The sequence below is a fragment of the Dipodomys merriami genome, unplaced genomic scaffold (assembly GCF_024711535.1).
Source record: "Dipodomys merriami isolate MVZ:Mamm:240054 unplaced genomic scaffold, mDipMer1.0.p SCAF_2, whole genome shotgun sequence".
In the NCBI taxonomy this organism is placed as follows: Eukaryota; Metazoa; Chordata; class Mammalia; order Rodentia; family Heteromyidae; genus Dipodomys; species Dipodomys merriami.
In genome coordinates, this window is record NW_027203381.1 from 118746099 (window position 1) to 118817466 (window position 71368).

The 71368-nt window shown below is 48.5% G+C and overlaps 1 protein-coding gene across 1 annotated transcript; it reads left to right on the forward strand.

Annotated features, from left to right (window-relative positions):
- Positions 1–325: 325 nt before the first annotated feature.
- Positions 326–54300, forward strand: Pcp4 (Purkinje cell protein 4). Its single transcript, XM_070028822.1, has 3 exons — positions 326–417; positions 25332–25383; positions 53897–54300. The coding sequence occupies exons 1-3, from the start codon at positions 409–411 to the stop codon at positions 54022–54024; spliced, it is 189 nt and encodes a 62-aa protein (XP_069884923.1). The 5' UTR covers positions 326–408; the 3' UTR covers positions 54025–54300.
- Positions 54301–71368: the final 17068 nt, after the last annotated feature.

Below are 71368 nucleotides of genomic sequence, written 5' to 3' on the forward strand. Positions count from 1 at the left end.
CACTTGAGCCATGCTCTGGCCCGCTGCCTTTTCTCTGGTTATTTTGAAGACAGAGTCTTACGTACTTACTGCCCAGGTTGGCCTTGAACCTTGATCCTCCAGATCTCAGCCTCCTGGGTAGCTAGAATGACAGGCGTGAGGCACAAGTGCTGGGCTTTGGTGGCCTTTCTTCTCTCAGCAGAACCACAGCTGTGGCTTGCCACGTGCTTCTCCGCTCGTCCACTAGGTGGCTCTTTGTGCTCTCAGATAGGGACAGGCGTTCAGACAGGTGAATGAACCCCATTGGCTGGCGCCAGGCATGACGGCACTCCGCAGCTCTTTTAAGAGAAAAGCCAGGACCAGCCAGCAGCCACCCCTGAGCAGTGCTGTCTGTGCGGAGCCGGACCGGGCTGCGGAGTGCAGGCCAACATGAGCGAGGTGAGTGAAAGGTCTGTTGGCAGCGGGAAGTGGCTGTGAGCAGCCGGGTCAGGGCTGCCCGGCTCATGTCCACACAGATGCTGACGCTCATCAATCCTGTCATCATGAAAACATTTCTCCATTGGCATGCTGGCCAGACACTGGTGAAGTTCGCAACTTTTAAGATGAGAGCTTCAGAAAGAGAAGGGGCTGGAGGTGGTGCCGCGTGCTTCTGATTGAATTGGGATTCGGGATGGAAGTGTTTGCAGGAGCAATCAATTGCCTCATTCTCTCATGAGGATGTGTGTGTGTGTGTGTGTGTGTGCGCGCGCACGCGCGTGTGCAGGGAGAGGGTCTTCACCTGTTTCCTTGGGTGTTGGCAGGCTGGCCACCTGGGAACCCAGCCTCAGTAGGGGGAGGGGACGCGGGGCGAAGTGGGGGGGTCTCTTCTGCCGTCCCTTGGTGTGAGCCTACTGCACTTGCATCTGGCCAGGGCACTGGGAAAGCCTTGCAGGGAGTAGCTACCATGAAGAACTCCGAGTGTCAGGATCTGTGAGGCACAGGGACGGGAGGGAAGTGCATTGCACACCAGCAGCCTCTCAAGCCAAGTGTGTGTCTACAGAACAGGTTTGCTGGACAGCCTGGCTCTCTCTGAGCTCTTCCCCTCTCTCTCCTGTGAAGAGGGATTGGATCGGGGTTATACAATGCCAATCCCATTCAACTCCACACGGAGCCAAGTTCATTTTTATTTCCTCTTGGTTGGTGCTTAATTACTGTTGGGGATTTTTTGTTTTCTTCCTGATCTTTTTTTTTTTTTATTATTCATTTGACAGATGGGTGATTTTTTTTTTTTTTGGCAGTCTCGGGTAAAATTAACCACTTCAGAAATAAAATGCCTGCTCATTGTGTTCACTTCTCTGATGGCTAAACTTGGGTCATAAACACCACAGGCAGAGGGTAGAGCGCCCCTGGAATGCTCAGGAATGGGGCTTGGGTGAGAGCCAAGAGCCTGATGTGGAGGAGGGTGCCTGGCGACCCCTGGAGGGGTAGTTAAGTCAGCACGAACATTTGGCTAAAAGCTGAAGTGTCCAGTACCCTGCCCAGTGCTGTGAACTTCCCTCCACTGGGGGCAGAAGGAGCCATTACTGTTCCTAATTGACAGGGGGAAACCGAAGCTCAGAGGGGTGGGCTGGCCAACTGGTTCAAGGTCACCAGCTAGCGACCACAGGGTGAGGGCCTGGGCCAGTGCTGGCCACAGGTGCTTGTGGAGTACCCACCTGCAGGAGGGCGGGAGGAGGTGACCTGCTGCCGGGGGAGGGGGGGAGCTGGGGTCTCACACAGGCAAGGGCAGTGGGGATACACGAGGCCTCGCTTCCTGCCAGCTTGGCTCTCTGCTGGACTCCACGGAGGTTTCAAAGCGCTGTTTGTGGTGCTTGCCTGGCCTGCAGCAGGCGGGGACGCCTGTGTGGAGAGCTATCTCTATACACAAGTTGGTGGTTGCTCATCCAGAGGGACCTAGAGACCCTACGGGGTCTCTTTTAGCTCCAGTGATCGACCTGGGGCTTTGCCTATCTCCAGGAACCCCCATCTCCTGTCGAGGGTCCTACCCAATGTGGTCCCCACCAGCCTTACTGGGTGCTTGGCTCGGTGAGCTCACTGGACTTTGTGGGTCTCCGGGGAACACCTGCGTCTCAGAGCTCACCCCAGGATTAGACTAACGACCCTGTTTCTGTGAATCTGTAATGAGGACAGCTCTGCAGCCCTCCCCTCCCCCCCCAGCACTTCCTGAGCAGAGGACCTGTAGAGTGGGCAAGAACCTCCCCCTGCTCCCCAGCTTTCTGCTCTTGGCTGGTCTCTGAGTTTCTGGGGAGCAGGAATTTGTCCTTAGCCTAAAACTTAAATCTGCTTAACATATTTAATAAAGTAGAGCCCCTGCTAGGGAGAGCCCTGGGCCCCCCTTCTGAAGATTTCTTTAGCTGGGTGAATTAAATGAGATTTCTAGTTCTAATAGCTCTCAGGCAGGCATGGAGTCCAAGTAATCACTTATTTGGCTATCGAGGGTCAGGGCAGAGGGTTTTGTGACTTTCCTCAGGCCTCAGGGTTAATTTGGATCTGGGGGGCAGACAGCTCCTGCCTGGCGTGCCATGTTCTCATCCCTGGTCCCTCGAGCAGGGATTGGGCAGAGAGAGTGGATCCTGAAACCGCGGGATGCTTCCTGGGGTGGGATCTGTACTTCTGGCGCATCCAGCCTTGAAGAGCGTGGGGGTTTGGACAGCAAACCAAGTCCAGCGCGTGAAACCGGGCAGCTTGACAAAGCAACGTCATTTTCATTCCTACCCCTTTTCTGGGGTGCGGGTGGGGGACAACGACACATGATTGATTGAAAGGATCAGCTCGAGACTCCCAGGGAGTCCAAATTTAGGGCAATGTGAGAGCGTGGAGGAGGTTGGTGGGGGTGGTAATTTGCATTTTGGTGTTAGAGTATGTCAGAGGCGCTGAAGCACTCTATGAGATGAAAGATAATGCAGCAGAGACCAACACGCAGGCTCAAGCCGACTTCCTCACTGATCGGAAATGCCACCACCAAGGTCCAAGCCCACCAAGGGCCATCTTCATCTCATGCCATCAGACTCACTGTGCTCAAGGAGAAAACCTCTCATCCCCCCACCACCCCGTCCCCCAATACAGCCCCCGGAGCAGCGATCATTCCCTGGTCCTTGTTTGGGTGTCTGTGCATTTCAGTTTCTTTGGAAAAGAAGTAGTTCGCTTAGGATGGTCAGGCGCAAGACTTGAAGGCGTCAGGCTCACAGGGCTCGTTGCTAGTGGATACACGGCACACGGCAGGTATATAGCACACCACGCATAGCTCAGGACCAGCCACTGCCCTGTCCCGATTTTGCCCACAGTGATGGGGTGGTGCCTGTGGAGGGTGTGATTGGAGGGACACCGAGGGGACAGCCAAGGTCATCTGTAGACACACACTTGTCCCCAGTGCCAGATCCATCGGTGCGTGTGGAAACACAGTGCTAATGGATGGAAGAATGGAGCAGTGAGTGGCCCGTTGTAGATGGAGACACCCAAGGAGGGGGGAGGGGTCCTCCCTGCCTTTAAATCTGGGGTGGAGACATAGAAAATATATAGTCCTTCTTCTTTTCTTCAAATCAAGAGTTAAAAACATAATCCTAGCCAGGCACCGGTGGCTCATGCCTGTTATCCTAGCAACTCAGGAGGTGAGATCTGAGGATCATGGTTCAAAGCCAGCTTGGGAAGGAAAGTCCATGAGACTCTTATCTACAATTAATCACCAGAAAAGACCAGAACTGGTGCTGTGGCTTACATGGTAGAGTGCTCACTTTGAGCTAAAGAGCTCAGGGACAGTGCTCAGGCTCAGAGTTCAAGCCCCACGACTCCTCCCTCCCCCCACCCCCACAATCCTACAACATTGTTTTGGGTGCATATAGTAGCTCTCATTGTGAGCCAGCAGAGGGACAAATTACCAAATGGAACAGATTGGGTGAGAGTCATGACGGTAGCTTTTGTGACTCACATGAACTGAACGACAGCCATGGAGTGTGTATTTTAGACCAGTTACTAAATGCAAAGTCTGAGAATCATTGTATAAAATGCAGACTTTGCAACTGACCCAAAGGCCCAGTGATAGAAGCCAAACAATCCTGTTTTTTATGTTTCTGAATCTCTTTTTAAGATCTGAATAAAGCAGGGCCACATGCTTCCCTGTTAAAAAATATTAGCACAATTAAAAATTACCTTTAAGTAGTTGTGCAAAGGATCAGTGTCACCCCTTCCTTCATTCTCCCCATCCCTCCCAACCTCCTGTTTCTGAATTTTGAGTTGGTAAAACATAGTTTTAAAATCACTTCCCCCTCCCTCCCTCCTTCCTTCTTCTGAACTCAGGACCTTACACTTACTCATACTCTACCACTTGAACCCTACCTTCAGACTGCCTCCAAAAGATACGTATTTTTACAACTGGAATCTGTCAGATTTGAACTCTGGTCTTAGGTTTGAATTCAAAGTTAGGTAGGCACTCTACCACTGTGAGACTCATCATCCCCAGCCTTTTTTTGTCATTACTTGGTTATTTTTTCATACAGGGGTCTGGACCCCTTCACCTGGGACCTCCAAAACTGAGACCATAGCCGGGCATGCTCAGGTCCAGTTTATTGGTTAGGATGAGGTTTTTGCTAACTTACTCAGGCTGGCCTTGGACTATAATCCTGCAACCCTCCCAATTTCTTTCTGAATACTTAGGATTACAGGCGTGCGCTGCCACCCCTGGCTGACCATTCAACTTCTTGTGTAATGTTAACCTCATCTAGGCTTGTATTTGCCTCAGAGCTGTGAAAAGATCCAGTGAGAGCTACTTGGTTTTGTTGGCCCACACAGTGATAGATGTCTCTCTCCTAAGTGGGGATATTAGATCTAGACAGACACCAATTGCAACTTGGATTGGAAGTTTTGACTTTTCTTAACAGAGAGGGGGCCACAATGCAGCACGAACATGTGTTTGTTAGCCTGGCGATCATGTGGACCGCCCTCGGCCTGCGTTTCAGTGAGGACTGCTGAGGATGAAACCATCTCATTTTCCTCACCTGACTTCGAAGCATGACAGGGGGCAATGGGTATTATCATTTCTTCTTTTCAGAAAGAAAATTTGGGCAGGTGACCCACAGTTGATTTTACAAAGGCTCAGTGGAGTAGCATGAGCAGGAAGGAAACCTGGTTTTTTTTGGGTAAATCCTTGAGTTTTTGATGGACGCAATCCGGGCATCTTTTTTTTGGTCATTTCTCGCCTCTCACACATTTACAGTTTGCTTGTGGTCCCACTGTTCCCAGTAAGCTGGGCAGATCGAACATCTCAAACATACCGTAACTATCATTAGCTCCAAGCCTGCAGTGTTCTGTGCCTTTCTGGAAAGGTCTTTCTACTGGAAAAGAAGAGTTCTGGTGGACTGCAGGTACCCAGATGGATATTGTGACATTTGGCTGATATTATAAGCACGGCATCAAAGACTGAACTATTAGAGTACTACACTTTATTGATTGGAAGCATCCTTCTTAGACACGAGCTTTCTGATCAGGAGAGTTTGATGTCCATAAAGCCCAGCTCTATGGTTTTTGTGTCCAGTCGCTTGGTGAAAGAATGGATTTCTGAGTGTGGATTTATCAGCTGGGGTAGCCAAGCACCGGGCCCTGTTCTGGTGTTGCAGTGTTGTCAGTTCTGGCTGGGGAGAGGAGAAATGCTTCTCTTTAGGCCTTTGCTTCTGGTCAAAAGCTGGATTTGCCGTTCATCCTCTTTTGCTTAAGTGGGAAATGAGTTCATGGGTATCCCTGCAAAATAAATGCTGTCCTGGAAGTAAAAGAAAATGAGAAGAAACGGGAGGAATCTCCACAGAGAGAACTCTGGACATTTGGGAATGTTGGAGGGGGGGAGGATATGAGAGCTGGGGGCAGGGCACCACATTTCAATATAGCTTTTCTTCCTAGGCTGTCTCTGAAGTTCGTGAAAACCACCATGGCTAGTGGGGCTGGGCTTGGGAAAGCCTTGAAAATTAGTTTGCTGTATTGGAATAGAAAAGCAGTTTGGCAGTGATTAGAGGACAGAGTAAGGGAGTCTAAACAGATCTTCTGTAAGAGAAATTTGGGCATCCACAATCAAGCAGCTGAGATGTCAATTCTGTGGTATTGTTGGAGGTAACACTGAATCAGACCTGCAGAAAGCAAGTTGATACGTAAATATTTTGATTAACAGTTAACATAAATGGCCAATGATTACAATAAGGCACGAGTAATTTACATGTTTTGATTCAATGTTTTGGCACGTTTAAATATTTGAAGTTAATTTATATTTGAGCAGGATTCTAGCACAAGACACATGCAAAAAGGATTTACCCAAATGTGGGTGTTTTAAGCCTGTGCCCTGAAACTACACCATGTATAATGCCACTGTCCTGGGAAAGACACCATTACTCTTCTTCCCTGACTTTGAAGTGAAGAGACACATAGGCAAGGGACAGAAACACATTTCCCATTCAACGGACAATAAATGCCTGAGAGCATTAATATGAGAATGCTGCCTAGGTACTTAGGTCCACCAATCCAACAAGTTTGCTGGGCTGGAAGTGTGGTTCTGCTGTAATGTATCTGCCTAGCACACAGGAGGTCCTGAGTTCAAACCCCAGTACTGTCAAAATAAAAATAGATAAATGTCTGCCACACTGTATCAGTGCCCCAAGCCTATGAACTCCACATCACTCATGGGTGCTTTAACATATTACACACCCCGGGCATCAATCTGCTCATGCATTGTTTGTATCTTACAAAGTTAGCTTTGGATGTGTGCTCTAGCATCTCATGAAATGACCTGCCAGCCTGTTTCTTTTTGTTTTTTTTTTTCTTTTTTTTTTGTTGGGCTTGAACTCTGGGCTTGAGTGCTGTCCTTGTGCTCTTCAGCTCAAGGTGAGCACTCTACTGCTTAAGCCACACCACCACTTCCAGTTTTCTAGTGGCTCATTGGAGATAAGAGTCTCATGGACTTTCCTCCTCTGGGCTGGCTTTGAACCACAATGCTCAGATCTCAGCCTCCTGAGTAGCTAGAATTACAGGCATGAGCGTGCGGCCCCGTTTCTGAGGAACAAATGTGTGGCCATATTTATGACATTGCCAGGGGGAAAAAATCAATCACCCACTAAATGCCATTATTTTATATTTTACTCTTAGTCTACCATCTTCTGAAGAGGAGAGAGACAAATTAAAGTCATAAAATAGGGGAGGAAGCACCCACAAATCTCAACACCCCCACAGGACTTCTGAGGGGAAGAAGCGGGAACTTGGAGCCATTCAGGCCATTTTTAGGCTGCACAGAGGGAGACTGGAGAATGGTGTGTGTGTGTGTGTGTGTGTGTGTGTGTGTGTGTGTGTGTGTGTGTCAGTGTGCCCTGCAGGGCCTCTGCCCATTTGCAAACAGCTTTGACAAAACCGAAATGTTTATGGTCAGTCGCCCTTCTGCCCTCCGTCCATCCAGTGGTCTGTGTGCTGGTGAGTGTGGTGGACAGTCTGGGAGCTGGGGTCTTGTCTGGATTTGAGATGATGCCTTCTCTGGCCCTAAAATCCAAACCCACCCTGGAGAGGTGCGACCAGAGAACGTTCGTCTCCACATCCCCAGTGCTGCAGCCCAGCCAATGCCCTAGCAAAGGGGCTCATTATTGTAATTTCGCACAGCCCCTGAACACAGCCATCCAGATGCTGACAACAGACCCTAACATTTATCTTAGTTAAATAAGTGTAACACGATAACCAGGAAATGCGCTCTCCGTTTCTCCTAAGATTATTTCTTTCACCCAACACATGTACCTGTCCACATGAAGCTAAATTCCAACATTAAGAAATGAATTAAGGAATCTACCTGCTTTTAAATGTACATTTCACATCTCATTTCCTTATGAAATGATACTGTTTCATGAAAGGCAATTAGAAAAATATCACTATAGTTTTTTTTTTTTAATCTCTTGAGCCTGGAAATAAGGCTAATTGTACTTAGGGTTTTCTTTTTTTCAAATGATATATTTCTCCACGTTTTTAAATGTACAAAGAAATCCCTGATGCCAGGAAGTGGTCGCAGTCTGACCCGAAAATGGCTGTGTGGGAGCGTCCAGTCTCTTTACCTCTGCAGACGGAGAGCTCACAAGAGACACCTGCGTGGACAGGGACCTGGCCACGTTCAAGGTGGCAATAATTCTGACTCTTCTTTCTTCCTATTTTTAAAATAAAATTCCTATTTCTATGTGCCTGAAAGAGTCCTGCGTGGAAGAGCCACCGAGGAACCGCTTCATTCTAGAGACATTTCAGGACAAGGCGGGGCTGTGCAAACTGTGGCCCTTGCTTCGTGGACCACAGCTGTGCTTCCTCTCCTTCCTGATGTGTCCATTCTAGCTGTCCTTGGTTCTGGCTATCCAGTGCCTTGAACCAGCTTCTCCGTCTACCTGCAAGATTGCCACAGGACCATGCCAACCACCCTCAAAGACCACAGTGTCTCTTCTTTGTAATGAGGGAGCTCTAAAGGTGTTGGCAGTTTGCCCCAGCAGGGAAAATTTTTGAGCATGTATACATAGTGTATTTAGCTGATTTATTTAAATTATGTGTCTGATGGGCTGTTATAATAAAGGGCGTTCTAAAAACTTAAAACAAGGAGGCAATGGCTGGAGGACCCATATTTTTATTCTCCTGCTTCAGCCTCCCAAACAGCTGAAACTACAGGCGTGCACTATGGATCCTGATGTTAAAATGGGGCTGAAGATCCTTTATTTATTCTTGTTCAGAAATCACAGAGCCCTGGAGGAAAAGTCAGTCTCCATTTTGCATGCACATTTCTTCTCTGATTAAATCTCTTATTTTCTGTCATATTGTGATGTAACTCACATTCTTTTATACCTCTCCTAATTCCTATGAAGGCTGGGACAAAAGTAAAAATACCTTGGATATTTTTCTTAGATGTAAGTAAAAAGAGCCCCTAGGAAGCAGGGAAGCCATTTTCTCACTGGCCTTCACTTCAAGTCTCAAGACCCTGGGTGCCTCTCTGCTCCTCTTTTCCAGCCCGGTGGGGAGAGGATGATCAAGTCAGTACCACTGCCAGGGACTCAGCTTCCTCGGCCGCAGTCAGCAGAAATCCCTTGACCTTGAGTTCAGACAATCACTTTTATACCTTGCTTACCCAATGTGGTCTGTTTGAATAAGAAAGAATATTCTGAACTCCAAACTAGAAGACTTAAAAATCATCCGATTACTTCTGGTAGGATGCTGTAATTAGTTGTTAACTGACTACAAAGTACCTGAACTCTGAAGGTGAACTCGTCTATTCTTGCCAACACTCACTGGGGCTTTAGAGACTTTGTTTTTTTTTCTTTCTTTCTTTCTCTCTCTCTCTTTCTTTCTTTCTTTCTCTCTCTCTCTCTCTTTCTTTCTTTCTTTCTTTTGTCTTGAACTCTGGGCTTGGGTGCTGACTATAAGCTTCTTTTACTGAAGGCTAGCACTTTACCACTTGAGCCACAGCACCAGTGCTGGCGTTTATTTTTCTGAGTGGTTTATTAGAGATAAGAGTCTTAATGACTTTCCTGACTGAGGTGGCTTTGAACCATGGTTCTCAGATCTCAGCCTCCTGAGTGGCTAGGATGACAGGCATGAGCCACCTGCGCCCAGCAGTATCTTTCTTTAAAATATGAAGTGAATTTGTTTCTTTAGGACATTGGAAATAGATCACATGGGGACAATCCATCACATTTTTGAAATTAGATCTTATTTTAAAATTTATATGTGCTAGCCATGAGAAGTGTGTGGGGTCTCATTGCACTTTGGGTCTTGGCTATTACTATTCTGGTAGCTTCTAAGCTATTTATGATTACCCTCTGCTATTATTATTTTCTTTTCTGAGGAGTTTGCCCATGGATGGACTCAGCCTTGTATTTATAGCTCTGTTCTCACATTTACATAAGTTCTGTCAAAATATCTAGATAATACAGTGCCACATCTCAAATATTATTTCTGGCAATGTTCTCTAACTTAGAAATACAGGCTATTTTACCTCTTCTTGAAGAAAACGTCTTAAAATAGATGTAGCAATTTGTCAGGCACCGGCACCGAAACCCCGCTTCAAGTTCACAGTTACTTTTTCATCTGGATTTAATCTTTCTTACGCTCAGAGCAGATTCAGTTCGTTTTAGAAGTATCATTTGTTTTTGGATTTCCATGACATCATTTTCCCCTGAGTTCTTGCTGAGAGCCGGGGCTGAGAATTCCTCCCTACCCCCACTTGAGTTGTGGGTGAGGATTTTGAATTTTCACAGGACCAAGCCTAGGGTAAGCAGTGACTTGGGGGACCCCTCCGCTCAGGCCAGGGGCCCCCTGTAATTACCACAGGGACACGGAACACAGGTGGAGTACAAGCAGATCTCGTGGGAGATGAGGCATTGGAGAACAGGCCCCTGCCCATCTTTCCTGGAATTCTCTGGCAGTGCCCTGGCGCAGCTCAGGGTTAGGTTAGTCTGAACTGGGGCAAGACTGCTGCAGCAAACTTGGGAGGCCAGTGAAAGCAAGAATTATACTGTGTATATACACAGAATTATACCATGCATATACACAATGGAATTCTGTGCCTCCATCAGAAAGAATGACATTGCCCCATTTGCTAGGAAATGAAAGACTTGGAAAAAATTATATTAAGTGAAGTAAGCCAGGCCCAAAGAAACATAGGTCCCATGGTTTCCCTTATCTGTAATAGCTAGTATATGTCTGGGACAAGCAGAAAAGGTCAAAAGCTATGTACGTATGAACAGATAAGATGATGTTAAGTGAAATGACTCCCAAGGTAGGGACACAAATGGTTTTTTTCTTTCTTGCTATTGTTTCTAATGTATTTGTAAAGTACCATGTGATTATTTTTTGTTTCTTTGTATGTTCCTCCTCCATGGTATAACCCCTGTTTTCACTGTATTTGAGGTCAGTGCCCTGCATCTTGTATATACACTTCTCTAATTTGGGGAGGGGAAGGGAAATAACAAAATGCTGAAACAAGGATACAGGTTGACCCATTGTAACAATGAGATGTACAAGACACTATGCTGAAAATGAACTTTACAACTTAGGGAGAGAGGGGAGAGTTGAGGAGGTGGGTTGGGAAGGGATGGTAGGGGAAAAAACGAAGAGGTAACAATGCTCGATAGGAAATGTACTCATTACCTTACTCAAGTAACTGTAACCCTTCTGTACACTATTTTTACAACAAAAAACATAAAGAATTAAATCATGACTTTTGTTAAACATTGTTAGAAATTAAAAAACAATCCATTTCCTCTATTGTTATTCTAGAGGGATTACAATGACAGGAATCAGGTAACAAGAACATTACCGTTTGCAGGGGACCACAGAGCATTAGACCCAACCTGGGGCCCTTTGCATCGTAGCCCCAAGGCCACTGCCCACGGCACCATCCTCCACGTAGAGAGCCATGGAGGAGGCCCGGAGGCCCTGTGGCTTTTACATGGAAAAGAAACCACCTTTATTTTTTGAGTTATTATTACAACTAGACTAGTAAGCTACTGAAATAAAGGACCAAGCTTTAAAATTTTACCATCATGCCCATACAGTCATGCATGCCTATTTACCATTTGTGTAAGAAGTAAAAATTATCAAGTTATCAAAACATCTGTCATAGCCAGGCACCAGTGGCTCACGCCCGTAATCCTAGCTACTCAGGAGGCTGAGATCTGAGGATCATGGTTCAAAGCCAGCCCGGGCAGGAAAGTCCGTGAGAGTCTTATCTCCAATGAACTAGAAAACTGGAAGTGGCGCTGTGTCTTAGCAGTAGAGCACTAGCCTTGAGCTGAAGAGCTGAAGGACAGTGCTCAGGCCCAGAGTTCAAGACCATGACTGACCAAAAAAAAAGAAAGAAAAAAGAAAAGAAACCAAGCTAGTGAGAGGGTTCCATTGCCTGCGGAGCCTGGAACTCTCACATGTGCTCTGAATGGCCCGAGTTCTGCCATGCAAGCAGGCTATGCGGGCGGGGTGTTCACCACACTCGATGAAGCTTCCAGGCTGGGTGAAGAGTGCAGCCAGCAGCTCGGAGGAGAAATCAGACTTGTTTGAGGTGCGCTTGGCCCACTTAGAACTGTTTAGATGAAGTCATAAAATCCTTTAGAACAGATGTGTATGGGTGTGCTATCTAAAGATCATAGAAATGCTAAACTCTAACTCCAATGTGCAAATTCCCCCCATTCTTAGTGTTCTCACTGAGTGTTGATTGTTCAATTATTATTGTTATTATTTATTATTTATCCTTAGCCAGTTTTGCCCCAAGTCTCTTTCTGTGCTCCAACTTTCAAACACCCCACCCCCTTACCTTCCTTGGATGTCTCTGGGGGACAGAGACATTCGGGGCAGGTACATGGGCTTTTTCACTGAAAGGAACACTCTTACACACCCGGACTAGAAAACATGGGGTCGATATGTGCCGATGTGCAACGATGTGGCGGTGTGAGCTTTAGCTGTTCATAATGGCCCAGAGTCTGCACGACATCCTGTAACTAGATAAGAACTGGGTTGTTTTGCTGCAAATTAAGCTGACCCGGAGTTCACAGGGATTTGAAAGTGGGCGATAGAATCAATAACCATTATTAAGGAGACATAGTGATCATTCTGAGTCGGTAGGTTTTGGTGGTGGTGAGGAGTCTTGTGTGTGTGTGTGTGTGTGTGTGTGTGTGTGTATGTGTGTGTGTGTGTGTGTGCGTGTGTGAGTGTGTGTGTGTGTGCATGCGTTATGTTAGAGTTTGTAGGTCCCTGGCCAGGCATGGTGGGGCATGCCTGTGGTCTCAGGTACAAAGGAAGTGAAGATAGGAGGGTCAGTGTTTGCAAGGGCCCAAGGCAGAAAGTACCAGATCTTACCTGAAACAAAATTACTGAAGTAAAAAGGGCTGGGGATGTGGCTCGTGCTGAATCACAGATACAAGGCTCTGGGTAACCTCAGAGCTGCAAAAATAGAAAAAGGAAATTTCAGTCCATCAAATGGCCTGACAGCTTTCGGCTCATCTTTTATTTATTTATCTTGGCTCATTTTTATTTATTTATTTAGGTTCCTCTTTTATTTATGCATTTCGAGTACCGGGGCTAGAACCTGGTGCTCACACTTCCTAGGCAAGCTGTATCTGATGTAGGTCACCTGTTCTGGCCTGTCATGCGATCTGCCTTGATTCATTTCTTGAGCTGCAATAGCTGGTTTAGGATAAAACATGCCCTTTACTTCCAAAAGTAGACAACTGCAAGCTTCCAGCATTCACTGAAGCTATTTTGGTTAACTCTGTGTGTGTATGTGTGTGTGTGTGTGTGTGTAAATCTAGCTGTTTATTTCCAAAAAAGAAAGTCTCCAGCTTGGAACACCCCTGGTAGAGAATCACATTTATCACTTGATGCCAAGCAAGTATCTGCATCTCATGGTAAGAAGTGGCTTCGGGAAGCCCAGGCTATGGTGCTCCAGGAGCAGGATTCCTAGGGGGCTTCTGACGCTCCTGAGTGTGGAGCCAAGGCGCGAGGCCCAGGGGCGGCTTTGTCATCGTGGGTGGGGGTGGGGACTGGAGCAGGAGTGCACATCTGGGGCTGAGTCTGCGCACTGCGCACTAGATCATCACCAGGTCCTAGAGAACCCTGTGAAAGGGGCTCCTCCCTTCTCTTTCCTGAAATGGCCCGGACACTTTTGCATGCTGAATTCTGTGGGATATCATCGATCTCCACACTGTGGCTTTAAGAGTGGAAGGGACAGGAAGCCAGATGGTCTGGGAGGTCTGCACGGCTGGTGATAGAAGACGTCGTCACAGTCAGGTCTTCCATCTTCCCAGCCAACGTTCATTTTCTCCTCTAACAGTTGAGATGAAGCAGTGTCCTGACCTCCAAATCGATCTGCCAGGTTTACATTTGGTGCTGCCTGCTTAGCAGCGCATGCCTAAACCTCTGTGAATCTCAAGCATTGCCTCTGTGCCAATGGGATTACGGTAATATATATTGCATAGGGTGTACATAGAGGTGTTAGTGTTTATGATGGCGATCAAGAAAAGGCAGCTGCTTGTCTTTGAGGACAGAGCCTTGAGCCAGGGTGAGAAGAAATGAGGTGGCAAGCACAGGGGCATCATTTGCCCGCTCAGCTCTGCACGTGGGCTTCTCTTGGACAGTGGTGGATTTGGCTTGAGCCCTTTCTCCCACACCCTATTCGCTCATTGAGTGGGTCAGCTACGTCCATCGGCGTGTCACTCTTGGCCCAACCCTGGTAGGGGGGCACAGTCAGAGGCAGGATCGCTCAGCACCCAGGGGCACGTCTTCCCAGGGACTGGCAGGCGAGGTTGTCCCAGCCTTCGGGACATTTGCATTCAGTGGTCCTGGGTCACCCTTTGTCCTTCATCTGCTTCCTGCAGTACAGAATTTTCCTGAGCCCATTTGGGATAGAGTGGAGAAGTGGAATGTGGATGCTGCTGTTGACTGGAAAGAAAAGATGCCTCTTCCTGTGTGGGTAGATTTCACAATCTTGGATGACCACATGCAGGTTTTCCGGCCTTATCTTGGTGGCTCGGGCCTTTGAAATAGATTTTTTTTTCACACCAATTCAGGAGAACAGGCAGGCTTGGCACTTGTCCTATTTATTTGTAAGGTAGGCTCGCTTTTGCTCTGAAGATCGGCTCTGCGGTGGTCCTCAGGGTTCCCTTCAATGCGTTCACTGGAGCCGTGTCTCACTTCCATTGCTGAATTCATCTTTCATTGACAACTCTCCATCCTTATTCTGACCGTGGGCATCTGTCAGCCATCACTTCCGGGAACAGGAGGAAAAGCAGATCTCCTTTGTCTTGCTCTGCTCTGCTGGACTGAGGTCCTTTAGAGTAGACTGTGAGAATATTTAGTCTGGTGACGGTGCCCCTGTCTGAGCTCACCCGGCAGCCATGCTGTCAATCACCTGTGCGTTACACCATTCCCCTTTATCCTGAGGATGACCCCAGCTCGGGAGCTGGTTGAGGAGGAGAACGGACAGGGGGTGTGGTGTGTGACAGCACCCTTGCTCACGTCTCCTGTGGACCTTGTGGAATTCACTAGATTTCCAACGATGGCTGAGAGCTGGTTGATGGGACTATCACTGGCATCAGAGGAGGCGGCTGTCTGTTGATTCATGTGTCTTTCATCCAACCCCAGGTGTGTGGAGACCAGGATCTGCAGAGAGGGCCGTGCAGACCTGTGACGGGAAGCCGAGTTCTCCCAGTTCCCATCACAATCCCGCTGGTCATCAATTTACTCTCTCCTTCTGTCTCTTCCGTTTCTAGAGAAATGCAAGCTGTGATTTGTACCAGAAACATAAAGTCCATCTATGCCAGAAGAGGGATCTGAGAGGCTTCAGACTTAATGATGAAGCTAGGTAGGGGATGTACTGAGGGAAGAATGCTGACAAGAGCTGGCATTCTCTCTTTGGATTCTCAGACCAAAGCTATAAAAACGTTAACTACTAAATGAATGGTTAATGGAGTTTATTTTAATCCACCATGGAGAAGAAATTGACCAGTTAGAGGTCAACATGGACGTGGTGGGGACACGTGAGTGTACTATCACGTGGCAGTTAAGGGAGAGCTTTGGTTATTCTAACAAAAAGATAAAGGAACAGACCCATGGTACTTCTAGCCCATTCTAAAGACAAATCTCTCTGCTGTCTGATGATTCCTTCAGCAAGCGGGTCTACCCAGAGACAGCCTCTAACTGTCACAATCCAGTGAAATAGGGGTTTTAGAGGAGCAGAAACTGAAGCTGGGTGAGGTTCATTGGCCTGAACAGAACTGCAGAGCTGCTGTGAGGGACGGGGCAGGGCAGCCTGGGTGGGCTGATGCCCTCATTTATCTCTCTCTCTCTCTGTATCTATTTATCTATCTATCGATCTATTTATTTATTTATTTAAAATCAGGCTTTTAACTATGTAATTTATATAGAATATAATTTACCTTTGCTAGTTGCCTGGTCAATGAAATTTGATGCATGTGGTCTTAAAAATACACGTATTGATGCAGGCCTATTGCGATTCCAGACTGACCCAGCACTCCAGATGCAGGAGAAAGTGTGTGTTGCTGTATCACAGTGCCACAGACCAGTGGCTTTACGAGCAGAAATGCATTCTCCCACTGTGCCCGGAGCCTGAAACCCTGGCCAAGCAGGCTCAGATCTGGTTCCTTTTGAGGCGGTGAGGGTGGGACTTGCTCCAGGCCGCTCTCCTTGGTTTGTGGATGGTGTCCTCTCCTGTGACGATGTCCTCCCATCGTCTTCCTCGGGGTGGGTGTCTGGGTCTGATTGTCCCCTCTTATAAGGACAGTCATCATGGATGAAGGCCACAGATAATCTCTGTTGAGCTTGGTTGTATATAGCCACTTCTCAAGTTCTGGGGGTTAGGCTTTGTTGGGGCACCTGTCAGCCCCAAGCGCTACAAAACTTGGGGTGACCTCCATGTAACGTTACAGGTCACTTGGAACCTTCTGTGCTACTTATTTTCCAAGAGAGTCAGCGGCATGTCACACAGGCCGCAAGTCTTCATTGGGCTGCGTGGGATAAATAGAACGGACTGGCTTTATGGGTATGCAGGAGATGCAGGATTGAAAACTCAGGGGCGCTTACTCCAGTGAGCTCAGGGCATGGTGTGACGCTCCACAATGTCAGATCCACGAAATCAGTGCATGCCCCTCGGAGACCATTGACTGGCAACTGCTCTTCAAGTTGGGACACTTAAGAGACTGTATGTATGGAGTGCGGCCATTTTAATAAAACAGAGACTGTATTTACGTATTTTCCCACATGAACGAGAGAGATTGAAAGAAAATATTCTGAGGTGTCCCTGATGACCTCACACTGGTTTGTTGCATTAGAGGATTTTTGTGTGTGTGTGTGTGTGTTGCTTTCCTTCTTTTTCTTTTTTTGTTAATTTTAATTTTATTATTGTCATTATAGAAGTGATAAACAGAGGAGCTATAGTTTCATGAGTCAGGTAATAAGTATATTTCTTTTGGACAATGTTACCTTTTCCTTTGCTCTCTCCCAGTTTTCCCCTTCTGTTCCTGCTGCTTTCTTTCTTGTGTATATATTTTCCCCAAACTCACAATGATTGTATCTTATTTTTGCAAAAAACCAAACAAACAGAAAACTGTGTTCTCTTTGGAAAAGGTAATTGGCTGAAAGAAGGTAGGTTAAGGTAAAAGTACTGATTTAAAAAATAGGACTCTGGGTAAAGTATAAAATGAATTTCTATCAAATACATCATTAGAAGCTGAAAATGAGGATCCCTTGAAAAATGGTGTGCTGAAATTACAGCCATGCCAATTAGTGCTGTTCCCAGAAAGGTCAGGGTCCAGATGCTGGGAGTTGCAGGTGGTATTTGACGCCAGCTTCAGCCTTAGGGTCTGTCGGAGGGGAGAGAAGAGTGCAGGGGAAGACACAGAAAGGTTAATGTGCCTGCCAGCGAAAATACCATCCTTTTTTGGTAACCAACTATTTTTCTAAACCCTTGCAGCTGAAGTTTTCTTTTGACATTAATTTCTGCACCTTTAGGGATTAAATTAGTGGAGCTTTTAGTGCTCAATTTTTGGAATGTTATTAGAAGAATTATAGATGATGTAAAAATATCAGGTGAGAGGAACTGCATCGATTCTGTTCTTAACACACAATGTTGGCATAAAAGTCTCTACTGCCCGTCAGATGAATTCAAGGGCTTTGATTTGAAGGGTGCCTTTAATGACGTGTCTTTGATGTTTCCCAAAAAAGTCACTTGCTTAATGATGGAGGTGGCTCCAAGCACTCATCAACTACCTGCTGGCTGGCCCAGCTGCTGCCCGCTTCTCATCCCGCCGCTCGCTGATGCCCCCCTCTCCCCGTTCATTAGCGCCTGATCATCTAAGAGACTCACGATCCTTCGTCAATAAAACATTGCATATAATACTGCAGACACTTGCCTCGTCACTTCTTTATAAACACAGCGATCAAAAGAAAGCACGGAAGCATCTCCTAGCGAGGCTGCTCAGATAATGAGCGCTGCTTCTCTTTCATTCGATGTCTCTTCTGGGTGGGATACCCAGTCGGCCAAGAACAGGCAGCAGCCCAACCTCCGTGCTTTGCCAGTGCCGAGGATGGCACTGACATGCAGATTTGTGCGGTTTCCTTTATTTACAGCTCATCTGAGGAATGCTTTATGGAGAGGCTGCCACTTCAGAGGAGATAGAAACCCTGATACTCCAAGGGCTGTGCCTGTCAGGATGCCGCAGCGAGCAGGAAGATGGCACCACTGTGGAAAATAACTTAGGAGGAAATTCGACTCAGGGGCTGGGTGGCGTGAAGCAGCACTTGCTATCAAGAGTTTCCAAGATATTATGAGTATGGTAAAGCGGGTTCTTTCCGTTGAGAAATAAATCTACTGCAACTAGTTAGGTAGATGAGGGCCCGCAGAGGACAGGCACAGGATGCCGGGGCCGGGGAAAGCTTTTTCTTCATTCAGGAAAGCTAAGCACTGAGCTGCCTGAGTGACGGCTCTGTGGAAAATACCTCTCTGATGGGCAGGGGGCAGGGCAGCCTCCTGGCGAGATTCTTCCGATGAGCCCAGCCTGGTCAGTGTGATCACGTTTCCCCTCAGGGAGGGAAGGCAGGCAGACTCCAATAATTCCGTGTCGATGGTAGGCCGGTCATCAAGTCCCTCTACCCGAGCAAAGCCGACATCCCAGTCTTTCTGGGCTCTGGCTCTTCCTATCTTCTTAGGTCAGTTTTCTTGTTCTCTGTACCTTCCAGGTTGTGGAACAGCCAGATGGTGGGGATGGGGGTGGATGGTGGGTGGGGGATGTGTCCTTTTCTGAGGGACCCAGGATGCCTAGCCCTAGGCATGGCTCATTGAAGACAGGTCAACTCATGTCTGCTGGGGTCTGAGCCTCCTCCTTATACTGAGTGTACACTGCACCCTGGTGAATGCATTTAAATGAATCAGTCATTCTTGGTCTGGGAAACGCCGCAGTTCCTTACCTATAGGAAACTTGGACAGCACTGTGGGAGGTTGAGGCCAGGCCTACCAAGCCCTCTTCCCTTCCATCCTCGAAGGGTCTGATGACAGAGCCGGCAGCTGAGGGAGCCTGTGGATGTGTGTCCCTTGTCCCCCGAATAACCAGTCCTGCATGAAGGTTATCTTCTTCCCTGTCTTGTGATGCAAGTCATGTGCAGACCCCATGTCTGAGGGCCAGATGGGCAGATCTACCGAGGACAAAGAAATGAGAGATGGGGTGTGGTGAGACCCTGAAAAATCTGGGGGGTGACCTAGGCTCTTACCACTTCTGGAGGCCATTTGTTCCCTAGTCCCTGATCCAATCTTCTTGTTAAGTATGGAGGCTTTCCTCTTTTTTAAAAAAAATTATTATCTTTGTGTAGTTGTATAAAGGGGCTTCCAGTGAGCCTGTCAGTACAATACAAATTAAAGGCATTCAAGTCCAGTTCTTGTGTTGAATACACATTCATCTAATTAAATCCCATCGATGGAGATTCAAGAATCTTCTTAGACTATAATCTGGACCTTAAATTTAACTCAAATTAATTTCATATTTCATATTCTTCAACCTTCTAGAATAAAAAAATGCCTTTAATGAGAACTTGCATTTCATCCTAAAGATGAGGTTATATTATATGTGCTTGGCTTGACTTCCAAAAGAGATACAGTGTGTCTTGTGTTCTAGATTAGAATTCATAATGACAGAGGTTTCTTGGTTTTTGTTTTTTTGTCGGTAGTGGGGCTTGAACTCTGGGCTTGGGCGCTGTCCCTCAGCTCTTCAGCTTAAGGCTTGTGCTCTACCACTTGAGCCACAGAGCCACTTCCATTTTTCTGAGTGGTTTATTAGAGATAAGAATCTCACAGACTTTTCCTGTGCAGGCTGGCTTTAAACCATGATCCTCAGATCTCAGCCTCCTGAATAGCTAGGATGACACGTGTGAGTCACCAGTGCCTGGCTTGCAGTGCTTTGGATTTTTTTTTAAGGATTACCCTTTCATCTTCATCAGTGAATTTCTTGGTGTGCACCTACATTTTGTACCAGAATCAAGTGCAGGCTGCACCTTGCCCGGGAGTAGCTAGCTTTTCCAGGGACACCGCAGTTTTTGTGGTTGATGTCACAGGAGAATGTTCCAGGAAAGCACCGCTGGGCTTTCCAAGGGACACGTCACCCAGATGCTGACAAGTCTGTTAGGGACATCCAAGCAGATGCTGAGCCGTGAGCATGTGAGCGTGAGCTCAATCCTGCAGGTCCCTGCGAAGTGGTCAGATAGTTATAGTATCCATTCTGTGCATGATGTATGGGGAAAATGGACCCAAAGCTGGACAGGAACCCGGACATGGTGCCAACGTCAGCTTATTGTCCACCCACCCTGAACGCCTCTGCCTCCCACCCTGGGGCTTTCACACTGACCCCAGGTGAGTGCCAGGCGCCAGACTGCACTGCAGAGATGCCTCAGGATGAATCAATGCTACGGGGAGCATCTTGACTCGATGAATGAGAGCCATCAGGAAACTAACTGGAGCATCTCCTCTCCAGGGTCCGACCCAGACCCAGCTCACACAGCTCCAGAGGGTGACCCACCGGGTCAGCACGGCCACACCTCACAATGGCCAGCTTGCTGAAGCGTCTTGCCAGGAGTGCCCCCCCCGTCCCCCTTCCCGTCCCCCACCCCCACTCCTGACATGGCCCTCTCTGTCAAAGCTATCGTACAAACAGTGCTTTCTGAGGAACCCAGACGCAGACACGTTTTGTTGTTGTTGTCATTATTTTATAGATTGTCAGGAAAATTCACCTCAGAAATTCTACCTTTAAATGCCTCTCATGGTGTTTTTTGGATGGTTGTTGCGCGCTAGACGGCCAGAATGAATTTTTCAAGGCATGAGGATCTTTTGCATACTCAGTGTTTATGTAGGTTATTTTCATGTCAGGTTTTATTAAGTGGGGGATGTGGCATTTTTATTAGTGGGCATCAGTGAAAAGATAAACGTCTCCCTGAGCCGTGTGAATGGTTTCTCCCGTCTGTGAGGAGGAGAGCCCAGAGCGGTGGCTCTGTCCGGTCCTGCGTCCATCCATCATCCTTCCATAGACTTCCCAGCCGACACACAGGCTAGCAGCATGGAGCAGAGAGAGCAGAAGGCGACTTTCACAGTGTCAAGTGAAAATTACATGTTGTGTCGTTAGGCGGCACTTTGCACATCCTGATCCTAACAAGGATAATAGTGAAATGAGTCATTTGGAAGAGGACGTGTCTGTGTGTTAACTCAGTAGTTTTCCTATTTGCTACCATAATGGGAAACCTAAGTGGGAGCCGCTGTCCACGGGGGACCCTCGGACCCTCGAAGAGGACTCTGGGGATGACCACAGTGACTTCGCTTTAACGTATTTGAAAATGGAGGACACAGGCTGGGGGTGGGGCAGCGAGCCCTGGGAGGAGAAACACGGAGCTGGAGTCAGCACCAGAGTTCCCACGACTTAGGAAGCAGATGGCAGAGGACCCTGCCCGCGGCCGTGTGACGGTGCTGCGGAGGGTGAAGGTGGGAGCCCTTTACGAAAGTAGGACGGAGGCAGGCTGGAGACGGCTGGAGCAGACTCAACCTCAAACACTATGTCAAAGAGCAGATCGAAAAACTCCTGGTGCGATTTTCCTGGGATTCTCCTGAGCACATCTAAGGGTGCTGCTTTGCTGTGGTTGAATTGGATGCTAAACTTTGGCCTCTAAGACTAGGACCCTGTGCTCCTGAAGCTCCCTCTACTATCTCTGTCATCTCTATTCTATCTATCTATCTATCTATCTATCTATCTATCTATCTATCTATCTATCTATCTATCTATCTATCCATCTGTCTCTGCTTGCTATGGCCACCACAGTCCTCTCACTCTCTAGATCCATCAGAAAACATCAAAGCAGACTTCTGCTGTCAAATAGACATGAAGGGCACATCTCTGAAACTCTCATGTACACGAGTATGTGGTTTTTTTACACAATTCTGACAGCCTGTCTGCAAGAATGTCTTCTGCATTAATATGGTGATTATGGCTCTGCTCCTGGCCAGGGAAGAACTTCCCTGCGTTGTGCATGAACTAACACATTAATGATATAGATACCTGGCTGAATAGCACAGAGGTGGTGGTCATGATACCGCTGAATCATTTCTGATTTCCTAGGAAATAGATCAGGATTGTGCCTTTGAACATTTGATTTTATTGATTAGTACGATGATAACATAGGCTATTCTTGAGATACAACTAATTCTTTTCAAGGTACAGCATAGAGGCTCAGGATAATAGAGTGGTGTTGGCATGGCAGAGGGTAGAGGAAGGAGCCAAATCTTTTCTCACTTGGGGATTGGAGTAGGGTGAAGAGGCAGGCAACGTTTTCCACAGGACACGAACATCCATCACCTCATGAAAAAGAAGCTTTTCCATCATTGTCTTTTACATCCACCCACCCATCCATCCATCCATCCATCCATCCATCCATCCATCCATCCATCCATTCGTCCACCTGTCCATCCATCCATCCATCCATCCGTCCGTCCACCTGTCCACCTGCCCATCCAACTAACCACCCCTCCTATTTTTCCTCCTTTTCCCCACCCACCCATCCACCCCCAACCCCCCACATCCACCTACTACCTATCCATCAATTTATTTAAGCTCCCCAGCCTAGCTCTGCTGCTTGTGATTTTTGAACTTAAAAAACAATCCCAGTATTTCTAGAACTGAGCCCTTCACTCTTGTTGGACTCCTTCCCGCTTTCTTGTGAACTCTTTGCCTGATGTTGGTGATGAAATCACATTAACCTTCGAGCCCAAATCTTCCCCCCGCTTACCTCCTGCTGGCTGAGCCCCAGGAGGGACGCAGCACACACTGCTCAGAGATGTGCATAGACAGCGGCCGAGAGAGAGCCTGGAGCCACGGCTTTGGCTGTGACTTTGGACCTCAGCCCTGGGGCCTGCAGCACAATCTTCTCCGTGTGGAGGACACAGGTGGCAAGTGAGGACAATGATCATGGCGTCTTCCTCACGTAGGATGCCGCTAGGGTCGGTGGAGCGGTGAGGGCCTGGCTTTGCCAGTGGGGCCTGCGGTTATTCCAACACTGGCACGGACCTGCCAATTTTTAGTTCAGGGAAAACCCTTTGCCTTGCGTGAGTATGGTGGCAAAGCATTCTTGCATAAAGACCAGACGCTGGGGAGAAAGCAGCTCTTTGATGCATCCCCACCTCCTTTGCCCTCAGTCTTCCCTTAAAAATGTCACCAGGTCGCCACGAATTCTGAAGTAAGATGCTCTCAGTGACTAGCTCTTTCTTGTCAGGATCGTTTTCTGATCTGAGATGCAATCTCCAGTGACATCTTCATTTTACCTCCATCAAATAAGACCTGACACCAAAAAAAACTCCCCACAAAAACCCCATCTTAGAAATTCTGAACGAGTGACTCCTTGCTTCCCTGTGCACATTTCACCACCATTTTCCTCTGGTTTCTGAGAAATTCTCTTTTGTGGAACAAAGTGAAACTCATGGCATTTGAAAGGTGTTCGCATGGAAGGCACTACGCGAGTGTGGCTGGGCCAGCACCTATTTCCCACTTGGGTTCCATATTAATTTGACTTCATTCCACATGAGAACATTCTGCTTCTCGTCTGCAGAATTCTGTTTCTGGGCTGTCTATGAATTATGCAGGGGGGGTTGGATAGTGGAGGTGTTCCCCACTGTGGCTGGCTGCTGAGTCACTCACTTGGCTCAACTCAGTGCTAGTCAGAGTTCCATCATGTGCCTCAAACTAACCCAATTTTAAAACCCAAGGAGGCATCAGACTGAGGGCCAGTGGGTAGGAAGCATATTGGTCCTGGCTGGTTGCTACCTGCAGGGAGCATGTGTATAGCAGGTGATATGTGGCCCAGGCTCCCTGGGGAATGGGGGGATGTCATGGGTCAGTTGACAATTGGCTACGGATGGTGACCTCCGATCTCCATGTGACGCAGGCAGCTCTAGCTGCTCTAGCTGAAACTCTGGACGTCCCAAGTTAAAGACGAAGAAGGGACCAGCATTTCTGTGGCCTTTCCCACCATGTGCCTTTTGTTCCCTATCCTGCCTGAGACTTGCGGAGTGGGCCAGCGCATCTTCACCAAGGCAGGAGCTGGTGCTCACACGGACCCCTGGCAGGCTGAGGGGTGGTGGTGATACAGAGCCTTGACTCTGCTCTCAGGCTCTCATTGGCCCATGGCCATAAGCACCCACAGGATGGTTAACTTTTCCAATGTACATCGTTGCCATTTACTTATTTACAACCACTCATCTGGCCTGTGTTTATAAATGGCAAATGCACAGTGTCCCGGGAGTTCCTTGTGGCACGGCCAAACAACGAAGGCTCAATTATTACAGCTCCCAGGTCATTTTTAGGCTCATGTTGTGGACCCGAGTATAAGTCCGAGGGGGTGTTTATCCATCTATGGGGGTCACCTGGAGCTGGTGCCCCTCATTTGGTGATAGGATATTTCTGGAACCCCTTTCCTGCACATAGGTCATAATGGTGAGTCCTGTGGGCTGTTCTCTTCAGGAGAACCGCAGTCCCTACCCCTCCTGGCATCATGACCCCGCATACCATGCTTTCTTCCCATTCTTCTGAATGTTGGAGACTGTGCAGTCTCTTTGGTATTTTTCGGCTTGGATCGACAGAATGTCTCTCCACGAATGAGACCAGCTGTCGAGATGATGTGAATCTGCGGGGGGTATTTCTGTCCACCTGTGGTGCATTTCGTGTGCCTCCCCAAACACACCCAGACTGCTTTTCCCCAGAGACTCAGATCTAACCTTTCAGCTCTCTGTAATTCTGGCCAAGTTGGTAGAAGGACAATGCCCACGATAGGCATCAACAGAAAAAATGGCTCAGACATAGAGGCAACACTAGCAGCTTAAGAGTGGTGTAGTGATAAAGTATATTAGCAAGAGGACCTTGTACATTGGTAAGAGATTCCATCTGTGAGGCCATCCTTGAAGGCCAGCCTCGATCTCCTGGCAGTGAGCGCAAGGCTGGGTCCTCTTCCTCACACCTTGGCTCTGGTCTGGCTTCCTCATGCCTGGAGAGCTGTGCTCAGCAAGCCATGCACAGGGGCAGGGTCTGCAACGTCAGCAGGCCCTTCCCGGGGCTGATCCTTTACTGGCCCATGAGTACCGTGTTTTATCTCAGCTGCAGTAGAATGTCTTGAAAGCTCGAGCATACAAACACAGCTTAGCACAATATAAATCCAGAGGTATTTGAACCAGTGAAAGTGGTGCAGACAATTCTGATTATATCTGATTGTTTCTTTTCTTTCCTTTTTGTCCCCCCAACTGTTTTTAGCGACAAGGTTCTGGAGCAACCAATGGAAAAGACAAGACCTCGGGCGAAAATGGTAAGGCGATACGAGCAGTCTGGCTTCGTACCCTTTCCCCCTCGGCAGCCCTGGGCGCGCAGCATGCCTGCCCCAGCTCAGCTGACGGTTTACGTCTGCTCTTCTGTTTCCAGTGGGTTTGAACGATTCACAGCTGAGCTAGCTAAATGTAGTGGTAAACACCAAGTTCCTCCCCCAAGGGGACTCCCATTTGGGGCAACACAATAATCACAATACAAATATAGTTCTCTGCTTTCTTCATTAGTGTTGGTGAGAACACATCCGAGTTGTGGTGAGGATAAAATGAGGTCAAATGAGAGAAGTGCTTTGAAAACTGTGAAGTGCGCACTGCATAGAAGGAAGGCTTGTCAACTTGCCTCCCTCCCTCCCAGCACCCGGATGCAGTGCGTGTCCCGGGCTGGGGCTGCCATGGGAGCTTTGCTTTCCCTGCAGCCATTCACCGGCACATGCAACAAAAGCAGTGACAGAACACTTGCAGGCTGCCTCTTGGTGGCCTTTAAATGGCAGGAAGGAGCAGCATGGTTTCCAAGGGTTGGGAACTCGCAGTCTGGGGTGGGAAGTTTGTGGTCCCGGAGCCGGGCTGTGGAGGATCCAGAAGTGCCCAGATATGAAGGAAATATGAATGCATGGTTAACTCCAGCTCCCTGGCTTAAGTGGTTGGGATGGAGGGCAGGGAGCAGCCATGAGAAACAGCCCCACTGGCTCTGAGAACGCTGGAGAGGTTAGATTCTGCAAGCTTGAACTTGGTAAGAATTATAAATGAAGTCTCCTTTTGTGGAGAGCCCATTCTTTTCTCCAGCTGGATGGAGGCTGTGCTGGCATTTCCCAGTCGAGTTCACAGTCATGGCCGTCTCCTGGGGTCCTGCAAACCCTCCTTGGCATGTGGGGGTGGGGCGGGGCACCCTGAACATGCTTCCAGTTCTCTGTGCAGTCTGTGCTGTGCAGGCTGGGGTGGGTCCTGAGTGAGACTCGGGGTCAGGATGCTCCTCCTCCTCATTCTGCTGAGTAGCAGCAGAGCGGTGTCCTCTGGGGTGAAAGGTCATCATGTCTGCTCACTGAAGGGGGGTTTCCTGAGGGAGTGCGGAGGAGGGGCGGGGGTGTACCCGGCTCACACCGACTCTCCCTGGCTACTCCCGTGGGCCCCCTGGAATTCCTTCCCATTGACCTTCAACCTTACCATCATAATGCTTTGCTGCCCAAAGCTTCTGGAGAGGCCCGGGGCATCTAGTCATTTCAAGCTTTTGGTTCTCATGACATCTTTTCACTCTTTAAAGTGCCTGAGCCACCCTCCCCCAACTTGCATTTATGTTGATTATATCTATTGATGTATCCTATCTCAGAAATTAAAATAAATAAAATGTTAAAGGTTTACTTAGTAATTCACTAAAAAATGATGGCATTACATTGTACGCATGTCCCAAATAGAAGTGAATTGAAACCCATTACAGGTTGTAAAAAAGGGGGAGCAACAAGAGTCCATAACAGGGGAGGTGAATATGGTCAGCGTACTTTATATGCATGTATGAAACAGCACAACAGAAGACCTTTGCACAACTAATTTATGCTAATAAAACAACTCAGAACAACCAAAAAATACAAAAAAGAAATAGACCCACTGCATGATAAACTAACTGAAAACTTTTCTTTATGAAAAGTAATTATATTTTCCCAAGCAGAAAAATAAAAATCCCAACAATCCACTCTTGTCACTAAAGAGTGGCGATGTTTTGTACATCTTATGACCTCTGGCTGGACAGACGATGTCCAGATTGTCCTGTCTGCTTTTGGGTTCAATCCATTGCAAAGTCTCATGGTATCAGCCTCTGGAAAATTCCACTGTGAACTTGTGAGAGGATGAGATTTAAGAAAGCAAATAGTACCTCTTAAGATCAAACTACATGGTTTATATTCATAGCATCTTTAATGAGATCAACCATGTTTTTGATCTTGTGGGCTCTTCCATAGGAGGCAGGTGCCCCTGGGTATCTGGTGCTTACTTTGAGAGTAATCGCCCCAGTGTTCACCCTGTGGTTCCTGGGGATCCTGGAGTCTGAACTTGAGGCATGGTGGTGGCTGAGCCGGTGATGTGCTCTTTGCCTCCCATGCCCTGGCTTTCTCCTGGCATGCCATTGGTCTGCCAGTGCTATCTGCATGCCCAATGCTTTGTGAGCTCTACAGAGGGGTGTAACTTTGTGCCTTTTAATGGCTGGAATTTCTTCCAGTTGAATGCATCTTCACACCATAGAAACAGTGAGTCTTTCTTGGATGTATAAAAACCAATCGAATGGAAAACTTCAAGAGGAAATGAATAAAGCTTTTCCTTATCTAGATAATAAAAAGATGCTTGCTTCTGTGGGGGAAAAAAGAAATTGGAGATTTACCTGATAATTATAGGATAACGACACTGTATATATCCAAATTGTTACTCGCCTATGGTACATTAGTTTTAGGTAAAACTACTTGAGTATGATATATGTACATGATACATTATTATAATGGTAAGTCTCTTACAGGATTTTGCCTCTGCAATTAAGTAAAGATCAAAGCCAGAAAAATAGTCAAAGAAAGACTGGATAAAAATTTCAAGAAGAATCTAAGAATTTCCCTAAAGAATCTAAGTTGCTTAATTTCTTATTCTTAAATTCCTGGATTTTGGAATTTTTGTTTGAGCTTAATATCGCATTCCATTGAAATTCAATTTGCTTTCCTTTGTGACTATGAGTATCTAGAGTGATCTGTTACATTCACGTGCACTCCCTATTAATAGCGAATAAGGCAAGCTGCTTACAAGCATTGAAGGAGTTAGGACCCAGGAAGACAGAAATCGACAAATGTTATGAGATTTGCATAGTAGTCACTTGATCCTAAAATGAACACTCCAAAATCCTATTGATTATTTTCAAGAAAGCATACATTATTCCAAATATTCCAAGTTTAGTTGAAGTCTTTGTTTAACTCGTAAAATAGTGAGGACTACAGGAGTGATTTATGGGTGTTTTGAAATTATTTCTATCCCCAAACAATCCGGGTGTATTAGGACTTGAACAGGTTGGGCTCGGCTAGAACTTTGTCATGTTATACGTTGTCTTGAGTCATTGACTAGGAAGTAGGTGTCTTGTAATTCATGGTGTTGACATTATCATGGTATTAATTGATATGGAATATGACACAAACCCACTGCATATTATCCAGGATGCCCCTAAACTTTTGAATATACAACCAGTCAAACCCAAGCATTCTTTGTGCCTTGAAACTGGGTAATAATCCTGTGTGTGTGTGTGTGTGTGTGTGTGTGTGTGTGTGTGTGTGTGTGTGTGTGTGTGTGTGTGTGTGTGTGTGTGTGTGTGTGTGTGTGTACATACAGATACACAGAGATTTTTACTCTCTGTGAACAAAATCCCTTTGCTGTTTGCTTAGTCAGGTCAGGGGTTCATTGTTTCTTGACTCACTTTTTCTACTGGAGTGAAATAGTTGTTTACATCACGAGTCACAAATGTTCAAATTAAATTCAAGCACATTTGGAAACACAAACAGGGCTATTTGAATCTAGATTGTTCCTCTGTGAGACATGTTTAGCCAGAAACAACAGATTTTTTTGTGTAAGAAAATAATTTTTCTAGATGTTCTGGTATATATCTTGATCTTGGTTACCCCAAGAGACTCCAGGAATTAAATTTCCTTCCTGAAGTGCAGGAGTAGATGGCTACTGAAAGGAACGTGTAGAGTGGTTGCTGGGAGATTTCCAGTGTGAAGGAAATATTTATGAATAATAAACCTCCTGATGGAGCTTGAGCTTACCCAAGCTAAATTGAATTTCTGAAACTGGAACAGATCCTCATGACTTAGTGAACTGCAATTCTTTTGTTTCCCAAAGACTGTGTCTTGGGGTTGCTCAGGACCTACCTGATTTCTGAACAACATTCCCTGATGTCTAGGTTTAGCTCAACGTCTATATAGAAGTATTTTGCCGAGCTGTCTGGACTCATGGCTGCCGGCATTTCTGTGAGGTGTGGGTGATGTGGCACTGGAATGGGTGTGGCCTTTCTCAGGTGAGTTATGATTCATTGGGAGCGTATGAGAGAAGCAGGGAGGTTCTGTGTGACTTGGTATGGTTATGGGATCAGTGATATTGAATCAGGTGAAAGCATTGGTGAGCAATGTTCTCCTGCACCATTTTATTTTATTTTCCTTCTGAATCTTTTTTTTTTTTTAAATTGTGAAAATACCATACAGAGGGGTTACAATTACATGGGCAAGATACTGAGTACATTTCTTATCAAGCATTGTTGCCTCCTCCTTTGTTTCCCCTTCCCATCCCTTCCCCCTCTCCCTCCACAGTCCCTCTCCCCCCCCCCCCCGCCGCCAAAGTTGTAAAGTTCGTTTTTTGACATAACGACTTGTGCATCTCATTGTTGCAATGGGTTCACCTATCCACCTGTATCCCTATTTAAACGATTTGTTTTTCCCCTTCCCCTCCACAAATTATACGGACATTAAATACAGTGAAAGCAGGGATTGTACTGTGGGGGACATACAAAGCAACAAAGAAATCATGTTATAAATATGTTAGTAACAATCGCATGAAAGCAAAAACATTTGAATACTTACCTTGGGGTTCATTTCACCTAACATCAACTTATCTGACCATTTCTGCTTGTCTCAGACTCCTGCGCCATTTTAAATAAAGCCCTAGCCATAGGAATTCAGGGTTTGTTCTTCCTAGGGATTTTGAGGGAACTCACTCATAAGTCCATTCACAGATAATTTTCTTGTTTTCCTTCAATCAAGTAGGTGAAGAACTTGCACTCACAGAGAGACAGACAGACAGCAGACAGACAGACATGGATATTGCTGTTATGCCGAGTGTGTTTTCAAATAGGAAATAGATTTCCAATATTTATCCCAGCGAGGATTTGACTTCTTGTTACCCACGAGAATGATAGTTCTTTGCTTTGTTCCTAGTGCATAGGGAGCTATCTTGGGCAGAGTGCTGGGACCCATTGCATCTTTGGTTTGTACACGTATGTGGACCAAGGCCTCGTGGGCATGGATTCTCAAAGGGCAAAGGAACTGAGGTTGGATCTAGAAGCAAAGGTTGGTGGCAGGATGGAGGGCTGGTATTGGATGGATGGCTGGTGTTGCCCTTGTATCTAGGATGGCTGACATGGAAGGCACAAAGCAGGGATGTGATTTCTAGAAAAGATACCAAGGGCCCATGAAACTCTGGCAACGCAGCAATGACGCTCTCTTTTTTGCTCCAAATGCTTGTGGATGCAACCGGGTCGAAGTTTGAGGACAGAGTCAAGGAAGCCCAGGGCGCCTGACACACCGCAGCACTGCGGTGTGTGGAGGACAGTGGGGGCAGGGCTCTGGCCTGTACAAGGAGCTTCAGCAGGCCACAGACACCTGTGCCGGAGAAGGAGGATAAAGATAGCTTAAAATCTGCAACCATGACAGATCCACAGGCCGCACACCTTGGTGCTGAGTGCACATCTCCAAAGTTCCCCATCTGTTCCGTGTGCAGCCATCTTCTGGCCCCCAAAATGAAACCCACTCCCCTCCCCCCATGGGGTGCAATAAAACCTGAGCTGCGGAGGTGGGGTAGATTGGTAGATTGTGAGGGTTACTGTGAATGCCACCCACATGGGAAGCGCTCAGAGAAGCCAGCACCTGAGCTCTCCCTCGGGGTTCCCAGACACACGCGCGCGCGCACACACACACACACACACACACACACACTCTCTCTCTCTCCCTTCCTCCCTCTCCCTTCCTCTCTCCCTCCTTCTATTCCTTTTTCTCCCTCTCTCTCTCCACCCTCTGTCATATTTAGAGCAACCACAGGAACAATGTAGAAGAGCAATCCTCCATGCTGTTGGCCTCAGGCCCGTTAAAGGATTTGCACTACAGAAGGCAGCCGCAGCAGCACGCGGTTTCTCCTGATATTGATCCCTACAGGGAAGGAATGCCATGGGGATTGCTTCTTGATCCAGCCCTCCAAACCACCAGGGACTGCTCAAGGTGGACTATTGTGCAACTCGTGGATAGATTCGGTGTGAAGGTGGCTTTAGGGATGAGTGCCGACAGGGAATTTGTTACTGTGAATCTTCGTTATAACAGCAGATTTGTTTTGCCCTTTGGGTTGAGGGTGGAAATGGGGAGCAAGAAACACCTCCCATAAGTGCGAGGCTTTGGCGCAGACTTGCCTGGTCCATTGCTAATGGAGGGGGAGATGGCTCCTTGCCTGTACACAGTAGTTTCAGTCCTCGGTACACGTGGAAGCCTGGCCTTCCAGGGAAGGGCAGCAGCTCCCAGGCTGCCTCCTCCACAGTTCCTTCAGGAATGGGACTGGGAGCAGAATTTGTGTGCTTGAGAACATTTTGTTCTTGGAAGCAGGTAAAGTGGTGGCAGTCTCTTTTTGATGGCATGGGAGTTGAACTTAGGACCTTGTGCTTACTTAGTTTGCGGGTTCTTTCTCACTCGAGCCATATTTTATATTTTTTCCTGGAATAGAACCTCCCATTTTTGTCCAGGGCCAGCCTGGACCATGATCTTCCTCTTTGTACTTCCTGTATAGCTGGAAGGACTGGCGCGTGCCAACTATTCATTGAGATGGGGTGTTGAGAACTTTGACCCAGGCAGTTCTGGAATCACATTTCTCCATTTCTCCTGCTTGCCACCTCCTCCTAGCTAGGATTACATGCTTGGGCAATTACGCTTGGCTATAATATTTAGAGAGCTGATCCGCTTAGCCAGCAATTTTTCAGAGGTGGGGACCAACTTGCGCTCTGTGATAATACAGACGGTTTACGTCGGGAGGGTCTGGGTTAGTGGGGCTCATCGGGGCTTAGGAGTATGTGTATGGAGGGCTGGGAAGGTGGCTCAGTGGTAGAGCGCTTGCCTTGCATGCCTGAGGCCCTGGGTTCGATTCCTCAGCACCACATAAGCAAAAAGAAAAAAAAAGCCGGAAGTGGCTCTGTGACTCAAGTGGTAGAGCGCTAGCCTTGAGCTGAAGAGCTGAGGGACAGTGCCCAGGCCCCACGACCGGAACCCCCCCCTCCAAAAAAGGAGTATGTGTATGGGAACACTGGTGTCTCGGGGAGGCTCTTTCAGGAAAGGGAGGTTGGACCCCTTTGGAGAGTGGATCTTTCTGTTAGGCTGCACCTGCTTCTCCAACGGAGCCACTCCACTCAGGCAGAAGCCTCATCGTGACCCAGGGAAGGAATCTCTTCCCCCTCTTAGGTGGACAAGCGTTCTGAACGAGCCGTCAGGAAGGAGCACATTGCAGGGGGGCAGCACCTAGGAGACGTGAGTGCCTGCTAATTGCACCCCAGGGATGCCTGATTGGTTTTCTCAGCTTTCTGCATCAGTCACAAGTTGGGCTTTCCAATCAATACTAATTAATTGGGAAGATTTGGCTCAATTCCTTGGCCAATTCAGTCAAGAGCACTGCAGTGTGTATAATCTTTTAGTCTCCCCCAAATAGGGAACACCGTGTTTCAGAATGATCAATTTTCATTAACTTTAGGCAAGAAGAGACTAAATCTGGCTCTGAATCATCTTTGTTTTTTTTTGAATTACTTAAATGTGACAGTGGATTCTTCTTGGGGAGACCCTCTGCTAACACGGAGCTGAGCTGACTGATGGGTGGTACTGTAGCTCTGCTCGTGAAGACAGGTACGGGCAGGTATCTCCCATGCTCCCCTGTCCAGGACAGCGAAAGAAAGAAGTATGATCACTACCCAGCACAGATTGTCTCAAGATTAGCGCAATTTTGTGTAGTCTCCAGCCCTATGTGCTAGAACATAAGACTCCTCTTCCTTTTCAACTCTCCTTGAAGATCAGGGCTACCTACATCCTTTGTAGGTCCCCCAGAAAAACAGAAACACAGTGCCCTTTGTTCAAACAGGATTCGGCAGAGCATTGAGCCCAGCCCTCCAAGTGGTGTCTCTGTGCACTGCCAGGCTGTCTAGGACATTACCGTGTGACAGCTTCACATACAAACCCAGTCTTACAAACGCAATGCAGTATGTGCTGTGCACTGGACAGTATACTTTCCTTCCATTGCTTCTAACCCGCTCTCCTGGTTCAACATACCAAATAGACCACTGGAAGCCTTTTGGCATTAGATGATTCACTTGAAGGTGTGAGATAGTCTGTGAAGTGGTTATTAACTCACTTGACCCAGAAAATTGCATAAATGTATGCAAATCAAGAGCTTCAGTTCTTGGAACTCACTTTCAGAACACCTTTGAGACTTCAGGGTCAACAAGGGGAGACACATGTGACAAACTCCCACACAGGGGAAGAGGTCACATTATGGAAGCCATTTATGCCATCCCAGGGGGATACTTGTGGATTTGCTAGGCCTGGCTGGGCCAGACAGGGCTAAGGAAGCAGAGAGGAAGCTGAACTTCAGGTCCTAGCCCTGGCTCTCTGGGCATGGAGCAAACCCAGGTGAAGAGCACACCTAAAATGCACCCGTTGCTTTTAAGGATCAAGGTCAGATTAACCCGTACCCGAAATCCTCTCTCACTCTGAGATATTCCCCATTGAAGAGGAACAAATTGTTCCTACACCAAAAGAAGATGTTACACAGACAAAAGATTTTTCCCAGAAGAAACTGAAGATATAAACGTGTCCAAGTCAGATACTGGCAGATCATGCCTTTCATCCTTGCTACTTGGGAGGCTGAGAACAGGATCACAGCTCAAGGCAGAAAAGCCCTTGAGACCTCCTTTCAACCTAGAGCTTTGTGCAGCAGTATGGGCCTGTGGTCCTAACCTTCTTGGAGGGCGGAAGTGGGGAGGACTGAGGTTTCAGGCTTGCCCCGGCACACAGAGGTGTTGAGAGTCTGTCTCCATGGGTGGAGCTGGACACAGCACCCTGCAGTAGTCGGACTGAGGCTGGCAATGCCTTTGAGCAGGAAGTGAGAGCCTATCCTAAAAAGAACCAGAGGAAAACAGGGCTGGAGATGTGCCTCGGGGGCACAGCGCAAACCCCAGTACTGCCAAAAACCAAAGAGAGCCGACAGCACAGACACGAATTCAGCGTAAGAGAAAGTCAAGCACATGTAACAGGAAAGAATAATCTCATCAGTTTCCCAAAAGAGGGACAAAAAATACTTTCGGCCATGGTCATTTTCACGTACCTTTTCGTAGACTTGGCTCAAATGTCTAGGTCCCTCTGGACACTGGCTGTTTGGTTATATGACTTCTTGGTTGGGATCATACATTGTGGTGGATTAAAGATGGCGGACAACAGTTGGACACCTGAAGAGGTGGTTCTAAGCCCCCTCCCCTTGCTGCCAAAGGAATGTGGCAGATGGAAGCAAGCTAGGTTCTAGACTCAGCTTCTACTTCCCCATCCTGGAAGGTTCTTAAATTGCTCCATGGAAAGTTCTACTACTTGGAACCACTGTATCATGAGGAAGCTCAGTCTTGGGCATCTCTGCTGTGGCTTCTTACAAGCAGAGATGCCAACAGCCACAGCTGTGCCAGCTGCTCCAGACATGATCAAGGGCCCTTCCAATGGCCTAGCCCAGGACCTTCTGCCTACAACAGACACTCCAAATGGGAAGCACCCAGGAGACAGCGGGACGGCATTCCCAACTCCTGCTTCATTGGAAAATTTATGACAGTTAGTTTGTCACATAGCAGTAGTTAACGGGAACCCATGGAAACCTCTGCGTGGGCTAACCTATCTTTTCTGCTCCCTCCAAAGCTCTCCCCCTGGGCATCCTGTGTTCTGTTATGTGCTGGTTAGAAAATTATAGATACAAATTATGATAGAAGCATGCTCTTGGTCCAGGAAGGAAGTAGGGGCCAGTTCCACATGGGTAATTGGAAGAGTGTTTCCTACCAAGGGCTTCTCTGCAGAGGTGCGGGCCAGGTTAGAAAACCCGCTAAGGACAGTGTGGTCTCTGAGGCCTGAGGAGAGGGCAGTGGAGGGGCCCTCTGCCAGCTCCGGCCTCCCTGGAGGGCACAGCTGTGCGAAGGACCTTTGAGAACGACAGAGCAGGTAGGCTGCTAGATGCAGCAAGCAAGAGTGCAGGAGCCTGCGCAAATGTGTTTCAGATGAACAAATGACAACCTTTAGAATTCTATCTCTTGCAATATTTGGGATATAATTATATGGATTTTTTAGATCTGATATGAAGGACATTCTATATTTTATGTGGACATGTCTTTGGTGGGTCAGGAGACAAGCCCTACCTCTCTCTCACTGTCCCCCCATCTATATTTAATTGTCCTGAACTCAAGGGTCAGGCTAACCCAAGTTTCTTCACCTCTTCCTAATTAAAAAAATGCAGCCTTTTATGTCTCTACCTACCCATCGATTCTGTGGCACTGGGGTTTAAACTCAGGGCCTCTATGAGTTGAGCTTTAGAGGTTTGGCTTGGAACCTTGCATTTGTGCCCAGGCTGATACCTCAGACCTGGGCCCTCCTGTCCACACTCTCTGCGTAGCTGGGTTAACGATGCAGCACATGGCCTGAGCCTCTTATCCTACCGGTGTTTGCAGCACTAGAGAGACAAGACAGGATGATTCTCCAATGGCAATTTGGCATTGCCTTTAGCAAAACAAACAAAATAAAGACAGGAGAAGAGTTCCACTAATGAATGTCACCTGTTTTTGTTTTATCCTGGGTGGTTTGGGGAAGCAGAATTGCTAGGTGACACATCTAACATCCCTGATGCTCCAGGGGAGGTGTGCTGTCAGAGGTCAGAGGTCAGTGTGAGTGCTCCAGGCTGAGCTCTGCAGGGAGGTGTGCTGTCAGAGGTCAGAGGTCAGTGTGAGTGCTCCAGGCTGAGCTCTGCAGGGAGGTGTGCTGTCAGAGGTCAGTGTGAGTGCTCCAGGCTGAGCTCTGCAGGGGAGGTGTGCTGTCAGAGGTCAGAGGTCAGTGTGAGTGCTCCAGGCTGAGCTCTGCAGGGAGGTGTGCTGTCAGAGGTCAGAGGTCAGTGTGAGTGCTCCAGGCTGTGCTCTGCAGGGGAGGTGTGCTGTCAGAGGTCAGAGGTCAGTGTGAGTGCTCCAGGCTGTGCTCTGCAGGGGAGGTGTGCTGTCAGAGGTCAGAGGTCAGTGTGAGTGCTCCAGGCTGAGCTCTGCAGGGGAGGTGTGCTGTCAGAGGTCAGTGTGAGTGCTCCAGGCTGAGCTCTGCAGGGAGGTGTGCTGTCAGAGGTCAGTGTGAGTGCTCCAGGCTGAGCTCTGCAGGGGAGGTGTGTTCTCAGAGGTCAGTGTGAGTGCTCCAGGCTGTGCTCTGCAGGGGAGGTGTGTTCTCAGAGGTCAGTGTGAGTGCTCCAGGCTGAGCTCTGCAGGGAGGTGTGTTCTCAGAGGTCAGTGTGAGTGCTCCAGGCTGAGCTCTGCAGGGAGGTGTGCTGTCAGAGGTCAGTGTGAGTGCTCCAGGCTGAGCTCTGCAGGGGAGGTGTGTTCTCAGAGGTCAGTGTGAGTGCTCCAGGCTGAGCTCTGCAGGGAGGTGTGTTCTCAGAGGTCAGTGTGAGTGCTCCAGGCTGAGCTCTGCAGGGGAGGTGTGCTGTCAGAGGTCAGTGTGAGTGCTCCAGGCTGAGCTCTGCAGGGAGGTGTGCTGTCAGAGGTCAGTGTGAGTGCTCCAGGCTGAGCTCTGCAGGGAGGTGTGCTGTCAGAGGTCAGTGTGAGTGCTCCAGGCTGAGCTCTGCAGGGAGGTGTGCTGTCAGAGGTCAGTGTGAGTGCTCCAGCTGTGCTCTGCAGGGGAGGTGTGCTGTCAGAGGTCAGTGTGAGTGCTCCAGATGTGCTCTGCAGGGGAGGTGTGTTCTCAGAGGTCAGTGTGAGTGCTCCAGGCTGAGCTCTGCAGGGGAGGTGTGCTGTCAGAGGTCAGTGTGAGTGCTCCAGGCTGAGCTCTGCAGGGAGGTGTGTTCTCAGAGGTCAGTGTGAGTGCTCCAGGCTGAGCTCTGCAGGGAGGTGTGTTCTCAGAGGTCAGTGTGAGTGCTCCAGGCTGAGCTCTGCAGGGAGGTGTGATCTCAGAGGTCAGTGTGAGTGCTCCAGGCTGAGCTCTGCAGGGAGGTGTGTTCTCAGAGGTCAGTGTGAGTGCTCCAGGCTGAGCTCTGCAGGGAGGTGTGCTGTCAGAGGTCAGTGTGAGTGCTCCAGGCTGAGCTCTGCAGGGGAGGTGTGTTCTCAGAGGTCAGTGTGAGTGCTCCAGGCTGAGCTCTGCAGGGGAGGTGTGATCTCAGAGGTCAGTGTGAGTGCTCCAGGCTGAGCTCTGCAGGGGAGGTGTGCTGTCAGAGGTCAGTGTGAGTGCTCCAGGCTGAGCTCTGCAGGGAGGTGTGATCTCAGAGGTCAGTGTGAGTGCTCCAGGCTGAGCTCTGCAGGGAGGTGTGTTCTCAGAGGTCAGTGTGAGTGCTCCAGGCTGAGCTCTGCAGGGAGGTGTGTTCTCAGAGGTCAGTGTGAGCTATCCTTCCCCCTCAGCTATCACTGGTAGCAAAAGGAGATGGAGGAAGCCTAGTAGTGCACAAATCAGCAAGGCCGCTGAACACGACGCCGCGCTGGGTCCTGGGACAGTGAGGAATGAGCAGAGGTGCAGAGCCGGGCAGTGAGAGCGTCAGAACAGGAGGGCATGGCGAGCGCTTCCAGACTCCCGGCTTGGGGGTCCCAGGACCTCCGAAGGGGGGTGTGTCCTGAGTGGGCTCTAAGGCAGGAAGCCACTCCCCTGTTTTCTGGACCAAACTGCGCTCCCGGGGCCTGCAGGGGGCTGGCTCGGCTCCTCTCTTGGGGCCTGTGATGACTGGGCAGTCCTGGCCCCGGACACCAGGGAAGCAGTGGAACCACGGGGCTCCAGGTGGAGAGCGCAGTGGCCCACCCCTGCCTGAGGTGCCCAGGCCTTCTCAGAGCGCCCTCGCTGGGTTCAGAGACCAGAGTCAGTCTACGTCCTTCTGAAAAGGAAGAGGCGCTGTTCTGGTGTCATTCAGGTCTCTGCTGAATGCCCAATCTTTGGAAGTTGAATTCGATGTTTAAATCCAACGATAAGATCAGCTGCTTAAAAAATATGGGCAGCCTCCATCTCCTTCCTTTCATTAAATGCATCTCCTTTTAATGTATTCTCTCCCCTTTGCCACATAACTGAGAGGCTGTCCTTTCCTGAATCACAGCGGAAAAGAAACGAGGATCAGGCCCTCCTTTATTGTAACTCGTGCTCTGCCGGATCAAGTAGGGAGAAGGACCAAGCTGTGGGGTACTGATTTTAAACTGCAATCATTTAGCTGGGTAGGGTGACGTGCACTTGTAATTCCAGCTCTCCAAGAGGCAGAGGTGGGAAGATCACCATTTAAGGAGGGAGGACTCTGGCAAAAATATGAGAGACCGAATCTGAAGAATAACTAAAGCCAAAAGGGCTGGAGGCAGGGTTTAAGAGGTAGAACACCTTCCTAGCAAGCACCAGGCCCTGAGTTCAAACTGCAGAACTGAAAACCAATGAAATCCAGCCATTGATGAACTTCAGTTTTCTGCCGTTACTTTGCAGGTATGAAGGTATGTGCTGTTCTGGAAAGGGCAGCTTGTGCTGCTGCTTCCTTAGGGATCTTTCCACATGTGAATTTCTTGTAAATAATCTCTTAGGCTTAGTGTCCTCTTCCACTCGTGGTGTGGATTCAATGTTGCTGGGCTTTTCATCATGTCTTTTCCTTCATTCCAACCATGAATAAGAAATTAATTATTTGCATGTCATTGCATTGAGTTTAGTAAGATTTTTAAGAATTTTATTTGTCTTGGAAACCATCTTCCTACTATCAGATGCGTCCATGTGTGTGTGTGTGTGTGTGTGTGTGTGTGTGTGTGTGTGTGTGTGTGTGTGTGTGTGTGTGTGTGTTTGTGTGTGTGTGTGCTGGTACTAGAGCTTGAACTCAGGGCCTCTCTCTCTGATGCTTGATATTTTTCCACTCAAGGCTGGTACTCCACCCCTTGAACCACATTGCCACTTCTGGCTTTTTGCTGGTTAGGTAGAAATGAGTCTTATGAACTATTCTGCCCTGGCTAGTTTTGAACCTTAATCTTCAGACCTCAGCCTCTCGAATAGCAAGGATTACAGGCGTGAGCCACAAGCACTCTGATTTCTTTGGGTTATGGATAGTCTTTCATACCCTCTACTTCTCCCGTTTACTCTGAGTACAGAGCAGTGATTGGCTGACCTACCTATGGACTGCATGGACTTCATGGAAACTCAGAGATGGGCCCCCTGAGTGCCTGGGAAGCACTCCTACAGGAACTTGTGTTTGTGCTAAAGTGGAAGCGTGCTGCTATTTCAGTGCTTGGCGACTTCATGGCTTCTTCAATATTTCTCAGCACTTTCTTCTCGCTACTGACCCAGACCCTAAAGATGACTGTAAAGTGTCCCCTGCTCTAGCATCCATTGGGAACACCATCTTCTCAGGTCTCCTGGAAGCCTGGGATGCGTGCTGGGAGCCATTGATTCTCAGTTATTTTTCTTATTATCTTTAAGTAGTTGTCCAGAGGAGGCGCCCTTTAGCAAAGCAGTTGGAGAACACAGGGCATCTCCCTCAGTGCCACTCCTTCCAACAGTCTCCCCAGTCCTTCCCCTCCCCACCTTCTCCCACCACCCAGTGGCAGCGCTGTGTCCTGGTGAGCTCACTCCGCACTGCTCCGAACGCAAAGTGCAGCACCGCCATTAAATCTGTGCTCCTGGTCTCCTTCCTCTCTTAGAGTTCGGACTTGGCTGTTCCCGTGCACACATAAACCTTTATCCGAATTGATGTGCAGTGGCCAAAGTGAAATTACCCACCAGCCCATAAAACACAAAAGGGTCTTTACAGTGTGCTTTGCAAATCAGCCCCAGGCAACAGAAAATAGCCCAGGAAGTTGCTTCTTCAGCGGATCATACTCTTGCTGGTTCTGGAAAGTTCTCGAAGGGGTCTGTGGGCCGTGCGGAGATCAGTCATGGTTTTGCAAGTGCTTCAAAGAGAAGAAGAGAAACTCTAAGACTTGGGCTGGCTTTATCGGCCTTGACGCCTCCTCTAGAACCTTCCCCTGAGCGTGGAGTCCTAAGTCTGTTTGCCCCTGAGGCCAGGCGAGACACCGTGTCTCCCTCTGGTCCTCCTCCTGAGGGGATGGGGTGAGCGGAGGCCCTCTCTGGGCCTTCTGCACTGGCTCCCGGGCCCCTGCAGGGATCCCCCCCCGCCGCTCCTCTCCAGGGGTGCCCCCTCTCCTCCATCCCCGGCTCGTTTCCCTGGGGCACTCAGCGACGGTTCATTCTGTGTATTTATTCTGTGCACAGCAAGAGGATGTTGGTGGGGACTGCAGAGGAGAAATCCGAAGCTTTCCTTCAGAGGAGGCAGCGAGGGAAACAGCGCGATGGGTGGAGCGTGAACGCGGTTGTGGCCGGGTGTGCGTGCACGATAGCATGCCCTGTCTTGGAAATGATGATTTCAACAAAGCAGGCGGAAATGGGAAAATTCAGTCTTCTATCTGGGGGGAAAGAGCCTGCATTTCCAACTGACTGGCTGCCGACAGACGCGGGGCGTCTTTTCCTGCCTCTTACCTTTATGTCCCTTACTCCTGGCAAGGAGGCCGCTGGGGCCCTATGGGCCATGAGGTGCACACAGGTTCACAGCAGAGCTCCACCTCACACCCCGGGGCAGGGCGGGGGGGGGAGCGCTCCTAAAATTCAGGCCACTGCGATGGTAAGGCCAGACCCTTCTGATTTTTTTAAATTTATTTGCTATTTTACTTATTTATTTTACTTAAGTAGTCATGCCAAGGGATGCCAATTCAACATGCCAGCTTGTGAGCACACTGCATCTGGTCAATGTTACCCCCTCCATCCTCCTCCCCCATCTCTCCCAACACGACCCAGCCCCTCTCGGTACCGGGTCCCCTTTCCACATAGACACAGTGAACATTACAACTGCATCCACTGCCCTTCCTCTAGTCATCTGTCTATCTCCTTCCCTGTCCTCCCCCTTCCTGACCACACCTGTCCCAGCTTCCGTGTATGGATTTGTGAAACTGTGAGTTAGTTGTAAGTTCACTGGGATCTTCCCCCTGCTTATACCATACTTTAATTAATACCTCTGTGTTTGTATCTATATCGCTATATCTCTATGCATATGACCCTGTATATGAGGTTATATATGGTTATAATTTAGGTCTAATTTCCACATATGAGAGAAAACATGCATCCTTTGTGTCTCTGAGCCTGACTTGCTTCATCTAAACTATTTTTTCAATGTCCATTTCCTTGAAAGTGACATATCACCCTAATGGATGAGTAAAATTCCATATTATAAATTTCCAAATTATTATAAATTCCAAATTATAAAATTCTATATTATAAATATATATAGCTATATATATATATAGCTATCTATATACATATACATACACACACACACACACACACACACACACACACACACACACACACACACACACACACATATATATATATACATATTTTCTTGACCCATACATCCATTGAAGGCCCTCTGGGTGGTTGTATTTTACCTGTGGGTTCAGGAGATGCTTACCTGGCTATGAACCTAACTGGAACCTCTGATCTTACCAGGTTACACTTCCCCAGCCCTATGACAATGGCAGGCTAAGGTTCAGCTACTTTTTGAAAAATGCTCATTTGCCTTTTAAAATTTTTTTCTGAATCCAGCCTACTGATGCCATAACTTATGGTCATCCATGGAGAAATGGAGTGTAACTTTGAAACGAGGACTCAGATTCTTCGTAAGAACACAAGATAAAGTCTTAGAAGACATGGGGAGGCACAGTCAGCCTTATTCTTTTCACACATCTGAAAACGAACCATACTATTAAATCCTGCCAATTCCCATCCTGGCCATTTGCAGCAGGAGACATAGAATTCTCTGTAGCCTCTTTCTTCAGTTCAGCTGTAAATAACTGTAGTAAGAGGTCAGGTGTGTGAGCTCCTGGGAGACGCTTCTATTCCACAAGATGTTGGCGGGTCTTGGATTCTTCTCTCTGGATTTGGTCTAAATTGGTGCCCTCTTCCCTCCGGCCCTAGTTTCTACGAATGCTTCTTTGAGCTCCACAGCCCCAAGTAGAGATTTAATCACTGCATAAAAATTTTGATCTAGACATAAAAGCTTCTTCTGCTTGTGTTGATCATTAGACCGCTCCGGGATGATGTTTGAATGTTGGTTCTTTGAGAAATTATGGGGGTTACAAAATTATTGTAAAACTATATAATTTTGGGTAGTTCCTAGCCCTGCGAATATAGGGAATTTTGGAGAGAAAGAGAAAAAAATACTCTGCTTCTCTTTTGTCCGTAAGAACTCTTTGGAGGAGCAGGTATGATGGAACCCATGTGCGTCAGGTGACTCGGCACAGGAACGCATCAGATCCCGGGGGGGTGGGCTGGGCTCCCGGGCCATGAAGTCATCACCAATGTGAGATCTGCCACACCCCAGAGAAGCCCTCACTGCATTTCTTACTGGAACGGGCTATTAGAACATGACCATGTGTTGTTTAAGGCGAGATCCTGAGTTCTACTCCTAGTGAATCTTTCTGAGGCCAGGGCATTAACGTATGGTCCAGCCACCTAGTCTCCAAAAGCACTTGACTACATTTCTTCTTGGGTATTGGGCCATTCTCATTGTATTACATCTGAGGCCATCTTCCTGGTAGATAGAAGAGGGTTCAGTCTCCAGGTGACCCATCAATAATTGATTTCCAGTCAATTGGCAGGTGATCAGCCGTGGGCTTTTTAAGGTAGAGCCATTTTAATCCGAGCAGATTGTGGTGATGTGGCCAGTCTTCAGACTTAGGAAGAGCTGGGTCCAGGTGGGCCATAGCTGGAGATCAGGAACAGGAAGAGCTGGGCACAGGAACTTGTGTGGTGTGTGACAGGCCAGCACACCTTTCAGATGGGCATGTACATGTATGAACACGAGCACGCAGGGATGTAAATGCAGTCACTGTTCTCTGGCATTCTTGCATGGACGTGCCATCACACTCAGGGTTCGCAGAACAGAAGTTTATGCAGTGGTGTTGATTTCTGTCTGGTTTTCTCAAGACACACATGAAAAACTGCAGAATGAAACAAAGCTCAGGACACAGCTGAATGGGCAGTTGGGGCTGACAGCCAGCTTGGGGTGAAGTTTAAGCACCAAGTATTGCATTCACCAGTTTGGCTGCACTGGACGTAGTTGAGCTCGGGGCTCTGCTTCACAGATCTCCCTTTCAAGAATCCAATCAGAGTCTCCCACCAGGGTTAGATTCCACACACTACGGAACAGCCCATTTTCCTTTAGGATAGATTGCATAGTCATCCTTAGACACAGGAGAAAGGAACAGCTGTCTGCCCAGATTAGAGGCGCAGGGCTGAGGCCCCAATGCGGAAGGCACCCTCAGAGACAGCATGATTGGCTGCTTGGCTGACAGCAAGGCTGTGGAGGGCAGGCAATGCCACCCCGGTGTCACGAGGGACAAAGACAGACTGCGTGCAGTGCCGAGGATGGCATTGTAGCCAAGGAGCTGAGAGCAAGGCGCAGAGTCCTGGCATGGAAACAGAGCTGGTCTAGGGGAGATCATTTTCCATCCTAATGTTTGCTTTTCACTGTCATGAAAGTTCCAGGAATCATCTTAACCTAGCAGTGACTGGGCTGTGCTAGCTTTTCTCTTTCTCCTCCTCCTGCTTCTGTGGAAGGAGGGCCTTCCATTGGCTCCATGCCTCCATTTTGTTTCTTCTTTCATTTCAGATTCTTCGTTTCTTCTTTCATGTCAGATTGGCTGTGGGTATGAGATGGGGAGACAGACACACTCAGTAAACTTAGGCCTCATTTGTCTATTAATTAGACTAATTAATATTCATGTCAGATTACTTTAAATTACTCCGCCATTTTGATTGCATGTGACTTTTCTCTCTACTGAAAAGCTGAAGAACTTTCTCAACTCTGTAGTGCTGAAAAGCATTTTGGTTTTATCCTGCAAAGTGGGGGTTTGGAAGTTTAGAAGCTACAAGCCTAAGGCAGTTATGGATGATGGCCAGGCTCTCAGACACTCAGTGGATGCTGGAAAGCCAGATGGAGCAAAGAAAGGAATGAACCCTGGTCACACAAATGCTCTGGAAGGAGCTTCAGCACCAGCCATGACACCTACCTTGTCAGCCAGCCAAAGATCAGTTAAAGGACAAAGGAAAAAAGGTAACTCTTTTTTCTGCCCAGACAGTATCAGTCATAGCAGTGGTCTCTTCCGCCAGCAAGAAACCTGCAAAATTGTCTAGATAGTCATGTGTGCAACCTCAAATTGGGGCTTGTATAACTATGAAGAGGAGGTAAAGAAAGAGCAAAGAGCAAGAACACATTTATGCACGGTATCTCTCTGCTGGTGATTTTCTTGGGCATGGAGTCCCTGGCTGGCTTGCATGGAAGCTTGTCTACTATGAGAGGACTCTCCATTCTCTGCTTCCTGATCGACTGTAGCTTCCTTTGGTTTGGAGGAGAGGAGGCTGGACGTCACCCTTCTGTGCTCTGCTGTTAGGGCATCTTTGGATAGGTACCAGGCACAGAGCAGAAGGGCTCTCTTTATTTTCTTTGCTTCAGTTTATTCTTTACAGACTCCACAAGCTTGTCTCTGCACATGAAGACATCTCACGATACGATCTCTTAAGGCACAGCTCCACGCTTTACATAATATCCTCTCCTCCTCAGCCCTTGTGGACCAGGCATGGCTGTAGAAGAGCCAGGTGAACACGTCAAAAACCACGCTTGCATGATTCAGTAGAAAGAATTTTATTTCAGAGCCTTTAGTCCTCCAGGAGGCAGGGAGGCCAGCGAAGCTGGGGCCTGGGCAAGGAAGGTGCGTGAGCAAGACACCCAGCTGCGGGATGGAGCCGGGACCGCGCCTAAGGCGGTATGGCCGCTGCACATGCAGTGTGGAGTGAGTGGCGGCCTGCTGCTGTCCCCTCCTGTCCCCTCCCTGGCTAGGGATAGGATCTTCAACTTGGGGGTACCCTCTTTCCTCCCCTTCCCCCTCCCAGGCTCATTCCTTGCCTTCCCAGGTTCTGCAGTACCCAGGCTGGAAAACCCTGGGTGAATTTCCTCTGCTGCTCAGCCTCCGTGTTGGAGGTAGGGGGGGGAAGGGCCAGCAGTGAGGGGAGCCTGGGTTATCGGCTGTGGTCCCGGGTAAGGACCTAGACACATTCTCTCCTTGTTTGTGCAAGGACTCTCCAGGGAAACTCAGCCCTAGATTCCCATCCAACCCACTTCCAACACAGGGAAGGCTTTGAAGCCCGGGACGGTGAAGACTTGGTGCGTTTCAACTGGAACCCAGCTGCTCCAGTCCAGCCATTTCTTGTCAGACTCTACCTCATGTTTTGTTTTGTTTTTTGCTCAACAAAGTAGACATGTCGGTGAGTAGGAGGAGCCGAAGGGTCTTTTCCAAAATCTCTAGCCTTACACCATGACTGTATTTAGAGATGGAGGTTTGTAAAGAGCAAGGTAAACTGAGGTCCTGTCCTGGGGCCCTTGTAGAAGGAGACATGGTGCAGTGACCCCCCTAGGGTGCCAGGGGACGCAGCCCTGCCCACATCTCCAGCGTGGGCCCCCGGGGCTGCCGCTCCGGAGACCACCCGGTTCTGTGGCTGATGCTTGCCCCGCCCCCGGGGTGTACTGTTTGGGAACAAGCAAGCCAGCACAGCTAGCGGAGAATTCTGCCAATAGAAAAAAAAATTGTTTTTTGAATGATCTTTCTTCCGAGGCGTAATGAGTTTTGGGGGAAGGTTTGATGGCCACAGGGCCTCTCTTCTTTTCCATCGGTTCCCACCAACGTGTTGGCGTTTGATTATCTGAGCGCACGGTCAGGCAGCCGCTTCAGATAAGCCAGCTGCGGCTCCTGGGAGCCGAGTCCTGGATAATTGGAAAGAGAGTCAGAGAAGCCAGGAGTAAACGCTTCTTAAAGCTGACCAAATTAGGTTTCACAACAACCCCCACCCGGGCTGCACCGTTGAGGACCGGGGCTGCAGACGCCTCCATGTTAAGACACAGACAAATGGCTCTGGGTTGGAAACAGCTCTGAGGACCCTAGGAAGACGCTAGCCTGATAAACAGAGGAAACGGGAGCTGGGTTTTATTTGATTTGGAGATGTAAGGCAGGCAGAGAGGCCCCTTGCCCATTGCTGCTTACGCCTGACTTTGCTCATTCGTCTCTGCCTCTTGGCAGAGACCTGGAAAATTGCGATTCTCCATCCCCGCAGTTCCCCGTTCGGTGAACGCTGAGGGAGGCAGCCACGGGAGCGGGCGGTGGTCTGTGCTCAGAACTACCTCTCTGGGCAGCCCCGGACGCATCCTGCACTACCAGCCATGCCTGGCTGAAGGGCACTGTGACCATCTTGCTGGCCTTCTTTCCAGCTTCTGAAAGAATGAGTTGTCTACCTTCATAAAAACATGATGCTCTGTGCCAGCACTTCAATGTACTGTGTATAATTTTTTGATAGTGTTACTTATTTTTTAATATAATTTTATTGTTACAACGAAGGTGCCGTACAAAGGGTTTGCCATTTCATAAGTCCAGTGATTTCTTTTTTTGGACAATGTCACCCCTTTCTTTGTCCCCCCCCCCGCCCTATTCTCCCTCACCCTTGCCCACAAATTCCACTGGTCATTTTGCACATAGTGTCTACTGAATACCACGGCTGCATTTGTTCTCCCTCCCTCCCTTCCCTCCCTCCCTCCCTCCCTCCCTCTCTTTCTGTGCTCCCTAAGTTTTTCTTTTAATTTTGATTTTTCTCAAAAGGGATTGACCTTTTCCCCAATATTCGGTGCTTTGTCCTCTAGGTACATCTTGATCCAATTTATGGGATAGAATTCCATTCCTCACCTGCTTTTCTTACCTGTCTTTTTGGCTTTCATTGCTCCAAGAGCAAGGGTTGACTGCTTAGAAAGGAACCCACACTGGGTCCCCAGGACTAATAGGCAGCCTGGGGATGAAAGCTCTGCCCCCAGCTAAGAGGACCCCCAGGGCTCCACGTGGATCCCTTTAATTATATCAAGGGCAACACAAGTGACAGATGTTAATTCTTTCCAAGTTAATATTACACTCTGAAAGAAGTAGGGCATCCCAGAACCCTGGCATTCAGGTACCCCATTTGCAAGGCATACTTAAGTTAAATGACTATTATTTCTTTATAGTGTGCTAAAAATTTGGTCCTTTTATAGTACGCTATGTGCTGCGACTTCTAATGAAGGAAAACTCCCACTCAGGACTATTATAGCCCAATTTACTGCTTAGGCACAAATTTCTGATCTACAGGCCTAGGCCTTAGGAGGTAATTTGTTTCTATCAAATAAATCTTAAACTATGGAGAGCTATGAATACAAAAATGAAAGCCTTTTGCCCACCCCCCTGTGTGTGTGTGTGTGTGTGTGTGTGTGTGTGTGTGTGTATGTGTGTGTATTACAACTAAATGCTGTTGTGTTCATGACTTATTGCTGGTACCAAGAAGCAATATTCTTGTAGCATCTCACACAAAAAAATCTCAATATATTTAAGAGTTTCCCTTCCCAAGCTACTATTTTGTTTTGTTTTGTTTCTTTTTGGAACTAGGGATTAAATCCAGGGCTTTGGCATACTCTAACCCCTGAGCTACCCACACTAGTGTAAGTTTGAATTATGCTTCATTTCAAACTCTATCAATCTTGAACCATTCCAAGATCTGTGAATAGTTCTGTCATGCACCAGATAACTTGGAATGTCTGTTAATTTCATTTTTTCTTTTTATTGTGAAAATACCGTACAGAGGGGTTGCAATTACATGAGCAAGGTAATGAGTACATTTCTTATCAAGTATTGTTGCCTCCTCCTTTGTTCCCCTTCCCATCCCTTCCCATCTGCACCCCCGCGCCCCCCCCCCCCGCCCCCGCCGGCCAAAGTTGTAAAATTCAGTTTTCGACATAACAACTTATACATCTCATAGTTGCAATGGGTCTACCTGTATCCCTATTTAAATGGTTTGTTTTTGCCCTTCCCCTTCACAAATTATATGTCTGTTAATTTCTGAGGAGTTAATATGAAATACTTGAAATATGCACGGATGAATAAGAGTCTTTCAAAAAGTGTTATGTTTAGATCATGACTATCCCTGTGGCCTCCAGTCCCCATGGGAGGGGGTGAGGGCAGATTTTGACCTTTGACCTTGAACTGAGCTTGTGTTCCTCTTACCTTGGCTCCAGCCCAGGCTGTCGGGTTGTCACTGGGACAATCTTTACTCAGCATTCTGCTTTGGTTTTAGAGACTGAAATTCTATGTCATTTAAATACGGTTACCTATTTCTTTCATTTTCCTTTGGAAAGCAGGGACAGGTTTCTCTGCTACCCCCTGGCCCCAGAATAGTGATGGGTCAAACTAGAGCTACATGCTAAGAGACGAATTCTCTATTAATTCCAATGGGCCACCTGCAAACAACTGGATTTGCCTGGTGATTGATGGCATTCTGTCAGTATAGATGTGAGCCATTAAGGAAAGACACAATTTCTCCAAAAACTATTTGAATTGGTCCATGCGGAGGCCCGTCATCTTGGCTTACATCTAAAGAGTAGAAAGTAGTGCAGCAGTGGAGCTCACACACAGGATTTGGAGCAAGAGCTGGATTCAGAGTCAGCCCAGGCCATCAGTTACCAGGTGAGAAACGCCATGGTCTCTGAGCCTCTGTAAAGCAGAACCATGAATGTTTCCTGCAGAAATGAGTGCAGAAATCAAACAAAGCAAAGACTGAAACGCTACTTGAAAATCCATACGGCCCCCAAGTTAGGTTAGCTGCTGTTGGGGGCAGATTTGTGCCTCTCCATTCCCCAATTTGTGTTCTTCATCTTGAACTTCCTGTGGTCAGAATGTGATTATGTTTGAAGATGGTGTCTTTCAAGATGAAAGTTCAGTGAAGCCATTGGGGTAGATTCTATTTCCACAGGGCTGGTTTCTTATGAGGAGAGGAGCTCTGGGCTTGCAGAGAGACAGTGGGGATGCACACCTGTACAGACGAGGGGGCCTTGGCCGTCTACAGATCCGGGACAGGGAGAGGCCCCAGGGAGAAATGCTCACATCCTAATCTAGACTTCTATCCCTCAAGCTGGAGAGATCTGTGATAGTTTGTCACGGCAGCCTAAGAACACTAGTACTGGCTATTCAGCAACTGTTGGATTGTGTGCTGATTTGCTCCGACATTGGACTCTATGCTTGTTGGAACAGAAAAATGCACACAGAGGTTAGCCTGTCCAATCATTTCCCCATGGATTTCTATAACCCTATCAGAGATTCGGAATGCTCCTGTGGGATTGTCTTCAATTGGTAGTAATTCCTCACTTTTGTATCATGTTCTCTACTTGACATTTGCCCACCCAGTCTGTAAGCCCATGAGGGAGGGCCTATTTTATGCTCAATTATGAAAGCCCCTTATTACAATTAGGTCTTGAAGAAGGGCTACCTGAACAGTCTCCTATGACAGAATTAAAGGCAGTAGCAGAAGCTACTTCCTGTCTCAGTTGCTGTAGGGAAATGGTGGTAATTCAGGAAAGTAGAGCAAGAAGTCTCTGTGATAGAGTTATGTCGAAACCTGAATGGGATCGCGTTGTTTCCAGTTGGCCATCATGGCCAAGCAGAATCACATGATGGCCTCCCCTCCCCACCCCCATGTCTTTCCACAGGTGGAGCTGTGTGTCTGGTCCACATTGATTCAAAGAAAAGACCGAACTGTTTGGGGTCCATTCTGCATGCCTTGTGCTGTTGTTGTTGTTGTTGTTGTTGTTGTGTGTGTGTGTGTATGTGTGTGTGTGTGTGTCTGTCTGTCTGTCTGTGTGTCTGTGTGTGTGAGAGAGAGAGAGAGACAGAAGCAGAGACTGAAAAAGATATTGAGAGAGAGGCAAAGAGAGAAATACGACATATATACAGTTGATGACATGCAAACGTACATGCATAATATAATCTCACAGAGATAAGACCCATGCAGGTAATGCAGTGGTTAATGTATTGTCCAGGGTGGTAGTTTTGACTTCCACTTCTGGGAGAGGAGGTGTTGAGTACATGGGAACTCTCCAGGGCTTGAAAGGGACCCCGGCCTACCAGGCACCTGTGATGTTGGGGCCCATGAGCTGATATTTTCCCTGAATGAATGATCAGGAAGTTGGGTTTTCTCTCATCCACCAACGGAACTGTTATGTTCTGTATTAAGTCCACTCATTGTTCTGAACGTCCTCTGTGGTCAGCTTCAGAATTCCAGAATGTCCATACAGGAAAGCAAAGGACAGGATTTCAGAACTCTGGGCAGATTCAAAGTAACAATGGTGTGGAACGGCACTGGGGGATTTGGTAACACACTGCTCACTCACTCAGAGTGACAAAGAGTGGCCGTCAGGGATGAGGTTGCCATGGAAATTCCTCAATTCAGGCAGCAGCATCCTAAATACCAATGCCAGGCACAAGCCTTCGGACGTCTTCATGAGAAATAAATAGCGATGGAGGGAAAGGGCTACAGCCGGTGGCCGATCTCTGTCTCTGGTTTAGATGTACTTCTTTCTCCTGCTCAGAGCGGTTTGCAAAGGCCTCTGTTGGTTCCAGGCCCTCCTTGATGTGCACTGGAGTGGAGAAGGAGACCTGATGCAGTGCCCAGGCCTCCGGTCACCTGACCTGTGAGCTGTGGGTGGATCTGGTGGTCACAGGCGATCACTCTCGAATGGGCTGTAGGTATGGGCTCCATGGCGGAGTCACTGGCGTCAAGCCAGGCTCGGGCACCCCTGTGCAAGCCGACTGGGAAGTGGCCGTGATGTGGCGCAGCCATGACGGGAGTTGGCCGAGTTGGGAAGTGCACCGCCCCCTCCAAATCAGGGCCCAAGTGACCAGCGGGCCCCAAGTAGATGCGGGGACCCTGAAGCCAGGAGTTGCTTTCCTGCCCCTGGCAGGACAGGGCAGCCGTTTGCTCCAAGGAGTCTGCAGGCTGTTTGCGGGGACGCTGGCCTGTGTTTTGCTCATTCCCTGTGTGGGTCAGTCCCAATGCCGGCTCAGGCCCAGGTTCACTGGTGTGTGGGGCCGCTCAAGATCCCCTGCCACCCCCAGACCTTCTCTGTCTCCCCTGAGGACCTGAGCCCTGGGCGATGTGAAGATGCCTCCGCTGGGCGTCTGCTCCTGCATCCCTCCACCGCCTGCTATGTTCAGAGTTCCCCTGTTGAACAGTCCTATTTCCCGATGCCCCATTGCCACTTCCTTCCTCCGTGAGCTGGGTTCCTCTGGCTGGCTTCCCAGTGGCCCGACCCTTCCCCCCCAGCCCCTCCCTCATAATCCTGACCAAACTCTCAGAGGCAGCTCGGGGTTTTAGTCTTCCAGCTAGAGTGTGCACCCGACAGCAGTGTCATGTCACGATTCCTCTGTAGGCAGAGGTTACTCACTGAGCACCTACTTCATGTCAGAGCCTGTGGAAGAAGCAAGGACGAGTCCTACCCTCCCTCAGAGACTCACACTTAGGTGGGGAGGCGGGGGGGGGGGGGAGGAAGACCCAAGGTGGAGGCCTGGGATGAGGGCTGTCCCCTGACCAGAATGTGCACTGATTCCACACCCTGGCTCCCTTTATCCTGCCAGCCAACATGCTGGGTCTCTCTGTGAGAACCGGCAGCACACGCTGCCCGGGAGCCCCAGCTCTGTCTTGGAATAAGGTGGGGAAGGAGGGTCTCCATCAAGTCAGCCGGAGCCCTGATCCTTTATCTCCATCCATGGGGACGTTTGGGGAGAGGCTTGGCAGGTCTCAGGGAGGCTCTGGAGATGGGAGACCTGCCTGCAGTCCTCTCCCTCACCGCCTCCTCCTTCCCTTCACCCCTGCTGATGTGCCCAGCCCTGCCCAGCCCTGCCCAGCCCTGCCCTTCCTGTCTTCCGGGACCCCACAGTGGTGTGGCTCTGTGCCCTGGCACCTGGAGACATTCCACTGAGCGGGCCTTGCCTGCTGCTCAGAGGGAATCATCGCCCGCCTGCAGCCTTCCTCCGTGCTGCCGCAGACCGCCCCGGAGGAGGGCAACAACTCCTCGAATATTCGTGATCGCTTTAAAGAAAAAATAGAAGCATCATGGTCCTTTTTTCAAACAAAGGAAGGATCAATAAATCACTCTTGGCTGAAGGTATTAGTTTAAGATATAATTGCAAAATTGATTTTTATGACCTGCCCTTACTCCATCATGTTAGCCCTAAATATACATAATTTTCTACATCTTCATTTGTCATTTGTCACAGAAAAAAATTATTGTTTCCCCCCCCTCCCCTAGGCTCCATGATTGTAAAACAGAGAAGATGAATCAGGCCCTTCAAAATCTCAGGGATGAGAACGATGGCTCCCAGCTCCCCCTGGATTCCACGAACCCCCTTCTTTGTCAGAACCGCAGCCTGTGCAGGGTTCTCCCAGGAGGGGGGGAGGGGAGGCTTTGGGACTGAAAATCTCCCATGAACAATGCTGATTTCTGGCGCTCCAGACCCACAGGTGTGTTGGGTACTGAACATTTACTGCTGTCCGCGTGGAGCTGGGACCTCCGTGTCTCATGTTCTTACCTTCCCACACTCAGTCGACATTTCTAAACCTTGTACCTGAGCCTCAGACAACTCCAACTCGGTGAGATGACCCTACTCCTGCAGAGAAGCTGCATGTGACCGGCTCCTGGTGTCATGGGAAAGCACTGCCGGGTCCCAGGGTCATCAGGGCTCTTCTGGGTGACCATGGGCAGCCCCGCAAGCTACCCAGACACTCATGATCCCTGCTCATAGGGCACCGGCCGCAAGTCTGAAGGAGAGGAAAAGGATCTTTGATGTGGGTCACAAACCCACTGTCTTAACAGGCAGGCAGGACCAGGCACTGTATTCTCTTTCTCCATGGAAGTGTGGCTGCAGGGCTTGGGGCAGAACTGGAGAGTTTTTAGGTAAACTGAGGATTACCTGCCTGAGGGTATGCAATGGAAATGCCATGCAAGAAAAAAAACGTCAGATTTTCCTATACATCTGCCTGTTATCTCCCCCCCATCCATCCATCTTCTATCTATCTGTCATCTATCTCTCTGTTTACCTGTCCTATTTATTTAGCAAGCTAATCACTATGACCCTTGCAGATGTGTGATTTGTGAAACTTCAGACCCACCACGAAGGTCAAATTGTGTCAAGGCCCCAAATGCCATAAGCAAATCTCATTGTCTGGGAAGTACACACAAGGACACAAAATGCCATTGGGCCAACTCTGAGCTCTTCTGAATACTATGCTAATGCGTCTATGCCCGTAGCTGTGTTGAAGTTGTACCCATGTGAGACGCTTCGAGAAGGAGGTGTGCAGCTTGAATATTTTAAAACTGTATGGAAAATGTGGCTGTTAGGAACAGAAAATGGAGTACATGAATATACAAGTGCCCGGGTTGCCTCTTTGACATAGGGTGTAGGCTGCCCTTGGTTCAGAGAGCAAGATGGTGGACCGTCTCTAGCTTTACTATCCCAGGTTTTGGGTTGCCTTTTCTATTTGCAGGTCTGTGATTGGCTTGTTTGTGTTTATCTTGTTACAGATGGGCAGAAGAAAGTTCAGGAAGAATTTGACATCGACATGGATGCACCTGAGACAGAGCGTGCGGCTGTGGCCATTCAGTCCCAGTTCAGAAAGTTCCAGAAGAAAAAGGCTGGATCGCAGTCTTAGCAAGGGAGCCCCTTCCTGCTCTGCCTGAAGACACCACATTCAACCATCCTCTGTCAAGAAACGAAAAGAGTAACACCCTCGAGAGAAGTCATCCACACACAACACACTCACTCCCTGCAAACCTACAATGCATGTGCAGAAACCCATCCTCTTTCCACCCGGTGGGCAGATGTAGACAATGGAATTGTGAGTAGCTTAATCTCCGTGTGTAGCTCCATTATCATTCTGCCTGTTAACTATTTTCCTGGATGTTGTAATTAAAAGGAGTGAAGATGAGCGAGTTGTGTGCCTTCCTCTCTTCCGTCACGGTAACCTAGGAAGTTCCCAGGGGTCACACATAGCAGGAAGGCAGGTGGCTCTTCTCTTCCTGTTTTACGAGCTGGAGATGCACCTCGGTGCCTTCCTTCTGTTAGGCGCTTGTGCACGGGGGCAGTGAGCTCTGTTCTCAGACACACCTGTCTCCTCTGCAGTGTACTGTCCTCCTTAGGGTGGGAGTCGCAGCCCTGTGTCTGGAGGAGTTATGATTCACCCGGGAGCACGGGGATGGGGCAGGTCGCTCAGAAGGCCTCAGTGGGTGCAATCCAGGTCTTCAGAGCGATGCCCCACAGCCTGGCAAGCCCTTCTGCCCTGCAGGTGTGGTTCTCCACCCCGTGTGGCTCCAGGGACAGGTGCCTTCTCAGGCTTCTCTCCACACCGCCCTGGGGCTTGCCACTCGCTAGGGTTCCTCTTCATCACCTGCAATCTGGAGTTGCTGTCTGGCTTCCCTCCCCCTCCATCTCTTCTTGAGGCTGTTGTCCTGCAACTCTGACCAATAAATTGCTTTGACTTGTCCAACGTGCTTCCGCGGGCAGCGGAGAGAGGCCCATTGTGTGGATGAGATTGCTCCATCCTGCCAAACACCAGTGCGTTGGGTGTGTTCTTTCCCTGGGTGGCAGATAGCAGGAGTCCTCGGCCCCCAGGTGACTGCTGTGGTATGAGCTTTGCCATGTGTGTGTGTGTGTGTGTGTGTGTGTGTGTGTGTGTATGTGTGTGCACGTGGGAACCCTGCGTGCAGGCTGTGGGGACACGGGGTGTGGCAGCAGGGAGACCTGGGAAGCTGTCCGAGTAACAGCTAGGAGTGGGGTGGCACAGTTTCTTTCACAGGGCCCTTCGATGCACTCAGGCCTGAAGACCTTTCCCACATGGCTGGGCAGGATGGGGGGAATGCCGGTTGATTTCAACCAGTAGAGCACCGTAGAGGATTAGTCTGCACTAACAATCAGTGAGGGCCAGAGAGGGGTCATGACTCAGTGGTCCTCACGGGGGAGAGGACCAGAGGCCGAGGGGCCCCCAGAAGAAAGGTTCCAGAGAAGCGTATGGATGCCGCAGAAATTGCGAGCTTGAGATGGGGTCTGTGGGATTCCCTAATGTGAGCTCAGAACCCAGCCAAGGCTTCTGCCACTCACATGATTTCCCGCAGCACCTCTCTACTCTCTTTTCCTCTGAAGAGTCACCTGAGGGATGCAGGGGTGTTTCCTGTCTCTGCCAGCCGCTGTGGGGCATGCTGACCCGGGCAGCTCTGGAGGTTAGCTTGGGCCTAAGGCGGGGGCCGCCTGTCCAGGCACTGACCACAGAAAGCACAGCCCCCAACGGAGCTGTCCTTGCTATCCTTCCAATCTTGAACCCAGAATCCCCTTTCCCTACCAAGGAAAGAAGTGTGAGAATGGCGGGGGTGTTGGTGGAGGCCTGTCATAGGCCTCCTTCCTCTCAGTCTTGGGGAGGTGGGGATGGAAATGTATGCAACTCCGTTTGAGCCACGGAGATGAATTTGTTTCCATTTCCCAGTCTGAGGCCCCAGTAACAGTGGGGGTTGATTCCAAGCGTGTGTGTGCCTCAGCCTGGAAGAGGGGTGTGTGGGGTCTGAGCCTCCAGAGCCAGCAGAAGAGGCTCCAGAAGTGTTTCTAGAAAGCTTGCCCTTCTGGTAGGCGGCAGTCCCCGTTCCCAGGGAGAGGAAGGACCGCCTCCAGACGTGGCATAAGTTGCCAGCAGCTCAGGCCATTGCTATTTCAAGTTGGCTCCATGAATATGGAATTCCTACCGTGTGTGTGAACCTTGTCCTGTGGCCACAGTGGGGCCCAGAACACTGGTTTGGAGACCCATGCCAGCCTTCCCCAGAATGCTGAAAGATGGCAGGAGCTCCTGGGTAGAGGAGGGCCAGGGGCTGGGTCAGAAGCCCCTAGGCAGGGCCCTGGACGAGGAGCTGCTAAGCTCTGTGGTCTCTGGATTTATCAGCTCATTCTCAGACTCAAGGGTGGCCAGGAGGCAAGATTCCACATATTCAAAACTTGGATCCATCTCTGGTTGGTTGACTAGGTCTGCAGGTTAGCTGAATGACCTCCAGAAAACTCACCTACCTCATATGGTTGGTTTCCTTCACATCAAAGTGATGATACAATCTACTTAGCAAAGTAGCCAGGAAAATGTTAGCCATTGAAAAATGAGATGGTAAAATACACGCGCACCTGGCTTAGCGTGGGCATCTTCTGAGTGGAAGCCATTCCACCTGAGCCACAAGGTTGTTGGTTAGCCAGAGTGGTAACGTGAGCCATGGGTTTCTTACCAATATGCTCATCCTGACTCAACCCCACATGCAGGCCTTGGATTCCCTTGACTGCAACCTGTTAGACCAGTGGTGAGGATCAGTCAATCAGGAGACTTTTCTCTGCAAGTTTGAGCTGGCAGCTGTGGGAACTGAGCCAGCTAACAGGAGGAAGATGCTGAATTGGGGCCCAAAAGGATACTGTGGCTGAGAAACAAAAGCTTGCCTTTAAAGGTCTATTTCCTCTGACTCTTAATAATACTATTGAAAAAGCTGGAAAAACCTATTTGGGGAGAGCTGCAGAATTCACTCAAGGGGTATGGTCCATGGAAAGTGGAGGGGAACCGAGGCTGAGTTAGTCCCTTATTGCAATGAACAGGAACTTCTATTTGCTAGAAAGAGCGAGTCCAGGAATGATGCAGGAGCAGGACTACATTAGGCGTACAACTAAACTGGGGCACAGTGGGAAGAATTGATGTCTATATTATTATGTTTCTAGCATTTTATGACTTTCACTACAGCTTTAGAGTTTTCTTCATAAAGACCCTGAATATTTCTTCTCGTTCTATTTCTAAATATTTCATGCTGTTGGCTGTCCTTCAATATAGAACCTTTAACACTAGCTAGTTATTTTTTATGTCATCTAAGAGAATTACCGATTCAGGTATTTAGAGCTGAATATATTCGTCTGAGGTCATGGAGTATGTTCTAGTAGGATTTTGGGGGTGATTTCCAGGTAGACAACCCTATTATCTACAAATACGAATTCTGTCTCTTCTTTTTCTTGTCTGCCTTACAATCTATTCTTGTAGGCGTTATGTTAGTTTGGACAACAGTGGTGACAAGCCAGCCCCAGAGACAGATTGGCGTTGTGGTTTAAGTCAATCTGCTTTAACTTCTTCAGGATTTTAATATTTCCTCAGGTTCTACAGGCATCTTACAGTACTATTGAACCCACACAATTTGTATAGCCTGAAGATTAGCCTGAATAAACGAGTGTGATGACAGAGGGAGCCTGCAGAGGGAGGGGGATCTCAGAACGAGAGCTTACCTGCGATTTGTGTTTAAGGGCAGGGTTCACACTGCTGCCTGTTTAGAGTTCACTAGACTCTAGCTCAGTCGTGATGGTCAGGGTCACTCCCTTGACCACGGTATGACACCCAGTGTCTTAACTGGGATTGCTGTAACTAAATGCCACCGTCTGGGCAGCTTGAACACATCCTCACAGTTCTGGAGGCTGGAAGTCCAGATCAAGGTACTGCTGAACTTGGTTCCTGGAGTGGACTCTTCTTGGCCAGCAGTCAGCTGCCTGCTTGCTGAGTCCTTACATGGCAAAGAAGGGCAAAGAAGAGGTGGAAGAGGAGGAGGAGGAGGAAGAGGAGGAAGAAAAGGAGGAAGAGGAGGAGGAGAAGGAGGAGGAAGAGGAGGAGGAGGAGGAACAGAGATAGTGCTGTAGCATCTTTTCCTCTCACAAGGGCACACTCAGCTCACCAAGGGCCCCAGCCCCGCTGCCTTGTCTAAGTTTAGTCATCTGCCAAAGCTCCAACCTCTGAGTACGGTCTTACTGGGGGTTGAGGCTCCACCATATGAACTGGGGGTAACACAAGCATCAGCTCCCATCCGGGCTTCACATTTTACAATTTGGTCAGATTGAATAATGATTGGGCTTTATTTACGGCTCCGTTTTTCCCCCCTGAGGAGCTGGCTGTAAGCTCACTGCCAGCCTTTTCCTCTCTAGCTGTTGTGTTAACATGGCTCTATTTTCCCTCATGGCTATGACAATCAACTGTTTTGTACTATACTGCCCTTTTGGAAGTCCTTTGTTCTTTTGTGAACAGGCACTTAGTTGAAAGAGAAAGAGAAAGAAAAAGAAAAAGTAAAAGAAAGAGAAAGAAAGAGGAAGAGAAAGAGAAAGCTGAAGCTGCTTTGCCGAATGGAGCTCTCTGGGAATGAACTAGGGGTCTGCTGAGCCAGATATTCATGGGTTTGAACATGCATACACCCGCACACACACACATACACACAATGCACACATCCACATGCACGTGCACACACACATGCATGGGCACACAAGCACACATACCCCAGCATCGATGCAGAGCAGAGCCCTAGAAGCCACACACTATGGATTACACAGGGGATTACTAAAAATGGAACTACTCAACCTTTCTCTCTGCCCTGCAAAGCTGATTTGAAAAATGAGGAGTTTTGCAGCCCCCCAAAGCTACCTTGTTCATTATTTCCAGGGGACCTGAAGCACAGTTTCCTGCAGTGGCAGGATTAAAGGTTAGGGCTCCAGTTCTCTGTTACTGCTTCTCAGACTTCTACTGAGATCTTTTTTACATTCCTCCAAGTAAAGGAAGACTTCCTTCCCAGGCTCCCTGTGAGCTCATCTGAGGTGCTCATGGCCGGGCTGTGTCTCTGACATAGTGAAATGGATTCCGGCCCGGAAACACATAGAGACCCGTGATATCACATGGCATCCAGATAGCTAGGCCTGCATGCATCTGTCTGAGTAGTTGTCATCCCCACCCAGAGATATCTACTTTGTTGGCAGTGGAGAAGCTGTGTAAATAGCAGCAAGAACGAATGAACGATCAGGGTGAAGAACTTGTCTAGCATGCAGGACACTGTGGACTCCACCACTGTTGCCACCACCACCTCCACCATCAACAGAATTAGTATACATGTGTCCACGGTTTGAACATACACTGAACAGAAACCATCTTGTAACATGTTTGGGGGCAGGTGTACATTAAAGAGAAATATTGCCTTTGTTTTCCTCCAGTAAACAGTTCTAGAAGACGTTGTCCTGGTCACAGGCCAAGCCTTGTTCTCTTGTCCACAGCAGGTCACAGGGAGCCACCAGAGTTGAGGGCTTTCCTGCGGTGCCAGTCTACAATGGATAGAGATAGAACAATGCCCAGGTCAGGGAGGAGCCACAGCACAGGGACAATTCCAGAACTTCCCCTGCCACCCCAAAAGACCAAATAAGTCCTTGGACTTATATGGTCTCAAGGTCAACAGAGAACTCACTCACCATCTTTTGTTACATCTTCTTCCTACTGCCGGTAAAACATATCTCTTCCATTCCCCAGGGCAGCAGAGCAACTCTAACATGAAGGCTTGAGCCCTAACACTAGTTGTTTTGGGTAAGATGCAGGCCTTTCTCTGGCCTCGATCTCTGCCTACCTCCCCAGATAAAATACTATAGATCACTTGTGTGGAGTCATTCCAGTGTGTCGGCTTGGGTCCAGCTTCTTCCATTCAACCTTAATACGTTCATGGAGTATTCACCCTATCTCTGTTCAAAGAAGCAGAAACTCAGGCTCAGAGAGGAGGATGAGGAGCCACAAAGGGTCATGCAGCTAGTGAGAGACGAGGCTGAATTTCTCATCGGACCTTGATTTAATAGTCTGAAGTCTTCAACACCCACTTTACCCAGTGTGAAGCACTGAATGTGAATGTTTTGCAACACCCAGAGCCTTCTAGGTACTTTGGGTGTTGTCCAGAAATGTCATTCTGCCCAGAGCCCTGGAAGGCCTCATGGCTGCATGGTTCTTTGGAGACCCCAGCTTTCGAATCCCAATAATAGTGATAGAATAATTACCCCCAAAGATAGCCACATCCTACTCCCCAGGATGTGGGAGTCTGAGGAACTTCAGATGTGCTGTAGGTCAAGCTCTGGGGATGGGAAGGTCACCTTGGATTGACTTGGTGGGCCATCACCACAGGGTTCTATAAGAGGGAAAATCAGGATGACATCGGAAGGAGGAGCTGCGGTGAGGAAGCCTTGCTTGGAGGACAGAGGAGGGGCCTTGAGCCAAGGAATGGGGGTGCCTCAGAAGCGGGGACACGTCAGGAGAGAGATGGTCCCAGGAGCTTCCAGAGGAAATGGAGCCCTGCTGAAATGGTGATTCTGTTTTACAGGACTCATTCTGAACTTCAGAGACCCCAGAATTATAGTCTGATGAATCTATGTTGTTTGATGCTATTGAATCTGTGGCATTTTTCTTATAGTAGCAACAGGAAATGAGTACAGTGGTGTGTGTGTGTGTGTGTGTGTGTGTGTGTGTGTGTGTGTGTGTGGGTGTGGGTGTGGGTGTGGGTGTGGGTGTGGGTGGGAGTGAGAGAGAGAGAGAGAGAGAGAGAGAGAGAGAGAGAGAGAGAGAGAGAGAGAGAGAGAGAGAGAGAGAGAGAGAGAGAGAGAGAGAGAGAGAGAGAGGTTCTTATACCTTAAGGCTAGGAGTTCAGAGCTTATCTATTATGTTTGCTGTTGCTGCCTCAGCTCATCGAGCTTGGCCTGAAAGGGAAGACCACAGTGCACCTGCTCTGCGAGGCTGGTTACAGGCACAGGAAGGGCCGAGTGCCCATGTGCTGGGTTTCAGATCCCTGGTGTGGCCATCGAGGGGACCTCAGATCATGGATCACCAACCTGGGGTCTCTGAGGGATCCATCATCACATATAACCCCAAGGACCCCTGAGACAGAGGTGCAGCAAGCTGGCTGCAGGTGAGCTGTGGAGGCTGGCCCGTGGCTAGCACTTCCTGTCACCACAGGTTTTCTCCAGGTCCAGGGGGAACTCAAGTTCCCTTTGGATACCACATATTTCGCAGCTAAGCCCACAGCCCCTGCAATACCAGGGCACCGAGCCAAGCTGAACAACACAGCCGCTGGGCAGACGGTGTTACTGCTGTGGAGCCGAGAGCCGAGAGGGAATGAGGCAGGCTCAGCACCATTTGACCATTTGTATTCCTTCCTGGAACACCCATGGATCGTCCTCCAGCATCCTCTCTTCCCAGCGAAGCCCAGAGCCCGCAGCAGATGCTGAACGCCTCAGCCACCCTCCTGGGGGGGGGCACAAGCAGGGGTGGGCAATGCAGGAGGTGGGAGGGGAGTCTGCTCATGTGATGACCTGCAGGTGAGCTAACAATGGCGAGGGACGGGAGGGAGCCCACGGTGGGCCTGCTGGCCGTGGCTTCCACCAAGTCTCGATTGAATTCTGAACAGAGACGTTCCACAGCTTTCTTGTGATGCTCAGCTCTCAACCCCACTCTCCTCTCCTTGGCTGTCCCGGGTCCATTGGTAAATCCTTCCTGTGCCCTCCTGTGTGTAGATCAAGGCCGTGCAGGTGGCGTGGGCCACCTTGGGGGAACCCTGTCTGCCCTGCTCTTTATGCACAATATGGAGTGGTTTGTCCAGACCAAGGCCAAACCCAAGGCACAGAGTCCCAGGCTGGAGAGGTAAGGTGCACCAGGAACGGCCTCAATCCTGCAGCTGGGCCTGGACACGCGGATGTCCAGGTGCAAGTCCGGGATGCAAAGGGCAGGGCTCTGAGGATGGCTGGCTCCACAAGCAGATGTTTTGTCCATCACACAGGAAGTGGCCTCATGTGGCTGTGACTAGTGAGCTACACCTCCCTCTCCTGGGACCAGCCAGACCAGGGCTGTCCCCTCCCACTTCCCAGCAGAGATGCACAGCGTGCCTTTCCCGGGGTCCTCGGAGGCCCCTGGGTGGCGGATACTCTGCCAGGTGCGGAACCTCCCCAGAGATGGAGGCCGACCAAAGGTCGGAAGCAAATGAACAGAGGCCTCTCTGCGGTTAATCCCACAGCCAATCTCAGAAGAGTGGAGGAAGGCTGTGGAGGTCAGGATTTAAGCTCGGCCATTGAGTCAATAACCAGGAGTTACCAGCGTCACCGAGTGGGTGCCTGGGTCCACCTGTCACACGCAGTCAGATGCGGTCGCTCCTGTGCCAGGAAAAGCACTGTGCTGCAGGGCTGTCTTTGGAGTCCTGCCCTTTGCCTCCCCGCAGCTGGGAGGATCAGTGTGGGTGGACGGGTGTGGTCTCAGCCACAAAGGCCGTTCTCTGTTGTCTATGGCCTGGGATCTCCAGGCAGCCCACTCCTGCCGCCACTGGTCACCTGCTGGCCCAAGGCTGGGTCCTAGAGAGAGGACAGGTCCCCCAGGACTTGCCCTTCCATGAATGAGGCTGAGGCTTCTCCCGGGCTGGCTGCATGGCAGGCAGCGTCTGATCAGTAGATCCTGGCCAGCCTGGCCTCTCAGACTCCAACGCTCGAGTGGGGTCACACACAGTGACCTGCTCCAGCACGCAGACTTTCCCCGTGTGGCTCCTGTCCCGGTCCCACGTTCCCGCTTCCCCCTCGCCGACATCCCCTGGACAGCCTCCCAGACAACGCACCGGCCTTCAGGTCCTCCTCTCAACATTTGCTTTGGGAAGAAAACAGCCCAAGGCATATGGGCAGGGAGACGCGAGAGCGTTTTTTAGCTGAGACTCTAGCTAGGTTCCAGACGCCGTAGACCACACGGACCATAGGTATTGTTTACATCCTGTTTTCCGCAAACCTCCTTTTACTAAGAAATCAGTCTCTGAAGATCCAAATGGACAAGAATCAACTCCGTTCTTAATTCTCTGAAAGCTGTTTGTTTCCTTACCTGGAAAGGGTTTGTTTCCTTACCTGCTGGGGTGAAGGAAGGTGAGTGGATGTGGAAGGACCCCTGTGGGTCACGCGTGCCCCGTGGGAAGGCCCAGAACTGGTGTCTTCTGCAGGGTGTATCAGGGCTGGACATCTATCCGTTCCTCACTCAGCCTTCCTGATTTTCTTTCCAGCTATTGCCTTCTTCTTTGCTTACCCCAATTTCTACTTTAGACTCCTGTAAAGCAACAACTGTATTTCCTGTTTCCCAGGAGCATTAATGTGCAACATGGTAATAAGCAGCCCCCAAATCTCAGCGGGATACTGCACAAAGGTGCCTTTCTCACTCCCCTGACTTCTGGTGAGCATCTTTCAGCTGGTCTGCAGCCAGGGACTGGCTCTGGAAGCAGGCCTCAGCTCCTGCATCTTTGGACCCTTTGCTTTGGAGAGAAAGAGCTTGATGAAGACATGGGGTATTTATTCCCCAGGGCTACTATTCACACATTGTTATACATGGTGTATCTCGAACAATAGAAATGTCTCACAGTTCTCAGGTCCCACAGTCCAAGGTGTTGGCAGTGTTAGGTTTTCTGGGGACGCCGAGGGAGAATCGGTCCCTTGCCTGCCTCTTAGCTTCTGCCAGCTGCCAAAAAAGCCCCCGGTGTCCTTGGACTTGAAGAGACGGAGCCATGTTCTTTGCCTCTGCTCACGTGGCCTTGTGCTCTGGGTGGGTTTTTTCTCTTTTGGCCTCTTACAAGGACACCTGCTGGGATGAACTAATTTTCCTGTCCTTAATCTATTTCATTTGCAAAGATTCTTTTTTTTCTAGTCAAAAATGCTATCCAGGGTCTCGGGAATGAGGGCGCAGCTAGAGCTTTTTAGGGGCCCGCTGCATGTGGTGGATGGAGTCCAGGTGTCTCAGGTCGGATCGGTGGGCCAGGTCAGCTCACAGCACAGCCTGGCTGTTCAGGGGTTAGGGAGAGAATCGTTTTGCCAGCCCCAAAGGGGTGGGAAAGGGGCAGAGTGCTGGCCAATTGAGGCCAAGAGCCCTATCTACACACTTGATAGCTTTAGGGGTATTACAATGACACTCACTCAACCTAATTCTTTCTAGAATTCTCTTTATTATCTGCTTTGCAAATAACTAAACAGGAACACCACGGCACTTGGTAAAGTTCCCAAGGTCCTTTGGTAAATGGGAGAGGTACTGTTTTCACCAGCGCAGGCTGTGTGTTTGCCCCTGTAGGACCTGCCTGTTACCTAACCAAGTCCTGTCCGTTTGTCTTTGTGGAAGGCATCACCACCTTCCCCGTAAATCCCTACGGGGATCCTCAGAGCTTCCTTCCCTCCCTGGTTGCTGCTCTTTCTCTCATTCTGGAAAAGTGTCTCATCGTTGCTCTCCTCAAGGACAAGGGAATCAAAGGCACGGCCAACTTGCTTGCCTTCTAGTCCTGAAACTCGGTGACATCCATCGATGGGAATGACAGCACACATGTCTCAAGCTGACAGGAGCAAATGTCGACAATTTTACCTGCCAGAGAAGAGGGGCCGGTGGAGAAGCACGCAGTGCGTCTGCGTCCCGCGCAGCCATGCACTCTTAAGGATGAGGACACTGCAGATTTCCTTCTGCTTTGGCTTCTCCAAGAACTGCAGCTCAGCAGCTCCCGCAGAATCAACATCAAACTGTCAGATGTCCATTGGCAGCTGGTCTGAAGCAGGTCCAAACCACCTTGCCCCAACAGAGTTACACAGAGTAATTGTAAGCAAGAAAGCTGCGACTTTGTGGCGTGTGGGGCTGGGGAGGCCAGGGTTACCTTCCCTCCCCAGCTGCCCCTTCTGTTCTGGAAATTTTTCTGCTGCCTTGCAGAAGAGCAGAGAGGGAAAAGAAGCTTGTGTAATTTCGTGCTTCGCTACTGATGATCGATCCAGATCTGTCTCATACACTTAGTGGATGAAAACATGAATAGCTTTTGAAAGAAATAAGAACCAGGAGGAGGGTGAGGAGAGGAGAGGAAGTGAAAGAAGAAAAGAATGAGGGGGGGGGGCTGGAAGGGAAGAGAGAAAAAGAACAGAGAGTGGTAGTAAGTGGAAGGAGTGTTAGCCCAATGAGCTTCCTTCCCATCGCTTAGCGCGCCCCTTCCCCTCTCCACAGCTTGGCATGCTCCCTTCCTAGGCAGCACTAGGCCCATGTAGTAAATAAGGCAGTAACTAATCAGCCTCCAGCCCCCTTCACCTTGGGATGGCACTTCTCTGGGGCAGCTACCCCCATAGAAGGCAACAGGAGCCCCTTGGCGTGACCTTCAGGTCTGGACAGCTGCAGGACCCTTATCTGCTATTTGGACAGCAGCCATCAATCCTAGTCTGCCATGATGAAGCCCCTGGCCCACACGTCCACACTAGGGTCTTTGCCTCCTAGCCCCTTCCAGCCCCTCCTAAACCTCCTAGGTTATATGGGTCACCTCAGATAAATAGCTGGTGGTGCTTCTCACTTCTCCCTTGTGAGAAGGAGTCTTGCCGGCCCCTTTCCCGTCAATAAACCTCTTTGTTCTCTGTACCTGGATGTCTGTGTGGTTCTCTGGCAAAGTCTAACATACTCTAACAAGGAGAGGAAACAATATCCATGTGGCTTGGCTGTGAGGTAAGATGTCCTCATGCCCTTGACAAGTACCGAGAGGGGAGTGTGCATGTCCGCTCCCAGTCCTGTCCACCAGCCCATCCTTGGCACAGGGAGAGGCTTCGCTCTAGTGGATGGCTGTGGACAATTCATGGCGGGCTGGGGACACACAAGGGCACAAGTTGAGGACAGCAGCTCTCTTTGAACCCACTATGTATAAAGGTGCCAAGTTCATAGAAACAGTGAATGGTGCACTAAGGTCCCACGGGTCTCCCATGTAGGCATCAAATGCAAGAGGCTTTTTTTTTCTAATGGGGGTGACGGACAGGTCACTGATAAGGTGATGAGGGAAAGTGCTTGGAGAGACAGCAGAACAGGAAGGAAATGACCAGCTTTGACTAAGATGGTGTTTGATGGAGAGGCCTGGCCCTGAAGAAAGCACAGGCCTTGTAGAAATAGGCACCGGGCGATACAGGAACGGCAGACTTGGAGCCAAGCCAAACATTTCTTTGAGGGCACGGTAGCTCTTTGATTTGGAAGTACACAGGGATAGAGCCAGCCATGAGGTAGAACCCAGCATGGAGAGGCCATGTCACAGATGGTGCCAGGGGAAGAGCTGGGTAACACGTCACAAGCCTGTCTTCTCTTCCTGCCACCACTCTTGTCATTATCACAGTCACAACCACTCTCCTCATGTCTATACCACCATCACCGCTATGTGAGCAGTATCCTGTCTGGTGTGCCGCTGGTGTTCATTTCTTTAGCTCTGACACTCTCTCGATGGAGGGGACCCCATTCTACATCTGGAGGCTTTCTTAAGTCAGTGCTTGTGTTTGAGACTTATAGATTTTATTATGTTTGTTCTCTTGACATCCTTTGACGTGAGCCACTTCCAAGTTTGATTCTCCACACAATGGTTTGGCCTGTGATTCTTAACTATGTCTATGGTGAGTCTTGCAGACCCTCAGTCCATGTTGAGTCATTGTCTACAGTGAATGAAAGCAAACACGTTTATCTGCAGAAGGCTGATTCCAGAAAAAATGCCTTAGGATATGAGTGTACAGCATGGCTCCATAATTGTCCTTCGCTGTGACTCCTGCTCTATCGATTATATTATTCAGGACAGAAAAAGGAACATTCTGTTTGAGAAATAAAATCGGGGCTTAAAGACCTGACCTACAGAGGAACATAAAACTGATGAAGATGGTTTTCAGAACATTATGTTCTGATCTGAGAGCTCAATTCCATCTGTAGCCCAGAGCCTCTGTTAACACCTCATAGCCCAGCAGGACTGCCATTTATGGCTGTTGCTCATTCTCATGCTTGGCCCTGTTTTTGAGAGCCCTCTATTCACTCCTCCCAACTGGTCCATTCCTGTTCTTTGTAGCCTCTGCCTCCAGCCTTATTTTGTCAGAATGTTTCCTTTTCCTCTTGATGCATTGCCTGGGTATTTTTTTTATTGTTTTTAAGGCTAGAATTTGCAACCAGGAATATCTTTCTTTAATAAACTCAAATGACTCACATAATCTGTAGCTGTGTGCATGTGTCTATGTGTCTATGTGTGTGTGTGTGTGTGTGTGTGTGTGTGTGTGTAGTTGTTGTGTGTGTGTGTATAGTTGTTGTTGTTGTTGGTGTGTGTGTGTGTCTATTTTCTTAAGCGTTCCTTTACCTCCCTCCTTTCTAGAGTGTCTATTTTTTCCCTCAGGGGTTGCTTCTTCCTACTCCTGACTGAAGTTCAGTTGTTTTCTCTGTTCCGCTTTCTTGGTTAATTTAGGGTTAATGAAATATATCTTTGGAATTCCACTAAGAAAGATTATCTAGGAGGTACTACATTTCTGTATTTGAACTTTTTTTATTCTTTTAATTGAATGATAGTTTGGCTAGGTATAAAATTTAGGCCATTAGCAATTATTTAAATATTCTTCTGTGTTTGCTTGCTTTATGGATGCATAATTCCTAGACAATAAGATTCACTCACTTAAAAATTATATAGCTTTACATGTACTGTGTACAATTGTGTGACTGTGCCAACAATCAAGATATAGGACAGCACTATTCTATCATCTTAAAATGTTTCCTTAGTTGAGTCACAGGCAACCATTTTTCACTACAGTTTGTCCTTGCCAGACTTTTGACAAAGGAAATCATACTGTAAATAAGCGTCATGTTTATCTTTTCACAGGGAATAATGTCTTTGAGCTATATCTATGTTGTTGTGTACACTAACATTTCATTCCTTTTTGTAGCTCAGTAGTATCCCCTATCCTGGGTAGACTACCATTTTTCTTCTCACAGATAGGCAAATTTTAAAAATCAATTTGGGGATATTCTTAATAATTCTGTAACCAGCATTTGCACCCATGTCTATGTGCAGCTATGTAAGTATGATTTCTGCATCATATGATCAATATATATTTAAGTAGCTGTGTCATTTAACATTCACAATGGCAGTTTATGGAATGTCTAACACCTCTCTATCCTGGACAACACCTGGTGTTGTTTGTTCAAACTTATGAAGGTGCTCTTTAGATCCTCCATTACTGCTGAAGAGAAACCTAACTCTGAATTCTTCTTTTTAGTTTTGGTTTTCTACAGACATCCATCGATTGCACCCAGTTACCATCTTTCATTTACTAGCACTGGATCTTTTAAGGAAACTTCCCTCTGGAGTCTCATACCCTTCAGTTCCAAGAAAAATCCCTAAATTACTTCAGTGGTCATTTCTTCACATCTATTTTTCTTCAGAACATCTATTATTGGATGCTAGTTTCCTGAAGTAATGTTTCAGGTTGTGATTTCCTTTTTCTCTCTTTCAGTTCTCTGCCTGACTAGTTGTCTGAAAGAACTTTTCCATTTTTATCTTTCATCATTTCTATTTGGTCTCATATTTTAGTTTCTTAGGTCTATTTTTGTTTCTTTTGTTTTTTTTTGTCAGTCATGGGGCTTGAACTCTGGGCCTGGGCACTGTTCCTGAGCTCTTTTGCTCAAGGTGAGCAGTCTATCACTTGAGCTACCACACCGCTTTGTTTTCTGGTGGTTAATTTGAGATAAGAGTCTCATGGACTCCTGCCTGGGCTAGCTTTGAACCGTGATCCTCAGATCTTAGCCTCCTGAGTAGCTAGGATTATAGGTGTGAGCCATCAGTGCCCTGCTTATTTTTGTTTCTTGAATATAATTATTTGTATTCACACTTGATTCCTCTTTTGCTAAAAATAATATGTGAATATATATATATATATATAATGATATTAATTAAATAATAGGCCTTTCCTCCAAGAACCTATTATCCTGGCAACTTCCCTCTCTTTTCTATTTTTGTCAAAGCCTTTTATGCTAGAAAAAATAAATCTTAGCTGGTTGAGGATATGTACAGATATTTTATTCTCGAGATTTTTTAGGCTGTCACCATTGCATGGAGGAGTGTTAGAATCTTGGAGGCAAGGCCAGGGATGTTACTCAGTATTTGTGATGCTCAGAACAGCCAGTCACAGCACAGAATTATTGAACCTCTAAAAGTCCATCATGGTTTAGAAGCCATGTGTAACTGGGTACTTCTGTTAGATGCCTGCTGGTCTTGGCTGTCAGCTCATACTGAAATGCAGTGTATTCAAACCATCTATCGGCAAGGTTTGTTGGCTTCAAGATAAGGAGGTTTGGCTGGGTCTTACCATTGCTTTGTATATATCATTGCCAAGGCTCAAAATAAATCCTCAGATTCCCTGTAGTGTGGGGGTGTACAGGGCCAAGTCTGGAAGCTTGTATGCTCCAAACCAAAAAAGAAAGGAAGACTAGAGGTTTCATCATTTGGTGCATTCTCCTGGACACAATGTACCTCAGAGAGTTAATGAACTGCCTTCTAGCAGGTAGTGGTTGATAACTCCAATGTAACTACACTTATGCTGCCTTTAGGCTGTGTCCCTATTCATGATGACAGGGGACACCCGCCCTCCAGGACTCAGTCTTTCCTGGTTCCAATCTCAGTGCATCTTATTCCTTCTCTCAGTGTTGATTAGGTTGCTTTCCCCACCAGCTGCTTTCTGACCCATCCCCCTGTCCTCTCATGATGGGTGTTCCCATGTGACATCTCACCACAGATGTCCCCATGTGCCATCTCACCACAGATGTCCCCATGTGCCATCTCACCACAGATGTCCCCATGTGCCATCTCACCACAGATGTCCCCATCTGACATCTCACCACAGATGTCCCCATCTGACATCTCACCACGGATTCCCCATGTGACATCTCACCACAGATGTCCCCATCTGCCATCTCACCACAGATGTCCCCATCTGCCATCTCACCACAGATGTCCCCATCTGCCATCTCACCACGGATGTCCTTGCCTTGTCTGCTATCTCACCATGGATTCCTGTGTGCCATCTCACCACAGATGTCCCCGTGTGACATCTCACCACGATTCCCCATCTGCCATCTCACCACGGATTCCCCGTGTGCCATCTCACCATGATTCCCCGTGTGCCATCTCACCATGATTCCCCATGTGACATCTCACCACGGATGTCCCCATGTGACATCTCACCACGGATGGCCTCCATGTGACATCTCACCATGGATGACCTTGCCTATTTGGCTGCGGAGACTGGAGCTCTTCCAGCACAAGGCCCCAACTCCATCTCCTTGGGCCCCACTTCCCCCAGTCCTCTTTTTGTTTTGTTTGTGAACATTTTTTTTGTTCTTTTATTGAGGCATACCTTCGGGTCTTCTCAGGAAAGATGTCCCACAATTTCACTTCTTTTCTCAAGTTTTCAGTTTCTTCCTTAAGGTAGCCTCTTTGCCCCTCTACAAAGATTTCTGTTTTCAAAACCAAGACCGTCTCATGAGCCTGCTAAAGACTACTTACTGTTCTCTACATGGTGACCATTCTTTCTTGATAGCACTTACTACTCAGGAGTTGTAGACTCTGCCCAACACCATTCCTCCACCGTCACTGACGCCAGTCCTGGTCCCTCTCTCAGAACATTCCACATTCCCCAGCCCTTTCCCCAGGATTCCTTTCTCTGCTGTTTTCTCTTTTCCTCTTCTTATATCCACTTAACTTACTCATAGAAGGGGAGCCCTCCTAAGGCTCTCACCTCATGTACTTTCCATATTTTAATCTCTTGTCTCCTCACCTTAATAAAGATCAAGTCATTTTTACACATGGCTTCTATTGGGTTGGTTCTCAAATGTCTATCAACAGTCTCTTGTGTTTACATTTTCAGGCTCTACACAAGGCATATCTGAGGAGAAAGAGCCTTCTGATTTTAGGTTGTGGGGTGTGTGTGTGTGTACATGTGTGTACTGGACATGTTTTTATTTTCCATATTTTATGATATGATACTATCCTGGGGTATGAGCATTTAAGATTCTCCAAGGATGGCTAATTTCTGGCTACTACCAACATATGCCCGAGGACATCCTTTCACATGCAAGCTAACCAGTTTAAGCATTGTCTAAACTCATACACCAAACTATTGTTTTCTCTCTCTTGCATTACTACAGTACAAGGCAACTAGAGACACCCGATAGTCCAGAGCCCATTCAAACTGGTATTCCCTGCTTTACCCATTTCTTACTATGGAAACCACAGTGAGGGCTCTGGCCAGCTTTCCTTCACTCTCCTGCCTCCTGACTGACCCCAGCCTGGCATGATCACTTCTTTACTTCCTCCTCTCAAAACTATGTATGTCAAACTTTGTTCTCTGGCTTTGGC

What these genes read in the sequence shown, in the direction of transcription:
- Pcp4 (XM_070028822.1), top strand. An exon ending in CAAGACCTCGGGCGAAAATG is followed by an intron (nt 25,384 to 53,896) that starts GTAAGGCGATAC and finishes ATCTTGTTACAG; the next exon opens with ATGGGCAGAAGAAAGTTCAG.